A 60,948-nucleotide genomic window follows, 5' to 3' on the forward strand; every position below is an offset into this window, starting at 1 on the left:
TTTTCCAAACTTTTATGCTCTGCTTCCTCTTGAATGCTTTGCTGCTTAAAACTTTCTTCTGTGAGATACCTGAAATCATTTATCTCAAGTTCAAAGTTTTACAGGTTTCTGGGGTAGTGGCAAAATGTCGCCAGTCTCTTTGCATAGCAAGAGTGACATTTACTCCAGTTCCTAACAAGTTCCTCATCTCTCTATGAGACCACCTCAGCCTGGACTTCATTGTCTATATCATTATCAGCATTTAGGTCAAAGCCATTCAACAAGTCTCTAGGAAGTCCCAAACTTTCCTTTATCTTCCTGTCTTCTGAGCCCTCCAAGTCTCCAGGAAGTTCCAAACTTTCTCACATTTTCCTGTCTTCTTCTGAGCCCTCCAAACTGTTCCACCCTCTGCCTGTTACCCAGTTCCAAGGTCACTTCCACATTTTTGGGCATCTTTACAGCAATGCCCCATTACCCAGTACCAATTTACTGTATTAGTTCATTCTCCTGCTTCTATAAAGAGCTGCCTGAGACTGGGTAATTTATAAAGGAAAGAGATTTAATTGACTCACCGTTCTAGGAGGCTATAGGGAGACCTCAGGAAACTTATAATCATGGTGGAAGGGGAAGCAAACAAGTCCTTCCTCACATGGCAGCAGGAGAGAAAAGTGAGTGCCCAGCGAAGGGTGAAGCCCCTTATAAAACCATCAGATCTTGTGAGAACTAACTATCATGAGAACAGGATGAGAAAAACTGCCCCCATGATTCAATTATCTCCATCTGGTCTCTCCCTTGACACATGGGGATGATGGGAAATACAATTCAAGATGATATTTGGGTGAGGACACAGCCAAACCATATCATACTCTAATACTGTCTTCACACTTGGACACATTGCAGCTAAAGCTTCATTAGCCATGAAATGGACTTCACTAGAATTGATCCTCTTTTTCTGCTAAAAGAAAGGAGAAGGCCATAAAAAGTCCAGAAAATTTTCAATTCACTGGAGAGTTCTGATCTGTTGAATTCATTTCAACACACATTTTTCAGGTTCTTAGTGTGTGCCAGCACCAGATACAGAGTTATGATGAACAAGACAGAATACCAGCCCTGAGAGGGATGAGAGACTGTTAATCTGTCATTTTTTCCAGTTGTAAGAACAGAGACCCTCCCAGTCAACTCAGGAGATAATCAACATTAGAGTATTGTTTGGGTAGACAACTGATATACCAAGGAACTCAGAAGATCCTTCAGCCTCCTGTAAAGATAAACAAAGGAATAAGGAGGAATAGAATCTCAAACAACTATACCTCAAAAGACTGGATCATATGGGGGCACTGGAAGCTTCAAGGCCTTTCCAGAACACTACATGACTACTGCAATTGTGTCAGCTACCAGCAACAATTTCTCTTAAGGCTCAGACACTATGTCAAACACTTTTCAACTCTAATAATTTTCTCTATTTTTCATATTTTCTACTCCTCCTTGGCTGTTATTTTAGCTTTCTTTATTCATGTGCATTGGTTTCTGGCTCTTACTGATTTCTTAGTCCTTTGTGTCCGGATTTTAAATGATGATAGGATACCCTAATTTGTCCACTTCATTGATTCATTTAACTAATATTTAAAGTCCTCCTCTTAAGTGTCAATGTTGAGCTAGGTTCTGGGGATTCCACATATAGTGAGAGAATTGTCGGTCCTAGAGTATGTAAGAGATAACAGAGAAGAGAAAAAAGAGAAGAGAGTGAGAGAGAGAGAGAGAGAGAGAGAGAGAGAGAGACCAACCAGTAAACCAACGTAATTCAGTTTTTTGTTTTAAGAAGATTCTTCTTGGTGTATAAAAAATACACCAGGAGTCAGGCAGGAGGCAGCAAGAAAGAGATGAGAAAAGGTAGGAGACTATTCCAGCAGTGCAGGTGAGAATGGTGGTGTGGATTACAGTGCCAGCAGTAGAGATGATGAAGAGAGGAAAAATGAGAGAGCATATTAGGAGGTAGTACAAGTCACTTACTGGTCGCTTAGATGCTGGATATTAGTAAAAGGGAGATTTCTGGTTTGATCAACTGAATCGATGGTGATAAAAGTTACTGCAGAAACCCAGAGGAAGCGAGGTAAGTGGGAGAAGATGTTAAAATAATGAGTTTTGGGTATTTAAAATTGGCAATATCAGAAAGAAAATGTTAAGTAGTTTTTTTGTTTTTTGTTTTGTTTTTGACAGAGACTCACTCTGTCGCCCAGGCTGGAGTGCAGCGGTGCAAAGTTGGCTGACTGCAACATCTGCCTCCTGCATTCAAGCAATCCTCATGACTTCGCCTCCTGAGTAGCTGGGACTACAGGTGCACACCAACATACCTGGCAAATTTTTGTATTTTTAGTAGAGACAGGGTTTCACTATGTTGGCTAGGCTGGTCTCAAACTCCTCACCTCAAGTGATCCTCCCACCTCAGCCTCCCAAAGTGCTGGGATTACAGGCATAAGCCACTGTGCCCCACCAGAAAATGTTAAATAGTTGAATTAGGCAGATTGGAGCTCAGAGTAGTTATCTGGAATGGAGATGTAAGTTTGGCAGTTGATGTGGCTAGGCTTTGTGTCCCTTCCCAAATCTCATCTTGAATTGTAGTTCCCATAGTCCCTACATGTCATGGGAGGGACCTGGTGGGAGCTAATTGAATCATGGGAGTGTTTACCCCCACACTGCTGTTCTCATGATAGAGTGTGAGTTTTCACTAGACTTGGTGGTTTTATAAGGCTCTTTTCCCCCTTTTGCTCATTCTTCTCTTCCTGCCACCATGTGAAGAAAGATGTGTTTGCCTACCCTTCCACCATGGTTGTGTTTCCTGAGGTCTCCCCAACCATGCTGAACTGCGAGTCAATCAAATGTCTGTCCTTTATAAATTACCCAGTCGTGGATATGTCTTTATTAGCAGTGTGATAATGGACTAATGCAGCAGTTATAACAGATAGATGGCACTGGAAGCCATGATCATAGAAGAGACAATGGAAGGAAAAATCCTCCAAAGAACACTAAGTTCAGGCAGATGAAGAGGAAATGGCCAAGTGACTGAGAAAGGTGTCCCAGTGAGGTGGTATATGGAAGCCCAGAGAAAAGCATGTGCTAGGCACTGTGACAGACACTGGGAGGCTGAGTGAAACAAAGACCAAGTGATGTCCATTGGATTTGAAAACATGAGGTTTGTTGATGGATAATTGTAACAAGAGCAGTTTCCATTGGGTGTGGAGGTGGAAGGCAGAGCAGAGAGCATCACTGAGAATGAAAGGATGATGTCGAAGTTCTCTTCTGTGTCATGCTTCTAGTTTTATTCTGCTGTGCCTATCATAGTGGCAACCTCTGTTGAGCATTTTGTGTGTCTTTTTAAAATTTATCAAAAAATACACAAATAAATACCCAATTCCTTCTGTATTTTTAAATTTTCTAGAATAACATAGTAAGCCAAAGAGGAATAAGGTGAAGTGAGAATTTACCTATATTATGTAGAGATATCTCTTGGTAAGTTTGGCTGTGAGTAAGGGATAGAGAGATGATACAGAACCTGGAGGGGTGAAGATTTGCCTTTTCAAAGAGGTAGGCAGTAGAGCATGTTTGCTTGCTGATGGGAGTGGTTTAGTAGGGAGAAAGGAAGGACTGACTCTATTCCAGGAGAGAACAGAACTAAGGAGGTACAGTCTTTTAGAAGGCAGGGATGAATTCATGGGATGGAATTCAGAGCCCAAGAGGAGAGTTGGCCTTCATTAGGCCTGGGGACACTTCCTCCATCACAACAGGTTAAAAAGAAGAGAAGGTGAGTACAGATATTGTAATCATGAGCATGGGTGGTGAGAAGCTCAGAATTTGCTTCTGGTGACTTCTGTTTCTTCTCAAGTATGAGGAAAGAAATGATATATGTAGGAGGAGGTGTGGGAGAGAGAAGTTATTCACCTTGGGGAGTGGGAAGGTGAGCCTGTCAGAGAAAGATGATCAGCTCTTGGGCAGATCCCTACTAATTCTTGGGATCACCACATTAACATGAAACCCATCATCTCAGTTGTGCAGTTGTGTCCTCTAGCAACCTACAGCTGCTTGAGGACAGCCTCAAGGAGGAAGATGTCTGGTGTTTGCAGGAAAGTATGATGGAGGAGGATATAAGTGAATGAGTTGGCAGGATTTGCCAGGAAGTAACTGAAATGATTATTCATGAAATCTAGGATGGACAAGAGGAAAAGGAAGTCAGGAGAGCCATGAGAAAACTGTGGGGATGGGAGGATGACATCAAAGACTTGTGGTGGGAGTGGTGGGGCTGTTCTGGAGCATGTGAACTGGACTGACAGAAGGTGGTGGTCAGGGAGTGGGGTGTTTAAGCTGACATTTCACAGATGATATTGTTTCTGTTGATGAGAAAATTCAAGGTGTGACTGTGGGAGTGGGCAGATGCAATAGAGTAGAGGAAAAGGTGAAGTGGCAGTGGCAACACCAGGGTGCTGGATGTTGAGACTAGTGATGATGATGACAGGAGTTGGGGTGGACAGAAAACTGAGCCAAGAGTTCAGGTTGTCAGGATTAGGGGTTGTGGTCAGGAGGTCAGTAGTTTATAGAAACAAGGAGAGGCTGTGAGTTTGTAAGAGCTTGTGTGTTTTATAAGAGCAAGGGGGAGAGACAGCATGGAAGAAGAAATGGAGAGCACAGACAGCGACTCCATCTCAAGACTATGAGGTTGTGTTATGAGAGAACAAACCACCTTCCTTTTGAAAGGGCTGTAGGAGAAATGCTGTCTCAGAGAACAGCCAGATTTCAACTAAGGCAAAATATGTAAAAATAACTTATTAAGAAAAGGTTGGAAATTTAGGGTGTTTGCCGACCCCAGAGCAGGCATCCAGAGGGTTACAGTGGAAGGATTTGTAGGGGGAGGAATTGGGTTAGGTTAGAGTTAGGTCAGAGGATGTTACAAAGCAGCATGAAGATATGAGTCCACTTACTCATTGTTTTCACTGTGGAACCAAGCTTACAAACTAGACTAACTCATGGGTACCTGGCCATTCTGTAAGATTGGTTAGGAGTAATCTGTCTCTGGTCAAATTCTCTAAAAGTCAGGCAGTGATGACGTGAATATAGAGTGTGGCTTTCTATACTTAGGAAGTTACCCAGAACTATTTCCCTCAGCAAGGGTTGTGGACAGGGCAGGTACTCCTAGGGCAAATGAATTCCACTGCAAAATGTAACCAGTTCCAACCCCTTTTCAAAGCAGAAGTTTTCTCTATAGCATGGTCAGTATCTTGTGTTTAAACATATTTAATTAATGTGACATTATTAGTAGAGTGTAGTTCATATTAGCGTTGACAATTTCCAGCATAAATATATTATTACGTTATCTTTAAAAGGCCAAATAAAATGTCAGTGAAACACCATTTCTCCCTTTAGATTAGAAAAGTAATAAAGATTGGTAGCATCCATTGCTGATAAAGGTGTGGGAAATGGATTCCACTATATACTACTGGATTTGTAGTGAATTGTTTCAAAATCGTGGAAGATAATTTGTGACATCTGTTACAATTTTAAAGGCCCATATCCATTGACACTGAATTCCACTTTCAGAAATCTAATCTACAAAAAAATTCTTATTGTATTTTAGGTGCATAAAGCTATATTTTGGGGAATGTTGCTTATAGTACTGTTGAAATAGCGAAAAATTGAGAATAGCCTGCGTGTCTATCAACGGAGGAATGGTTTTAGAATTATGTCTTTACTGAGAAATGCTAGATAGACAAGAATTTGATGCATGACAATTATGGTAAAAGAACATTTGCTTGGTCTACAGAAGATCATTAATGTTTTGTGACCATATAAGTTGTAACAGTGGATTGTTTTTATGTTTAGGTATTATCGTTAAATACAGGAACTGTTTCCAGGTCCAGAATATGAATCGTAAGTTTGGATGGGCCAGGTGTGGTGGCTCGCTCCTGTAATCCCACCACTTTGGGAGGGGGAGGCCGAGGTGGGTGTATCACAAGGTCAGGAGATTGAGACCATCCTGGCTAACATGGTGAAACCTCATCTCTATTAAAAATACAAAAAAATTAGCCAGGCGTGGTGGCGGGCACCTGTAGTCCCAGCTACTCGGGAGGCTGAGGTAGGAGAATGGCACAAACCTGGGAGACGGAGCTTTCAGTGAGCCGAGATGGCACCACTGCACTCTAGCCTGGGTGACAGAGCAAGACTCCATCTCAAAAAAAAAAAAAAAAAAAAAAAAAGTTAGGATGGACATTAGATGTGATCATGATGAAGGTCTGTGGTCCTAGATCTACAGATGCGTGGTGAGAAATTAGAACAAACTGGAGATGGGCCATGGACTCTGCCTAGGCGTGTTAGGAAAATACTTTGACTCCAAGCCTTAAAATACTCACATGGAGTAGGTGCTCACCTCATTCACACAATCACAGAGCTCCCTGGACACTGACCCTCTAAAGGGAAAAGGTCTACCTTGGAGCAGGAGTACCAGGGTTTGCTTGGGAGCATGAGGGTCGAGCTCGGGGCTAGGCCTGGGCCAGGCCCCAGCAGCAGTGCTACTTGGGAGGAGCCACTTCACCTTTGTATTCGTTATTAAAAACAGAATTTGGACCGGGCGCTGTGGCTCACACGCATAATCCCAGCACTTTTGGGAGTCCGAGGCAGGTGGATCACTTGAGGTCAGGTGTTTGAGACCACCCTGGCCAATATGGTAAAACCCTATCTCTACTAAAAATACAACAAAATTAGCCAGGCATGGTGGCAGGTGCCTGTAATCCCAGCTACCTGGGGGGCTAAGACAGGAGAATCGCTTGAACCTGGGAGGCGGAGGTTGCAGTGAGCCCAGATCGCGCCACTGCACTCCAGCCTGGGCAACAAGATGAGACTCCGTCTCAGGAAACAACAACAACAACAACAACAACAACAACAACAACAACAACATAGAATTTGGATCCTTTGGTCAGGTTCTCTGAAATTCTTTTGAGGTGTCTATGGTCAACTGCTTCAGCTTTGTTTTGGTAACCCCCTGTCCGAAGTTACATATAGGCTGTTCTTCACCTTGTTTCCAAAGCTGTGGAACAGAAAGTAGCCTCTGTTTTGAGGAGGTGGAAGTTAGGTATACATTTATTTTTTACTATGACTTGTTCAGGACAACATTTTCCAAAATGCCTTGTTTCCTTTATTGTTTCTGCAAAGGAAAGTTCTATTAATATTGTTTTACTTTGAATATATATAGAATATATATGGAATAGTCTTCTAAATTAGGGCTGATTTTGAAAAATTCTGAGTTTAATTCACATGTATGCCAACACCTTCCAAAATAAGATAATATTCAGAGACAGTTGTTCTGCTCAGATGACTTACAAAAATTTCTGGAATATTCACATTCAAAGATTCCTTATTAATGAATGTCTTTGACTTAAATCTAACCAAGAACTGCAACATTATTCTTTGTACATTTTCATTTATATAGTGTTAACAAGCTTAGTTGCAAACAAATAGAATACTTAAGCTATTTGCTTACCTTGCCTTCTTAAAAAAAAATAATGAAAAGAAATGCTAGACAGCCATTTGAAAGAATGAGAAACAAAGACAGATCTGTACATATTGACATGAAAGGATGTCTTTGCTATATAACTGAGCAAATAAAATCACAGACTAATATATATAACATGATTGAATTTTTATTGAAGAAAATACATATGTATATTATTATATGTGTATATATAAATCTGTATATTATATATGTATATCAAGGTCCATATCTGTATCTATATATAAAGAGATACCATATTTCATCAATTCTAGGACATACTTTTGTCATATGTTCATGTCTCTGAAATCTGAAAGTATCTTACAATGTGTGATGTGTAATAGTTTAATTGATAATAGTTTTTTTCTTTATTTCTTGATGGTACAGAAATTTATGGTGTATTTTAGGATTGAAAGAGGCTTAGGTGTGTTGAAATATGGTAGGTAAATAGATGAATAGAGACAAAGAAAAAAGTATTAAAATGTATGAGCATAGGAACAAGGATACCCATTAAATAGTTACTAGAAGTTGTCTTTGGGGTTAAGATCGAAATTACAGTGAGTGCTCTTTTTGCCTTCTTTAAAATATTCTAAAATTTAATTTAGTGTTTTAACTGAGGTAAAAATATCAAAATATTGAGTGAAGAGCTAGATTAATTTTTATGGTTACATACACAATTCAATGAAAATCAGTTTTATGGATGTAAATGCCTTTGGTATCTGTGGGGGATTGGTTCCAGCTCTCCACCTCCTGCCCCCAGCCGATACCAAAATCCATGGATGCTCAAGTACCTTATGTAAAATAGTGTAGTATTTGCATATAACCCATGTACATCCTCCTGTATAGTTTAAATTATTTTTAGATTACCTATAATACCTAGTACAGTGTAAATGCTCTGCAAATAGTTGTTGTTCTCTACTGTTTAGGAGGTAATGACAAGAAAAACATCTGTATATGTTCAGTACAGATACAACCATTCATTTTTTTCTGAATATTTTTGATCTGTGGTTCGTTGCGGAACCCATAGATATGAAGGGCCAACTGTACTTGTATAACCACCACCCAGAACAAATTTAAGACATTTCCATCACCCGAAAGTTTCCTTCATATCCCTTTCCAGTCAATATTCATCTCCCCAATATAAATTCTATTCTGACTTTTATCAACACAGATTAGTTTGTCTGTTTTAAACATTATATAATCATACAAGAATTCCTTTTATCAAATGGAATGTATTTTTTTTCTGGCTTCTTTCACTTAACACAATGTTTTTAAGATTCATTTATATTATTGTGTGTAAAAGTAGCTTTTTCCCCTTTGTTGCTACCTAATATTATATTGTATGAAAATACCACTATTTCTTTATTCATTTTTCTGTTGATAGTCATTAGGGTTGTTTTAATTTTGGGGCTATTATGAATAAAGAAGCTACAAATATTCTTCTACCGATGTTTTTTGTTGACATATGACCTCACTTCTTCTACAAATATGCCTAGGAGTAGCATGGTTGGATCATAAGGCAAGCATATGTTTAGCTTTAGCAGGTATTGCCAAACAGGTTTCCAAAATGACTGTACCACTTTCACTTCCTCCAGCAATATATGAGGTTTCCAGTTGCTTCACTTCCTCACCAACACTTGATATTGTCGGTCATCTCAATTTTAGCAATTTGGTGGGTGCATAGTAGTTTTAATTTGGTGGTTATATGGCTTTAATTTGCATTTCCCTGATGACTAATGATACCATCAGGGAATCATTAGCTACTGGACATACAGATAGTGTGTTTTTGGAAGACCTCTTCAATTGTTTTGCTCATTTTAAAATTAGGTTGATTTGTCTTTTTAATTGATTTATAGGAATTTTTATACATAGTATTGTGAATATGACTCCTTTGTCACAGAACAAAGATTTTTCCAATCTGTGACTTTTCTACTCACTTTCATAATGGTGTCTTTTGATGAGCAGAAGGTCTTAATTGTAGTGAATAGCAATTCATTACTTTTATGGTTTGTGTCTTTCATATTCTGTATATTGTATCTATTTCAATATTATGAAAGTACTTTCCTATACTTTATCTCAGAAGCTTTATTGTCATGCTGTTTGCATTTATGTCTATAATCTATCTCAAATAATTTTTTATGTATGGTGTAAGGTGGGGGAGTCAAAGTTGATTTTTTTTTTTACAGATACAATTATTCCAGCATCATTTATTTAAAAGGGCATTGTTTCTACACTGAGACTTTTGTCACAATTCAGATGATAATACTTGTGTTGATTTATTCCATTGACTACATTTTCTATTCTTATGTTAACAGCCACAGTACTTTGATTACCTTTGCTGTATAGTTAAGTTGACATCTGATAGTAATGTTACTGGCAGTGAACCCATGTGGGGCTATAGCATCCTCAATTCTTGCCTCCTCAAAAGAAAGAATTCAACTGAGGAGCATAAAGCAGGAGAGCATGGTATGTTCTTCCATTTGTTTGTGTCCTCTTTTATTTCACTGAGCAGTGGTTTGTAGTTCTCCTTGAAGAGGTCCTTTACATCCCTTGTAAGTTGGATTCCTAGGTATTTTATTCTCTTGGAAGCAATTGTGAATGGAAGTTCATTCCTGATTTGGCTCTCTGTTTGTCTGTTACTGGTGTATAAGAATGCTTGTGATTTTTGCACATTAATTTTGTATCCTGAGACTTTGCTGAAGTTTCTTATCAGCTTAAGGAGATTTTGGGCTGAGACAATGGGGTTTTCTAAATATACAATCATGTCATCTGCAAACAGGGACAATTTGACTTCTTCTTTTCCTAACTGAATCCCCTTGATTTCTTTCTCTTGCCTGATTGCCCTAGCCAGAACTTCCAACACTATGTTGAATAGGAGTGGTGAGAGAAGGCATCCCTGTCTTGTGCCAGTTTTTAAGGGGAATGCTTCCAGTTTTTGCCCATTCAGTATGATATTGGCTGTGGGTTTGTCATAAATAGCTCTTATTATTTTGAGATACGTTCCATCAATACCGAATAAATTATGCTGCTATAAAGACACATGCACACGTATGTTTATTGCAGCACTATTCACAATAGCAAAGACTTGGAATCAACCCAAATGTCCATCAGTGACAGATTGGATTAAGAAAATGTGGCACATATACACCATGGAATACTACGCAGCCATAAAAAAGGATGAGTTTGTGTCCTTTGTAGGGACATGGATGCAGCTGGAAACCATCATTCTTAGCAAACTATCACAAGAACAGAAAACCAAACACCACATGTTCTCACTCATAGGTGGGAACTGAACAATGAGATCACTTGGACTCGGGAAGGGGAACATCACACACCGGGGCCTATCATGGGGAAGGGGGAGGGGGGAGGGATTGCATTGGGAGTTATACCTGATGTAAATGATGAGTTGATGGGTGCAGCACACCAACATGGCACAAGTATACATATGTAACAAACCTGCACGTTATGCACATGTACCCTACAACTTAAAGTATAATAATAATAAATAAATTAAAAAAAAAAAAAAGCAGGAGAGCAAGTTTTAGAGCAAGAGTAAAAGTTTATTAAGAAACTTTAGAGCAGAATGAAAGGAAGGAAAAAAGTACACTTGGAAGAGGACCAAGCTGGCAACTTGAAAGACAAGCGCATGGTTTGACCTTTTGAAGTTGTTTTGCTTTGGCATACTTTGGTTTTATGTTTAACTTTGGCTTTATATGTTGGCATATTTCCAGGGTCTTGCGTCACTTCTCCTTTGATTCTTCCGTTGGGTTGGGCTCTCTGCATGCACATGCTTGAGTACACTTTCCCGACTCCAGGAAGCTGCTGATCACTAGTTTCAGGTGTTTTCTATGTATCAGGAGCTGGCCTTTCCTTGGCACCGGCTGTGACCAATTATTATTTTAGAGAGACAGTTAACAACAACCTGACCATTATTGACCATTACCTGATTGTCATCTGACATTCCTGATGTATGTGGCAGGGGGTAGGGGGGGAGTGTGAAGTTGGGGAGAGCCCTCTTCTACCCTGCTCATGCCCGATGAGCTACCTACTGTAACAGTAAGACTTGCAATTTACTCATTTTCTTCAAACCGATTTTGGCTATCCTAGGTTCTTTTTATTTCCAAATAGACTTTACAAACATTTTGTCAATTTCCATACAAAAAAACCTGTAGTGATTTTAACTGTGATAACATTGATTCCATGGATCAATTTGGGGAGGGTTTACATTATTTTTTATTTAATCTCCCAATTCACGTGTGTGCCATCTCTCTCCACTAGGTCTCTACTTTCTCTCAGCAATATTGTATAAATTTTAGTGTAGAGTGTTTTACAATTTTCATTAGATTTATTCCTAGGTATGTGATATTTTTGAATGCTATTGTAAATGGCTTATTTTTCTAAATTTTATTTTCTAGTTCTTTGTTGATAGTATAAGAAATAGAATTAAGCAAATAATGCAGGAGCAGAAAACCAAATACTACAAGTTTTCACTTATAAGTGGGAGCTAAACACTGAGTCCACATTGACACAAAAAAGGAAACAATGGGCATTGGAGCCTACTTGAGGGTGGAGGGTGGAAGGAGGGTAAGGATCTAAAAACTACCTTTGCCTATTACCTGGGTGATAAAACCATCTGTGCATCAAACCCTCACGACATGCAATTTACCTACATAAAAAACCTGCACATGTGCCTCTGAAATGAAAATAAAAGTGAAAAAAGAAACAGAATTGATTTTTGTATATTTACTTTGTACCTAGCAACTTTGCTAAATTCATTTGTTTATAAATCTTTTGTATTATAATTTTTTAACTATAATATTTGTATCATCTGTTAATATAAAAGTGTTACTTCTTTTATCTTTATGTAATTTATTTCTTTTTCTTACTTTATTTCTCTGGCTAGGACCTCCAGTTCAATGCTGAATAGGATTGATGCTAACGGACATTTTTGTCTTATTCCTAACCAGAGGGAAAATGTTCTATATTTCACCCCTGAGTGTGATTTCAGTGTAAGTTTTTAATAAATATGATTCTTTTGTTTCTTAGTATAAAATATTTAAAGAGGGATGGCCGTTGATGAGAAACACTTCTTCTGGATTTTCTAGCAGTTTCTTTCACATGAAGGAAGCTCAGTTAGTTTAACTCTATGTCTTTCTTTGCTTTTGTTCACTCTGTCACAGGGATGGTGGAATAACTTATCTGTTTCATGAATCTGGGAGGAAAAGAGCAGGCATGTTCCTTTCAACTGCTCTCTTTATCTTCCTCTTAGGAATCCCCTATACTTGCCCAGGATTCAGTGATGCTATTACAGGCAAGCCTATCTAGATCTGAGATTCAGCTAGCAAAGCTGGTCTTTCTGGCTATGAAGCTAAGCTGCATCTTCCAACTTAATCTTTCATAGTCATGAAGTTGATATTTTAATTTCCTATCTGCCTTAATATTTGTTTTACTCTTCAGTTTGTTCAAGAGCCTGAATGCAGAAAGAGGTGGCTTTCACCACTTCTGAAACTTTAATAGTGGTATTAAGAGATACTTTTACTCTTTTTAGTTGCATTATATTCAGTATTTTAAAATAAAACAAATTTTAAATAAAACAAACTAGTCACAAAGAATTTTTAACATCTGTCAAGGACATATATTTTTAAAGTATGATCTTCATGGGCCATCTAAGCCTCCTTCCTCTTCTGCTTATCCAGCTCTCTTTCTATTACCCTTTCCTTCTCCATGTTCTTCCTGCTATACCTTAGCCAAGCTTCATCCCTGACAGAAAGCTATGCAGTACTCTTCCCTCTTTGAAGTCCTAGACTTTTTTCTCAGCACCATCAGGTCTGCACGGCTAATTTCTCCTACAGATCTTTCTTCCCTGGCTGACCAAAGGTGAAGTCCTCCAAAGCCAAACCCCACAGGATTGCTCCTTGGACTTACCACAGGAGTTCTACCACTTAGACATTCCCATTACATTCCTTGAATTAAATTAGCCCCTCAGGTCCTCTTTACCTTATCTTTGCACTGGGAATAATAATAGGATCAATCTCGTAGAATACCTGTGAATGTTGAGAGAGTTATTGGAATGTAAAAGCACTTAGACCAGTGCCTGGCTCTCAGTAAACTCTTACTACATGTTAGTTATTCTTATTAGCTCATATTATTGCATTTATTGGGCTTTTAAATATGTTATTTTATACTTTAATCAGGATGTTTTGTGATAAAACGTGACATATTTTCTAACTTAGTTTTTAAGCTTCATTAAAAACACACCTGGGTCTTGTGCTTTTCTTGCATTTCCTTTGTGCTAGTTGAATTTGCTATGGGCAATACCACAGCAAAACAATAATACTGAAATTTCAGTGTTTTCTTTAACCTGTGTTTCTGAAATACTATTAGTCTGATGATTTTTGAAGTGCTGATATTCTAGATATAATAGATCTATCTTTATCATACAGAGATTTTACTTGAGTATTTGGAGAAAGAGATAAAGAAAGCTTCCCTTAAAAAAATAGAATGTAACTAATGTGGTCTCTGAAAATCTGGGTTAGTGTCCTGGTTACTGCAGTTATTTATCAGGTAGGTGATTTTCATCTCTGATTCTGTTTCCCTTCATCAATGAAATGGAAACAATAATGTCTCATTTTTAATGCAGCATTTAGGTTTCTCCTGCATTTCAATATTCAGATTAAAATACCAAAACAATTGTATTTACTTAATAAAAATACTATTTAAAAATAGACCACTGTTACACTATACATTGACTTTGTAATCACTGGTGTGCATGTGCTTGTATACGTGTGTGTATATGACATTGTTGAATTAGTAACTGCACAAAACAGTGTGGACCAAAAGAAGGTTCTCTATAGATACTAATAGATGCTGCTGGGTGGAATAGGTGTTATAAATAGACAGAAACTTGCAAAACTGGTCAATATGTACAGAGTGATAATCAGTTGCATCACATGGGACACAACTTGCATTTTTACGGAAAAGAATTATTTGCATTACTATCAACTTTCTGCAACTTTCAGGGCTGTAAAACAAATCTCAGAGCCAATGAAAGCATAAAATAACCAAAATTTATGAGCTAGTCAGTACTCTCACTAAATTTCAAAGTCTCACAATTTTTCCCTATACTACATATTTTCTCAAATAGAACACTATTCTTGTTAATCCTTTATTTAAAAGAGGGCTTGAGTTATTTAAAAATGTATAACTACATAGAGCATTTAAAGAGTATTTGGGTACAATATTTTTGCTTGGAAAAGAGCTTGAACCAAGAGGACAAAATTTCAGACAGAATTTTTTTTTAAAGGTAATTGCTGCTTCTATTCAAATCAAGGGAGGTGGAACAAGATGGCAGAATAGGAGGCTCCACTGGTTGTCCTCCCCACAAGGACACCAATTTAACAACTATCTACACACCAAAAAGTACCTTCATTAGAGCCAAAAATCAGGTGAGCACTCACAGTACCTGGTTCTAACTTCAAATTGCTGAAAGAGGCACTGAGGAGACAGAAAAAACAGCTCTGAATTGCTGATGCCACCCCTCCGCCACCCTCCAGCAGCCATGGTGTGGAGAGTGTCTCTGGGTGCTGGGGTAGGGAGAGCACAGCAATTGTGAGGCAATTGAACTCAGCGCTGTCTTCTTAGAGCAGAAAGGAAAACTGGACAAAACTCAGCTGATGTCCACCCACCGAGGAAGCATTTAAACCAGCCCTAGCCAGAGTGGAATCACGAATCCCAGAAGTCCAAACTTGAGTTCCTGCAAACCTCACCATTGAGGGCTACAGTGCTCTGTGTCTCCAAATAAACTTGAAAGGCAGTCTAGGCCATAAGGGCCGCAACTCTTAGGTGAGTCCTAGTGCCGAACTGGGGCCAGGGACAGTGGACTGGGTGGCATGTGACATACTGAGACACCAGCTGCATCAGCCAAGAGACTGCTGGCATCACCCTTCCCCTAGACCCAGGCTGCAAAGCTCCTGGCTCCAGAAGAGACCCCTTCATTCTGCTTGAGGAGAGGAGAGGAGAGGAAAGAATAAGGAGGACTTTGTCTTGCATATTGGATAGCAGCTCAGTCACAACAGGAGAGGGCACCAGACAGAGTTGTGAGGTCCTTGTCCCACGCCCTAGCTCTCAGATGACATTTAGAGGCATACCCTGGGCCAGAAGGGAACCCAGTGCCTTGAAGGAAAGGACACAGTCCTGGCAGCATTCGTCATCTGCTAACTGAAGAGCTCTTGGGCCCTGAATAACCACCAGTGATGTCCAGGTACTACTTTGAGGGCCTTGGGTAAGCCTCTGGGACTTGCTGGCTTCAGGTGAGCCTCAGCACATTACCAGCTGAGGTGGATATGGCGCAAAACTCCTTCTGCTTGAGGAAAGCAGAGGGAAAAGTAAAGGGGACTTTGTCTTGCACCTTAGATACCAGCAGTTGGGTAGGGCACCAAGTGGGCTCCTGGGGTCCCTGATTCCAGGAGTTGATTCTTGGATGGTGTTTATGGACCTGCCCTGGGTCAGAGGAGAGCCCACTGCCCTGATGAGTGAGTCCCAGGCCAGGCAGCATGCACCACAAGCTGACTTAAGAAAACTTCGGCAGTAGTCTGGCAGTACTCCTCGTGGCCTGGGGTGGGGCTCCCCTATCTTTGGAAAGGGATTTCTGTCCATCTACAGATGAATGGATAAAGAAAATGTGGTAAACATATTCAACAATAAAAAGGAATGAGATTTTGTCATTTGTAACAACATGGATGGAACTGAAGATCATTATGTTAAATGAAATAAGCCAGGCACAGAAAGACAAACATCACATGTTATCACTTATTTGTGGGGTCTAAAAATCAAGACAATTGAACTCACGGACATAGAGAGTATAAGGATGGTTACCAGCAGCTGGGAAGGGTAGTGAGGGGTTGAAAGGGAGGTGGGGAATAGTTAATGAGTAAAAAAAAGAAAAAATAGAAAGAATGAATAAGAACTATTATTCGATAGTACAACAGGGTGACTTTAGTCAATAATAAACTTACCTGTACATTTAAAAATAAACAGTATAATTGAATTGTTTGTAACTCAAAGGATATATGCTTGAAGGGCTGGATACCCCATTTCCCATGATAAGATTATTTCACCTGCATGCCTGTGTCAAAACTTCTCATATACTTTATAAACACATACACCTACTATGTACCCACAACAACTAAAAATTTTAAAAAGAGAAAACAAATATATAAACAAAATCTGTTAAAAAGTAAATATTTCATAAGTATCCACCATGTTAGATGAATAATAATGATACCTTGCCTTATCGGGCATATCCCATACTTATCCACTCACAGTGTTGTATAAGTTATAGTGTTGTGGTTTGGCCCTATGTCTGAGCAGGGACCAAACTCATAGGATACCTGTGAATATTAAAATTATGTCTGATAGTATATTTTCAGAAGTCTGGGTAATTCAGTCTGGAGAATAGCCATATATGAGGTTTTGTGATTCATTAGAATCCACTTAAGTTCCCTTTTTTCATATCCTTCTTTTTCTTCTTATTATTTTTTATTTTAGATGGAGTTTCGCTCTTGTTTTCTGGGCTGGAGTGCAATGGCACAATCTTGGCCATTGCAACCTCCACTTCCTGGGTTCAAGTGATTCTCCTGCCTCAGCCCCCCAAGTAGCTGAGATTACAGGTGTGTGCCACCATGCTCTGCTAATTTTGTTTTTTTTGTTTTTTTTTTAGTAGAGATGGGGTTTCACCATGTTGGTCAGGCTGGTCTCAAACTCCTGACCTCAAGTGATCCACCTGCCTCGGCCTTCTAAAGTGCTGGGATTACAGATGTGAGCCACAGTGCCTGGCCTCATATCCTTCTAAGGCACAATCTGATCTCTTCTAAACTCCCTTGAGTGGTTGATTGAAGAAAAGCATCTAAGAACAAATAATTTTCCTAGAACAGTACATTCTAAATCTATATTTTAGAAAGAGACATTTTGATTAAAATTATTTTCATTATTATGAAGACATTCAAATCCTCAAACATCTCTGGTTTACTGGTTGTAAAGAAAAAAAATCCTCACATCTCTAACCTCCTTATTTTAAAACATGATCTTTTTGGAAGCTGTTCCTTTCTCATTGCTTTTGGTGGACTTGCCTCTGAGTCCTTTTCTTTTTTAAGTTTACTACTTCTTCATATTGTTAGGATAGATATTATCAAGTCCATGATCAAAAATCATGCTTTAGCCCATGGAATCTCTTAGCACTCAGAGGCATGTTCTATACATGATTCCAACAAAGTTTGTACTCCCCTCTCACAGCTGACAATATTGAAAAGTTCAGATAGAGACAGTGATCATATGGTTCTCTTTGTGGGAGAATGTATGATGTATGTGTGTGTGAGTGTGTGTTGTAAGTGTGTATATCTAAACATACCTAGAGTCACCAGCAATATATAGTAGGTCCATCAGACATTTTATGTAAACAGCTCCTGGATTCTGGGGCAGTTACTCAACTCTGCCATTATAGCATAAAACCAGCCATAGACTGTACATAAATGAACGAATGTGGCTGTGTTCCAATAAAACTTTATTTAAAAAGTATGCAGAGTCCCCTGAGGTTGTAGTTTAGTGACCTCAGAATATAGTGTAGTTCTAGACAAGAAATCAGAATAGCAGGGGCTCCCGCTCTCAGTTCTGCTTCTTCCCAGTTGAGTGTACAGCTTAGTTCTCTCTTGTACTATTTGAAAGAATAGTGGTGTAAACTTTAAAGCACTATGCAGACATCTAAGATGGTATTCATTTAACCTTTCATTTAATCAAGAAATATATACCAAATGCCTGCTGTGTCAAAAACTTTCCTAGAACAACAAAGTGATTGTAGATAAGAATGAGTCACCTAAACTTTGGAAAAGGTACCAATACTGGGCTGTTGCATGATTGTCAGGTTGGGGTCATAGGGTAAGATGACAGCCTGAGAGGTGGGAGTGGGGTTTTCCTCCGAAGGGAATTGATGTTCACACAGTCACACGTTTTGGGAAGTGATTAATTCTGGGAAGGAAATGAGTTGGCACTTTGAGTGGTCAGACTTCTCTCTCTGGGGCCAGGAAGTGTTGGGCCACGATTTCAAATCATGGACAGGTCCAGATGATTCTGTTTGTTTCCTGGCTATGTCGGTTTAGGCCCAGAGTGACTGGTACCATTAAGTTCATGACTTTCCACTTAGCAGTGACAGTGACCCAGGGTAGAAGCAGTTCGTGTCTGCAGCAACCAGCATCAAGGTTCAGGGTTGTAGAGTCTCAAGGCAGCAGTATCCCTTCCCAGAGGCCAGGGTAGAGTGAGAATGGTGGAGGATCATGCCACAATAATCTGTAAGAAAGAATAACTTTACTTTTTAGATACCGGCAGAAGAGATGTAACACACTTTGACATTGTTCTTACTCATAAGCCCACAGTCTAGCAGGGAGGCAAACATACAATCGTGCCATCATAGTCAGTGTAATAGGTTTTTAGACAGAAGTGAGAGTATCAAGGTCCAGGTTGGATGTCTAATTCAGTCTGGGAGTGGTTCTTGAGCAATAATGTCTGAGTTGAGATTTTATGAATGAGGTCAAATTAATGAGCTGTGAATGAAGGGCAAGGACCTTGTGGACAAAGGAATCAGCAGGGACCGTGTGAAGTAGCCTCAGGGTAGTGCAGTGTAGTGTGGTTAGAAATATAGCTCTGGAGCCAGACTGCAGTGGCTACATCTTAGCTCTTCAGCTCATGAGCTGCTGAAACTTAGAGATACTTAAGCATTTCTTCGAGCCTCTGTTTCCTCATCTGCAACATGGGAATGTTCATCTCTATCTCATAAGGGTGAGGATGAAGTAGACTACAGTATTTGAAGACTTCCATGTGGTGCCTGAAACCTGGTGAGTGAGCATTCAGTAAGTGTTAGTAATTATATCTATTTATGTAATATAAAGCGGTTTAAGTAAACACATCATGAGGAGGATGAAAAGACCAGATGCAATTGAGGACTGTGTGAGTGTATGAATGTAATGTTGGTGGTAGAAATGAAACCTCCTTCAGTGTTTTCTTGCTGTTGACTCATCCCATTGTATTGATCCTGTGATGGATTGTGGCCTTTCTTCCCTTGAGTACTGTGGCGTATGCTGACTGCATCCGGCCAGCCGGTAAAATGAGACTCATTGTGAGAATGGAAGGCATAGTCAGAATGTCAAGGAGATTAGGTCATCTGCATCGCTAGCAATGGAAATGAAATGATGAAATACTTCAGCTGGTTTTTGCTTGGAGCCTCCTGGTTGTGAAGGAGGATCAGCCTTGAAATCAGCATGTTCTTGACACACATCATTCTTCACTGTGTGTGTAGGACACTGATCTGGGTGCTGGGATTTGGAGATGGATTCTTCTTGTCTTCTAAGTGCGCATTTCTAAGCGGGAAAAGTGTTCATTGCCAGAGCAATCAGTGCTGCTTCTAGAGAGGCACAGGGAGAGGACCCTGATACTGCATCTCCCAAACAGTCAGTTGGTTATCTAGTCCAGTTTTCCCTGCAGGATGAAACCATCCTTTGAGAGTTGGCCTCATAGAGACCTTTGTTGATCCAATGACTGGCTTTTCTGAATGCAGTTGGGAATACGCTTCAGTGAATTTGAGGAAGTTTCACTTTTCTCAAACTTGCATTGACTCATTTTTTCCTACTCCTCTCTCCAAGGTCTAACTCCTTCACAGATACTGAATGTGATAAAATACCCCAAGAGTTAAACACTTTCCAAGCTTATTCTATGTGTTTGTTCTCCCAACAGTTTTGGAAAGGATTATGCATCCCATTGTACAGCTGAGAAAATTTAAGTTTAGAAAGTCCCTGTGACTTGCAAAGGTCATAGAGTTAGTAATTGCTTGAGCTCAGATTCAAATTGGTTTCCAACTGCCAAGACCACTGTTCTTTCCCATCTGCCACCCTCAGACTTGCTTTTTCTCTTTCCTTGGCTATAGGGAAAGTACAGCCCCCATAGAAGTTTCTAAACTGCATCCAAAGCTTTCAACATATTGTCCAGAATCTTCCTAGTGCTTGTCCAATATTCCCAAGGGAGAGAGTTGAACCACAAGCAGTTGTTAAAAATTCACTGGTGATCATTACAAATGAATACCATCATGTTGACTTGATGGTTTTGTGGTGTTTAGACCCTCACGTTTGCATAAGCTGCAGACAAGGAAGACAAGGTCAATTCGTGAAAGTCCACTTGGGGAAACAGAGAAACATACCAGATTATCAGCAATCTTCTCCACTTACCAGAAAAGTCATCCAACTAGTGTTCTTCAGATTGTAAGGTGCACCTGAATCTCTTGGATCATATTAAAATGCAGATTCTGTTCCAGTTTTTAGGTATGTATGAGACGCCTGCATTTTTTAACAAGCTCTCTGGTGATACCAGGCACCAGGACATAACTTAGCAAAGATTTAAACCACTGACTCTTATACTTGGCTTAAGTTTGGGAGCTCAAAATAATCCTGATACCTGGGTTCTAAATCCAGATTCTAATTTAATTGCTCTAGGAAGTGGCCTGGGATTTCAGGATTCTCAGGTATACCAAGGTTTGTTTTAAACTTTCTGTATTTCAAATACACAATATTGTGTATTTCAAATATCTAGAAGAGAGGATTTTGAATGTTCTCACCTCAAAGAAATAACTGTTTAAAGTAAGGGATATGTTCAATAAAGTAAGGGATATGTTCACTATTGCACAATGTATACATGAATTGAAATATCATATTGTGCTACCTAAATATGTACACTATTTTTGTGTCAATCAAAAATAAAATAAAACTTAAAAAACTTTCTAAGGTTAATCTCACTATTTCTAATCACAAAATGACTAGAATAGCATATAGATATCTCAGAGGTAGGAAGGGAAATGGAATCTACAGCAAATATACCACAGTTTGCTCAGAAATTTTTTTTTCCTTCCGTGTTCTCAGACGGCGCAGGTAGATTCTGCTTTCTAAAAATTTCACCTTTCTCTAATAGGCATTCTTATCTCCTGAGTGCTGAAAATTCTTTCTTCCTTTTTCTTCTTTCTTTCTTTCTTTTCTTTCTTTTCTTTCCTTCCTTCCCTTCCTTCCTTCCTTCCTTCCTTCCTTCCTTCCTTCCTTCCTTCCTTCCTTCCTTCCTTCCTTCCTTCCTTCCCTCCTCCCTCCCTCCCTCCCTCCTTTCTCTCTTTCTTTCTCTCTTTCTTTCTTTCTTTCTTTCTTTCTTTCTTTCTTTCTTTCTTTCTTTCTTTCTTTCTTTCTCTCTCTCTCTCTCTCTCTCTCTCTCTCTCTCTCTCTCTCTCATTCTCTCTTTCTCTCTTTCTTTTTTTTCGAGATGGAGTTTTTCACTCTTGTTGCCCAGACTGGAGTTGCAGTGATGCAATCTCGGCTCACTGCAGCCTCCTCCTCCTGGGTTCAAGCAAGTCGCCTGTCTCAGCCTCCTGAGTAGCTGGGATTAGAGGCATGTGCCACCATGCCTGGCTAATTTTGTATTTTTAGTAGAGACGGGGTTTCTCCATGTTGGTCAGGCTGGTCTTGAACTCCTGACCTCAAGTGATCCACCTGCCTCGGCCTCCCAAAGTGCTAGGATTACAGGCATGAGCCACCTTCCCCAGCCTGAAAATTATTTCTAAGAAAAATAGGAGCTTTCAATGAACATTTCCATATTTTGAAAATAACTGTTTTTTCTTTTTTTTTTTTTTTGGTATGGCTTATTTGATATCTTTTCCTTAAAATGAACTTACGTTGAAAGTGGTTTTCTTTAATAATTCATTTAAGAAATATTTATTGAATGGCCATCTACTATGTCCTAGGAATTGGGCTGGGTTGTGAGTACCCAGTGCTGAATAAGATTGATAGGGTCCCTGCCTTCTGGGAATTTGAATGTTGGAGAGGAATGATAGAAAGAACCAGGGGTGAAGGGTAAAGTGTCATGCAATTAAGGACGGAGAAATATGGAAGGAGACAGCAAGGCATTAGGTGAAGCTGGCAGAGTCAGGGAGACTTCTCTGACGAGGTGTCATTGAAATGGAAATCAGAACAATGATAGGAGTTAATCAGGCAGTATTCTAGGAAGAAGAAAAATTATCTGCAAGCTTCTGGTGGCCAGGCAGAGCATGGAAGATTGGAGGAACTGGAAGGAGTGCAATGTGGTTTGATAATAGAGCACAAGGAGGTGGGGCTGAGCACAAAACTAGAGAGACATTCAGGAGATAGATAGGGAGAGGCCTGGCAGAAAGAGCTTAGAGTTTAGGAAGGCTATGTTCATAGTGACTGGAGCATGGGGTGTGGAGTTAGGCAAACTCGGTCTTAAATCCTAACTCTACCATCCACTGGCTGTGGGACATTGGCCATGCTCCTCAATGTCTCAGACTCTCAATGTCCTTATATGAAGAATGGGGATAATGATGCCTATTTCTTTTTCTTTTCTTTTCTTTTCTTTTTTTTCTTTTTCTTTTCTTTTTTCTTTTTTTTTTTTTTTTTTGAGATGGAGTCTTGTTCTGTTGCCTAGGCTGGAGTGCAGTGACGTGATCTCAGCTCACTGCCACCTCCGCCTCCTGGGTTCATGTGATTCTCCTGCCTCAGCCTTCCGAGTAGCTGGGATTACAGGTGCATACCACCATGATCAGCTAATTTTTTGTATTTTTAGTAGAGACGGGGTTTCACTATTTTGGCCAGACTCGTCTTAAACTCCTGACCTCATGATCCGCCCGCCACAGCCTCCCAAAGTGCTGGAATTATAGGTGTGAGCCACTGCGCCCGGCTCAATGATGCCTATTTCATTGGGTTGCTTTGAAGATTAAATAAGTGAGTGCAGGAAAAGTCATAACATGTAAGAGCTTGATAAACGGTCATTATCACTATCAATTCCAAGAACAATGGGGAGATACTATTGCTGTCTGAAGATGGGATTTTTAAAGAGTAAGACTGGAGGCAATGCTCTGGCTTAGGAGGTATCCAGAGTGGTGGCTGGAACTAGGAAACTGGAGGAATTAGTTGGATGTTAATTGAGTAGGACATGAGAAGAAGGATCTTCAGAGACTGAGATAGTCCTTGATATTTGGAATGTAGGAATAGTGTTAAGTTCAGGATGAGTATGGTGGGGTTGGTTTGTACATAATGGTGAGGTCAGTTTGTACATGTTGTTATTGTATTCATGAGGAATCAGTTGCAGAGAAGAGACTTCACTTTAGCTTGTTTGGCAGTAAGGGGTTTATCACAGGATATTAAATGGCTTGTAGAATTGTCAGGAGGTCTGAGGAAACAGAATCGGGATTGAGCTTTTAGGAGCAACCTATAATGTGACACCTAGGAACTGGGCTGCTATAGTAGCTGTTGTCTCTTCAGTAATCTTGCAATCAGGAAGTTTGCCCCTCTAGAACCACAAAACTGCTGCCGCGAACAGGAAACCACTACAATCAGGAAGCTGCTACTGCTGCCGGGCTCCAGAACCAGTGCACATCTGCAACAGACTACATCAGCAGAATGGATGCTTCTCCCCCACCACCTAGGCTCACCCCAACTACTAAGCTCGTATTTGAACATTAAAACCTCTGCAAATGAAGCTGCAGAAAAACCAAACACCTTCACAGATGTGCTTGCTGGCTGGATGGACAAACATTCCAAAATTCTGTCCATTTCAGACTAAATAGTACTAGAGCCCGAGCTGCAAAAGAATAAGGAAAGTATATTTTTAGCATTCCAACATGTGGAGCAGCAGAAGGCACACTAGAACAGTGTTTTAGAAACTGAGGGTTGTAACTTAAGAGAGCATCATAAAATCAACTGAGATGGTTACAGTAAGTTTTTTCTTTTTTTTTTTTCTTAGTCCTTGTTGGCAACATGACATTTCTTCTTCATGCGTCATGGTAGGAAAAAAACCTGGAAAGTCATTATACTAGACATTGAGTGACAATCTTCCATTGCAGAGTTTCAGGAGAGAACTGTGAGAGGAGCCCATGAGGAATATGGACATTTGATCTTGGGGGAGAAATCTTCTGGAGCTGTGCTTGTCCTTCGTGCTTTCTGGTGTTTGTTTACTCTCCAGGAAGAGAGCTAGATCCAGGGAAGCCCCAGAGTGCACTGAAAGGCATATTTCAAACCCATGCTAATGAGGGCTGATTTTGCAGTGGCTTGGTAGAGCTGTAGCACACACCATGTTGGGTTGTAAACTGACCTGGCACTCACTGGCACTTCAGATATGTGTGTTGAATGAATGTACAGAGCAGAGGAGTACTTAGTAAGTATGGAAGGAGCCATTCAGATTCCAGAGACTAAGCTCCAGGTCATGAGCTCTGATCACAGAGGGGTCTAAACCATCACGAGTCATGGTTAACTCAGTATCTTTGTGACACCATTTATAATTTTCCAAGAGCATTTTTGCTGTATAGAAAAATGGCAGCTAGGGGTGCGAGGTGTGCAAGAAGAAGATGTGCTTATTGTAGCTTTGTGTGTAACAGCAAAAACCTAAAAGCAAATTAAATGTTCTAGCATAGAAGAATGGACAAACTATGGTATATTCAAACAATTAAATATATAGCAGTTACTCTACCGTAACTCTACTAATTCCTTCTCAGAATCCGCAGTCACATAAAGGATGGCTCAGACAATAGCCTAGTGCCCTAAGAGGTTTTGATGTGAACAAGTACTAAAGGAGGAAGTGCTGAGGGAAGCTGGCAGAATCTGCCGAACAAGGGAGCCTCCTACAATCCCAGGAATACCACTTACTCTGGGATGGAAGGGACAAACCCCTTAAATTAAAAGGATGGAGAAGTCAGCCTGTATCATCTCTAGAACACTCCTGAGGGATCTGCCAGACTTGATGGAAGTCCCATTGGATGGAAGCCCAGCAGGGAGCAGACACTTGTGAAGTCCTCGAGTGTGGTTAGTGAGAGAGCTGGTATTTGAGCCCAGTCTCCTATGCCAATCTCCATTATTTCCCACCAGCCTTGATAGGGCCTCCTGTAGCCTTTCTGCAAAACCTCAGGTCATGTCTTTCCAGCCTTACATTGGACAGCCCCCCACATTCAGAGGTTTACTCTGCTCTTCCCTGCTCTCACCCTGGTGACTCCAGGATGGTGATTTGAATGTGAGACACAGGTGGTCTCTATCCTCTATAGACTCAGTACATGGTCAATATATGATTCAGAAAAGGGTTAGAGGCCGGGTGTGGTGGCTCACGCCTGTAATCCCAGCACTTTGAAAGGCCAGGGTGGGCAGATTGCTTGAGGTCAGGAGTTCGAGATCAGCCTGACCAACATGGTGAAAACCCATCTCTACTAAAAATGCAAAAATCAGTTGGGCATGGTGGTGTGTGCCTGTAGTCCCAGCTACTCAGGAGGCTGCGGTAGGAGGATCACTTGAACCCAAGAAGAGGAGGCTGCAGAGAGCCGAGATCACACCACTGCACTCCAGTTTGGATGAATCTACATTGACTTGTTATTTTTTTATCAGCTCACTCACTATCTTCCTCTACAAGTTCTGCAAGTACACTGAGTGTCTGTGTGTGGTGAGGAGGTGGGGTTTGGAGGGTAGGAGGAAGGGAAGGAGCTCAAGTTGAGTTTTTACCAAAGAGGCATATGTTTTAGGTAGCCTGGGTTCCCAGTTAAATAAATTATTTATTTTACTTGCATAGATATCATTTTACTCGCAGAGTATCATTTGCTCATAATATTCCCAGGGGCTGGTTAACCCTCAAGAGTAACAGAATCTAGTTTTAAACTTCCTGGGTTGCCCACTTCCTACATATCTATCAGTTGATTTATGAATGATTATTCTCTTTCTTTTTTTTTTTTTTGTTTGGTTACATTATTCATTTAAATGATGTACCCCTTGTGTCTTTAGGTGTTGGCTTTCTAAGCATTGCTTGACAGAGACTGCGATTAGAAACCACTCACAGTGCAAAAGTCAGGTACCTCTGCTTAGAGAACAGTTGGTGAAAAATGAAAATGCAATCTTTCTCAAGTTAGAATGTGAGAAGGCAGAAAATTTGCTTCATTAACACACAGTTGGGTTGCATATACCTTTTCAAGAATGCATGAGTTGTTTAAGCAAGATTCACTTGTCCTACGCAGTTAGTGTGTAACTCAAATGCCAGACGTTTCCCTGTTTTTTTTAGCTTTGAGTCTTCAACACCTCTTCCAATGCCTGCTTCTCCCAAAAAATCTACTCACAGAAAGAGTTAAAGAGAAATGTAGACTTTACTGAATATTTCAAAGAGGAGACCTAGGAGGAGGTTGACATAGCACACTGCTCAGCAGATGACTTAAATTTTTCCCTTAGCCATTTTTGTTCTCTCAAGTCCCTCTCATCCATAACACCGCTGCTGATTTGTTCTTTCTTTCTTTCTTGTAAATCTTTTCTAGCTTTTCTTCTGACAAACTTTGCTGGAGTCCTACTCCTTTTCTCTCCTTCTTGAGAAAAATGCGAATTTTGCTCCATGTTTTAGTATAGCAGGGAAGCTTCCATCTTTTTTTTCACTGAAGCATAACCTCAGGGCCTACATTCCATCTCAAACGGCTTGTCAAGGTCCTTCCATGAATAAGATGTTCCTCCAAAGATGATATACAGATGCCAAGTTGGATATAGCTAGAGAAATCTCATGGCTACCCCAATCAGGAGAGAGGTTGCTGTTTCTCAGAAGTCCTCCTCCCCACTTCTAGGGTCATCATTGTCTGTTAACAACTTTGTGGGGATTTAAAAACCCTCACGAAACTGGTTTTCTGAGAGGTGTTTGAAGCAGGAATATAATTTGCAGGAGATGCAGCAGCCATTCCCCGGCTAGATGACCACATCACTGTTGCACATTGTTTGTTTGCTAAAGGCACAACGCTATCCTGACCAGAAATGAAAAATGCCTGCTGCTCAATTATTGTCAACCTAACTGGAATAGAGTCAGGCCTCGTCAGATGGTTTCCCAAACACCCAGATGGTCTCTTAGATTCTGGATGGTCAGCATGGTAGTTCTTTCCATTACATCCTTGAGATCCTGCTGTTGATACCATTCAGCAGGGCACCCTGAACTTTGTTCCCATATTCTGGCTTTGCTGAGATGAGATGCAGTCCGGTGCTACTAGTGTCTTCAATTGTATACTGGGGTAGGGTGGCCTTATTTTGGTTGAAGAGCTTCCAAAATTGTGTCAGAATCTCAGTTCCCAGGGGCTGCTCTTCTGAGATGGAAGAGGTTTTGAAGCAATTCAAACCCAGTCCTTTCATTTTCTAGACTTGGATCCTGAGTTCCAGGGAGGGGAAGGTATAGTGAATTCTTATAATTTTTGTTGCCTTAGCAACCATTTTGTATACAAGTTTAATTTTCTCATACCAGAAGCTGGGCTTAGTCACCCTTGATATGGGTTTCCAGTTCTATACCAGACCTCTAGCCAAGACAAGAACCTAGAGGCATCTCTCCTGCCTAGCAGACTGGATTCCCCACTTTTCTGTTGCTTCCTTCAGACCATTCAGGCATTTGCCAGTGAATTGAGAGTGACCACACCCTATTTATTTACCTACATTGTTAACTGCCTTGCTCTCTCTCTCTGACTTCTCATTCCTGTCTCATGTAACCCAGAGAAGGAGGACTGCCCTTCAGACTCATTATGCCCTTTCTGTCCAGGATCTGTAAGTAAAAGTCTTCAAACTTGTTTTCCATTGTGGTGGTGTATTAAATTTGTGCTTTCCATCTCAGGAATGGGGGGCTGTCCCAGGCCTGGTTTTCCCTGGGGGTTCCTAGGGGCAGGGTCATGTGGAGCACAAGGTCAGCTTCCCAGTGCCACAGTGATAGTCAGATAGGCATAAACTGGGCATGGTTCAGTCACAAGGGTATCTGCCAGTATAGGGAAGTTTCCTGTGTGAAAGAGTCCTTGATCGCAACTTGGGCAACTAAGCATTAGGCCATCTGCAGATAAAAGAAGTATCCCATGAAGGGCACAGTGTAAACACTCACACCCAGCTCCCCTTCATTTCCCATTAGGGCAGAGTTGCTAGCTGCTCTGATACTGGAGCCCCATTTTATCTGGAGGCTCTCAAAACAGAAGAAATAGATCAAGACCATACAGTGAATTAGTGGTTGGGCTGGGACATCCATTCATCCCTTCTGATTCCCATGTGTGGCTCTGCCCACCACACTACATTGCTTCCCTGCCTGCTATCTGAAAGATACTTCACTCAGAACTCTCTTTTTAACCCTGGAGCTATATCTTTCCAAGAGACAGAAGGCAAGGTATACTATTTAATACCCTGTGCAGTTTGTCTTGGTCTAAAGTTTTCTTTTTGCCCAAGTGTTTGGAAGGATGAAATACTGTATGGTAGAGAGGCGCTTTCTTCCTGAAGGCCAAGAGAAACTGTTCAGTCTGAATTACTGTATAAGAACACGGACAACACATTCTCAAGAGGAAAGGTGCTTGTATCTATGTACTGGAATGTATCCACATTGACTGATACGGTGGTGTTGACCTGCAGGTAATCCAGCAAGAATTGAGAGAGATTCTGGTACACGTGTTTGGTTTGCATTCCAGACTCACACACTGTCACCAGGGCCTGTTTTTTGATATGCTTGTTGATGAGAAGCTCCAACTTCAGATCGACAGAATTATTTGGGCATTGTACGAGAAACTGCAGTTGGCAAATGATGAAGTACAAACCAGGGAACTGGATCACCAGATTCCCATCCTGATATCTGACTCCATGGAGAATGCCATCTTTGTTCCAAGACAATTTGGTTTTGTTTAGATGCTTTGCCACTAGAAAGAGAAGTACAGAAAACAGAATTATTGAGAAGATTGTAGGTATGCATTGCAAAACTCTAAGTCTTTATTCAAAGTTTCCCATTCAAGACCCATGTTTTCTGTAATGTTCCAATCATCTGAATATCTTCCATGTTACTCCCTCTAGAGTCTACTTATTACTCAAGGCACAGGTATAAAACCACCCCTCTTCCTTTTCTTCAACACTCAAAGCTGGAGGGTCAGAACACACATGGTACTTTACTTCTACCTCCTATAGAATGGTTTTCCACTGAATCATTATCATATTATACTATTCTATGATGATGATGATGATCTTTCCCTTTTCAGACTATAAGCTCCTGGACTCTCTTCTCCACAAAGTTGGAACTATCCTGTTCATTTATCATGAATGGGCATTGCAGAAGGTATCAGAGATAGGAAATTCAATAATATTGAGTTTGATAGGCATTGCAGAAAGTGCAAGGTAGGACATTCAATAATATTATTCAGTTAATAACTACTTTAGGTATGAAGATTTCCAGGAGAATCGCCATGAATTTTCACATTAAGATGTATCCTCAAATGATTCATTGTCTGAATTTTTGAATGCCTTCTTTCCTTCAAAGAGCAGCCAAAAATAATCGTGTAGGTCCCCCATGTGCCTATTAAGGGGCTCTTGCCATCTGGAATTTATTGAAAAGCAGAGAATTAGCAGACCCTCTAAACTGACAAGTTTGTGTTGGAGGGTGAGTCTCTGAGTCCTAACACATGAAAATTAGCACTGACTGGTAAGGGTGACTTTCAGGGCTGGGAAGCTGGCATGCTAGTTTTAATTGCTTCCATACTTTCCCTTTAAACCTTGTTGCAATTCAACTGGAGAGTGAGAACTAATCTAACTGCAAAATTGAATTTTTAAAATGAGCAGGATGGCTATTCAAAGAATCTTGGCCATCTCTTTCTCATCCTGCAGTCTAAAGTGCCTCTTATTGCTTCATTTGTAAGGGATCTCTTACCTGAAGCACACTGCAATATGCAAATTGGCCCTGTGCTGACATGTTCATTAAGCTGTCAATCTGCGGACAAGGCAATTTTATGGTTCCCTTGTGAATAATTTCATAGAGGCAGAGATTAAGTGCCTGTCTCCGTTGCATTAGGAAAAGGACTGTGTACTTTGCTGAAACTGGTAGGTAGCTGAATAAGGGGTGAGGGGTGAGGGGTGGGGCTGGTGGTGGCAGTGATGGTGGGGAGCATGAATGCCCACAGAGGCCAGGTAGGCAACATAAAGGAGTGAATGGGGCAAGGAAAGAGAAACTTGTAGCTTTGGAGAATAACACTCTTCCCGCTAAGACACTCAAATTCAAATTACAAAAAAATATCCTGTTGACTAAACAGTACACATCTGCCGGTCACATTTGACCATGGGACTCTAATTGTGACTTCTGTTGCTGAAAAGCCACATAAGCGATTTTCATATGTTTAGGTTTCCCGGGTTTGGTTACTGACCTTGGAGGTAGGCCCATGACTTCTTGAATGGAGCCCTTTTCAGGATACATAAGAGGTCTTCTGAGCAATTTCCTAAAAATAAGGAGATGATATATTAAAATGTCTTTTGCTGTTCTGGGATCTGGAGATACCAGATCTTTTTTCTATGATCCTTTGATGGAGACAATTACCATTCTGTTTTCCATTTTGAGAATAAGGAGAAAAGCTCTTTATTTCTCATTTTGCCATCAGGTATTTTAGGATTTTAATTTTTTAAATTCTTTTTTATTGATTGCTACCACTTGGGCTTTTATGGAAGACGGTGGACATCGGGGAAGGAAGCAAACATGACATCCATTCCTACAATGTGTCAGGTGCCATATTCTGCCACTATACATATTTCATCTCCTTAATCTTTGCAGAAACTCTATGACAGGAGTATTATTAAGTCCCTTTTACAGATGGGAAAAAATCTGGGGACCAGGCAGGTGAAATACATTGTTTCATGGCGCCTTGCCAGGCAGTGGTAGTGAGAATGATAATACTGATAGTAAATACTGTCAACTTACCCACCACACGCCAGAAACTAGTCTGGGTACTTTTACAGCTGGGTAATGTATCAGCTAATCTAGTTCTCAGACTAATCCTACAGGGTTAACTTTGATGCCTAGAGATGGTCAATACTATCACTTAAGTTCAGGCAAGTTTGTGTAAATGCTGGAATTGCCCATGGCTAATTCCAGAGGCCAGGTTTCCTGTTCTAGGCTATTATGCTAGACAACAAAGATAAAAACATCTTGGTGTTCAATTTTAAGAGGACACAGGGTTCAGTAAATCTTAGCAGAAGTCCTACTATTTGGAGCTTCCTTGGCAGAGGCAAATATAATATTATGTTATTATTGTATTTAAGAAATAAAAATATTTTTCGTATATTCACTAGTGATGGTGGCTTAGCTTTTTTTTAATCATAGTAACTACTTAATATTTTGTAGACAAAGATTCAAATTATACATTTCCTGCAATGACTCTTGAATTCAACTTATTCAGAGCAAATCTCTTCTTTGATCCTTGGTTTCTCCAAGTGTAAAACTGGGCAATCTTTGACCTGACATGCACATCTTTTCAAAGATGTCACCAGAGATGACCATTCGGTCCATCCATCAGAGACTAGGCAACCAAAGGCCCATTCAATGGAGAAACCACACCCTGGGATGTTTGCTCACTGCATTGCCGAGTAGTAGTACCTGCTGGGCTTACAACCTTTCCCATTGCAATCTCTGCCCAGCCCTGAGAAAGTCCCTCCTGGCCACCCTCATAGCTTCATGGGGGCTTTGGAGTGGTTGAAAGTTAAATGAAGAGTTCCCTCTGCTGTCTGAACAAGCTCACTGCGAGAGGCATCCCCAGCAGAAGCAGGGGCAGTTTTCCTCCTTATCTGCTGCATCCACATAGAGCTTCTGGTCCAAAGCTCTCTTGGTGGTGAGGGCCAGTGGGTCAGCTGTCATTCTCTTGGTTTCATCCTCATGCATACTCTGATCAGTGCTCTGGCCCTGCCTGTTGCAGCCCACAGCCCATGCTCTTGGGGTGTGTAGTCAGAACCCCAACACTGATGGCTGCTTATGCTCCTAATGGATTGTGACCATGGTTAGAGAGTCCTCCTGGCCTAACCTCCTACTCTAAGCTGTAGAACATTAAGTCAGGGAGACAGATCTGGCTGAGTCTGTTTGCATGGAAGCCCTTTCTGACTCCTTTTGCCTGCAGGATCAGGCCCAAATTCCTCAGCATGGCTTTCATGGTCCCTCACTCTGAACCTACTGAACTCTCTGGTCTCACCCCTCACCTTCCCTCCTCCCCTTTCCCTTTATGTTCCAATAGTAATAATAATGAGGAGGAGCAGTGATAATAATATGAATGATCATAACTAATACATGTTGAGTGACAGCCATTTTCCAGGTACTCTGCTAAGCATGCATTACTTTATTTAATTCTCACAACCACACCATGAGAGAGATACCATAATTAATTCTATCTTGTACATAAGGAAATGGACTCTTTTAAAGGTTAAGTGACTTGTTCACATTCACACAGGTAGTCAGGGGTGGAGTAGAGATCCAAACTCAGGCTGCCTGACCACTGCCCGAGTGGATTCCTGACCACTCTCCTGGAATTTGGGGCTTTGCAGTCCCCCTAAACATACCATTTAGGTATGTTGATTTATCATTACACCTTGGCACTTGCTGGGCTCTCTACCTGAACTGCCTCCTTCACCAGACAAGTTATTCCTCGTTTGAAACACAGCCTAGCAGTCAACTCCTCCAGGATACTTCCCTTTCCCTATTTGCCTCTTCTATTAGACAGTGAACCCTCAGGGCAGAGACTTCTGTTTATAAACCCCCACTGCCCAGCCTAGCAGATGCTCTGTAAATGTTTGTTGAATTGAATCACCTAGTTCATCTTTCTTGTTTCCCTCTGTGGATACTGAGTAAGTACTTAAGGCAACAGAGAGGTGAACCAGGATGCTTGGCTTGCCTTTTGCCTGAGGGCTAGAATAACATGGGGCCTCATTCTCCCACTGGCTTTGCAGGTCAGCTAGATTAGATGGGAAGATAAGACTAATGCCTTGGGCTGAGGCCAGCACATAACATCAAGAACAGGCTCTGTTCATTGGCCGAAGGGCCCCTCACACTGTGCCCCTTACTCCTTATGGCAGGTGAGCTGTAAACAGGTGGCTGGAGAAGTGCAAGCCCAGGCTTGCCTCTCACACATTCTGGTTCTTTTGTTGTTTTTTCCCCTTTGGTCTTCAAATGTTTAGTGGGGTGACCTCAGTTGTAATTCTGAGAAACCCGAGGATGGAAAAAAAAAAAGAAAAAAAAGCACCTTATTTTGAAACATTTGCATTTCCTGAAGTCAAATGGCATGGTATATTTTAGTTTTTCTTTAAAACTCATTTAGATGGTTTCTAGCTAAAGGGAAAAACACAGGCAGCCCCTTTTAGGAATGATGTTGCCAGAGCTGGTTCAGAAAGGAGCTAAAAGCAGGAAGCTAGAGGAGCTGTTGAGGGAATGGGCTGTTAAATTTGGAGAAGACCCCAGAAGAGGGCACAGCCTCTGTCCTTTAATGCTTGACGAAGCTGTGGGCACACCGCGGGTCCCAAGCACTAAACCTCCAAGTGGAAGAGGAAGGAGATGAAGCCCTCAGCTAACAGCTAACACTGCTAATCCCCATTTCTCAGATGCAGCAATGGAAAGATCTACACCAAAAACACCTACGTTACACTGTGAGTCACAGTGCCAGCAGCTCACAGAGTTGACCAGTCAGTGCTACTCAAAAGAGGTAGGCTGCTTTGGAGGTCATGAGGCTCTTGTCAAGAGCTAGATGAACATTTCACAGGTCATCAGCCATGTGGCCTGAGTCTTCTCATCACCCTGTGAGTCTATGATGTAACTTTCTTTTTTGGTTATGAAGACTGAAAAACGTGACTTATAAATGGTGGCATTACATGCAGCTGAAATCCTGCAATGTCCCTGGAATTCTGAAGACTGCGAGCAGAGGGAACAAAAAGTGATGTCTGGAGAGGTTTAGTTTGAAGAACAGAGCATCAGAGTGGGGGAAATGAGAACTATCTGCAAGTCACGGCTGAGCTGATGACCTGGGAGTTAGAATTCTGGGATTTCTCCTCTCTGGTCTCTAGTGTCCCTATTAGGTTTGTGCAAAAGTAATAGTGGTTTTGGTATTAAAAGTAATAACAAAAACGGCAATTACTTCTGCACCAATCTAATAGATGAAGAGCAGTGTGGATTTGACGATCTATCTAAAAGGGCCTACCTAGCTTATTTTAGCAGGCTGTAGAGACTCAGCCATCCTCTGCCAGATCTGCTGGTGGTAGGGGTGGGAAGGTTTGAGATGGGGAGTCAGTCCCAGCTGCACCTGTCTATCTTTGTGGGCATGTTGCATTACCCAAGGTAGGAAACTGTGTCTTCACACATTCAGGTTTTCAGACACCTGCAGTACTAGAACAGAACATTTTAGCTCTGAGGACAATCTAAGTTATGAATAGTCTGGTTCTGTAAGGACTTGCATAGTTTGGAGAAATGAAAGTTCCCTGAGATCGCCTGGTTCAGGCTTGGTAAACACATAACTCATGTGCTCCTCAATGTTGCCCCTATGGCAGGCTGGCCCTAGGTCATCCAGAGAGTTAGTGAGAGAGAGAACCAGAGACCAGGACTCCTTACTCCTTCTGTAGGGCAGTCTATCTTTCAGACAACCCTAGCACTGCGTGAACTTCCCTGAGGACCAAAGCCTTCAGATGCATTGGCTTTGTAAATCATCTTTCCAAGCTTTAGCCTCTTCTAGGAAGATCATGGGACTTTCTGTGGTTTTGTTTGAGAGGGTGAAGAGAAAGATGTGCCAACAAAACCCTCCTGGCCAGTTTCACACAGAGGAGAGAGAGAGAGGTTGCTCGAGGCGGTTGAAAGGACCATATTCTAGAAGGTCAAGATTATGGCAACCTTAAGACTAGCTTTCACCTTGAGATTTCACAACGTTGGATAGAAAGGGTCATTAAATGCCATGCTAACAGAGATCTTAGTTTTAGGAGTGGTGAGACTGAACCCAGAGAGACTAGAGTCTGGCCCAAGACCCCACAGTAGGTAAATGGTGGAGCTGGCTTCAGAACACAGGGCTTCTGACTCCTAATCCAGAACTCTTCTCTGACTTTCAGTCTTCCTGTGGAATAGGAAGGGCTAAATGCAGGAAGAAGTGGGTTTGCAGCCACTACAGACACTGGAACTGAAAACTGACAAGACAGCTGGAGGTGCAGGGTAAACAAGTACTAATGAGCTCCTGGGTTCCGTCTTGTGGGAGAATGCCAGCAGATGACTTCAGGTCCATGTGCTGAACACTGCCAAGTTACAACATGGGCACGTAAAGAAGCAAGTATGCTCAAGGCAGCTCTACCATAGCAAAACAAACCAAGCCAACCATCCTGGCCAGATGGTATGTGGTTTGAGTGCCAGGTACCTTCCAGACGTACAGAACCTTAGATATAAGAACAAGGAAGATACGATGCATCGCAAAAAGAGCACCTGAGTTCTGGTCAGAGCTTTTAGCTATGGATCTGTCATTTCCCCTTACTGAGCCTCAGTTGCCATATCCATTAAGTGAGAATTAAAACAATCAACCTAAATGTATGGATATCATGAAGATGCAATGAGATTGTGGATGTCAAGTGATCAGTGTGGCCTGTGGCTAGAAGAGACACTCAGTAAAGTAGATTCTTTCTACCTTACTCCTCTTTTCTTTGTTGTTATAGTGGCACAGTTTAGCAATGCCACTTAGCAGAGTGAATTGGCAGATGAAATGTTCATTAAAATGAAGCTCGTGACATTATCTGATGGATGGGAGCTTCTCAATTAAGTACCTAAGTGTTTAAGGCTATCTGATGCTTCCAGGAATGTGTGCCGAATCCTCTTCACATTTATTGAAAAATGTTTTAATCCTTCCAAGAAGGAAAGGGATTATCCTAATGACTCTGCATCTACCATGCCCTGGATTCTTTGTTCCTGGCTTGAGGGAGAATATCTAGATGTCCCAACAGTGACATCTAGAGGACAGTCTCTCTTCTCTGGATACAATTTGGATTCAAAGTGAGTCCTTAACCTGAGCAAGGGTAATTTCAACTATTAGGTTGGTGCAAAAGTAATTGAGGCTTTTGACCATTTCCTTGATATCAATAAGCCAACTGGTAATGGAGACATAAACTGCAGGACAGACCTTTTGTTAAACAAATGATGACTAGGTGACCCTGATTTCCAAAAGGATTTGGAGAATGCCTATATGAGCCTGCTTAGTGCTGACTGAGCACATAGGAAGTGATCAGTAAATAAAATTAAGATCAAGTTGGAATTAATTTAAATAATTTAAATCCTGCCTTCCCCCCTCCACCTCCACCCCACCTAGTTTCCTTGGGATGTTAAGGTCTTTTCAGTCCTGACTTGTTTCAGTGTATCTGCAACAGTCAGTAAACCTATCTGACTCTATGGGCATTTCCTTGGAATTCATTTATACTAAACACAAGTTGAATTGACAGTACTGTGGATAAGTAAGAAGCACCTTTAAAGTCTATAATTTAAAAGGAAAGCTGAATCTGGAGACATAGGATAAAATTCACTAACATTTTAATAACCTTAAAAAAAAAACAACTCCCTAGTTGTTAAAAATGCAAAAGTATGGCAGCAATTTTAGAAGGTTAGTTTTGGGTTCAAATCAAGTTTACAAAGTTAGACAGACTTGGCTGGGTGCGGTGGCTCATGCCTGTAATCCCAGCACTTTGGGAGGCCAAGGCGGGTGGATCACGAGGTCAGGAGATTGAGACCATCCTGGCTAACACGGTGGAACCCCGTCTCTACTAAAAACACACACACACACAAAAAATTAGCCAGGCGTGGTGGCTGATGCCTGTAGTCCCAGCTACTCGGTAGGCTGAGGCAGGAGAATGGCATGAACCCGGAAGGCAGAGCTTGCAGTGAGTCGAGATTGCACCACTGCACTCCAGCCTGGGCAACAGAGCAAGACTCCATCTCAAAAAAAAAAAAAAGTTAGACTTGGGTTCAAACTCCACCTCTGCCATTACTAGCTGTGTGGCTTTGCAAAATCCATGTAGCCTCTTTGAATTTTCCTTTTTTCTTCCTAAAAGTGAGAATAATAAAACAACTATCATGGAGAGTTGTTGAAAGGATCAAATGAGGTAATGCATAAAAATGAGCCTGGTGTCCACCACCCAAAGTATACTAAACAATGGTTGAGCCCTATGCCCTAGTCCATGGTTTGTGCTGCTTGAAATGTAGAAACTTAAGCCAACACATGTTGTGTCTAGATAGTTTGAATGAAATGCATAACAAAAAATTTTCAAGGAATGGGCCTGCTTTCTCTCCCTTCCCTTTCTCCCTCTCTCTCTCCTTCCCTTCCTCCCTCCCTCTCTCCCTCCTTCCATTCCTTTCCTTTCTTTCCTCCCTCCCTCCCTTCCTTCACTCCCTCCCTCCTTCTTTTCTTCCTTTTCTCCCTCCTTCTCCAAAGTGTTACCTGAATTGTGAGGAACTCTGAAATTTCCTCTGGATTCAAAGACTTGTGATTTATATGTGCTAAATTCAAGTATAAATTTTCACATGTAACTCAGTGATTTCTTTTTTTCCTTTTCTTTATTCTTGCTCTCTCCCCTCCCCTGCACCTCCTCTCTTCTTCTCTCTCTTCTCTTGGTCGCAGGGGTGTGGGGATTAGGGGCAGATGGCTTTAGAACTCTGAAGGCTTCTCCAGGATCCCATTCCACTTTATTTTGAGTGGCTCATTGTCTAGTTCCTTCCTTCCTTCCTTCCTTCCTTCCTTCCTTCCTTCCTTCCTTCCTTCCTTCCTTCCTTCCTTCCTTCCTTCTTTCCTCCCTCCCTTCCTTCACTCCTTCCTTCTCTTTTCTTTTCGTGAGAGATTTCTGATTCCTGTTAGCTCTGCTTTAAGAAAAAGTGAGTTTAAGAGTAGATTTTGAGTGAGTGTGTTTAAAGTAAATGGAGAAGCAAATAGGCTTTTGAAATCTGTGACTTATCTGAAAAGTAATTTTCCCTCTGAGCAGGAGCACTCTCTCTTGCTGTGAAGAAAGAGAGAGAGAGAGAGAGAGAGAGAGAGAGAGAGAGAGAGAGAGGTGAACTGGGCATTCTAGATCCAGAAATGTTTCTGCTTGCTAGTTTTTGTCTTTCTAGGGGAAGGAGCTGTCAGGAAGAGACAGCTCCTTCCCCTGTTGCCAGGCTGGAGTGCAGTGGCGTGATCTCGGCTCACTTCAACCTCCGATTCCAGGGTTCAAGCGGTTCTCCTGCCTCAGCCTCCTGAGTAGCTGGGACTACAGGCGTGTGCCACCATGCCCAGCTAATTTTTGTATTTTTGTGAAAGATGGGGTTTCACCATGTTGGCCAGAATGGTCTCGATCTCTTGACTTCGTGATCCACCTGCCTTGGCCTCCCAAAGTGCATGTTGCCTCTTGACTGCTTCCAGTGTGGTGTTCCGCTAGGGCTGCTGTTGTCTGCATTGTGACCATGGGACATGAGGGATAGTTGGGTCTTGTTGAGAACCTATTCTTGGTTTAGTGTCACCACCTTCAAGGTGCAGCTTTTATTGTTTCTTTGGGGTGGGTTCATTTGGTAAAATTAGAGAACCAACCTCACTTCATGTTCTTTAATGCCATTTTCTTTTTAGCAAGGGGAAGGGGAAGGAGGGTAGCCTGCTACACCTTATAAAATTGCAAATGTTAGATTATTAAGGTGGTCAAAGTATCCTAAGATATTTATTTGATTCATGGAATGCTATAATCAAAGCAAAATCCATCTCAGGGTTAGGACATCTGGCTTGTTTCCCTCACTTCTGATATTTTACAAAACAGGAAACCCAAGGCCCTGAGAGGGAAAGTGAATTGCTTCAAGTCCCAAGACTTGAATGTCAGCATTCCAAATTCCTGGCCGGTCCTCTGCATTTGGTACCCCAACTTTGGCTGGAGACTGAATTCAGGTGAGGGTGGAGTTGTCAGGACCCACATGAGGTCTATCCACTGTTCCAACTTCCTTAAGGCCTCCAGGAACCTCTGGGTATTGGAGGCTACATTACATTTGTAGGAAAGGCAGATCTGTTTTAACTGGTAGGCAGTGGGGAAGGAACTGTCCCAAGGCACATGACCCTTCAGCTGCAAAGCCAGAGCTGAAATTCAGCCTCTAGAACCCTCGCCATGGACCATGTTTCCCCTCAGCACTTCACCTCATTCAAACCCATGCGTGTGGCCCCCCACAAGTGGCCCTCTGTGACCCTGAGCTTGGTAACAGAGAGTACACTTCTGAGACATGAAAGCCAGAGCTGGGGGCAGCAGGTGCTGAGGAAGTGATAGAGCTGAAAGAGCCCTGGAAGGGTCCCTAGACTGGACCAGCAGGTAGGCGCACTGCAAGGATGCTCATTAGTGAGTTTTCTCAGATGGTCTACAATACAATTCCAGCTAAGTGTAAGGGCTACAAGGTGGATACTCTGGATTTGAGGTCTTGTCCCTCCTTACCAGCTCTGAAATTTCAGGTAAGGCAACAAGCCTCTCTGTGCTCCAGTTTCCTTACCTATAAAATGGGGCTAATTATGATTCCTGGGGGCTTATTGTGAGAACTGCATGAGTGAATTACTAAGTACTCAGCCAATTCTTGGCACATAGTGATACCTGTCAATGTTCATTATTCTCACTCTGCCATGGCCTTATATGGATGCAACGAGGGAGTATAAGAAAGAACACTGCCCACATAATTCTTCTAGTGCAGGTAAGAGCTATCATTTGGTGGGATGATTTATTATAAAAAGGGCCAGGGTATGTTGAGAAGGCCCAGAGGTGAGACCAAAGGACCAGAATCATTCTGCAAATTAAAGTCAGTACAATTTGAATTTCTGCAGAGTTTGTGAGGGAAGTGGAAAGCGGAGGGGAAATGGGAGAAGGACATTAAAACAGATAGGAAGGAGAGTGAGTCAGCTCAGGTGTTGGAGGGCTGAATCCCAGGGAGGAGAGCTGGGCCTTGAGAAATTCCCAGTGACTGGAATAGCTGAGGCCTTGCAAGAACAGAGGTACCTAATATTCAATTCTGCATCATCTGCTGGGCTGCACTGGGATGTGCTACACTGCCCTACCAGCTTCTCTGCATACCCCAAATCCTTCTGTAGATGTCGCTATTCATAAATGTGGGTTACTATTCAAACTTGTGAAATCAAGGCAAAAGTGGCTGTCTTCTCTGATTTGGGCAAATAAGCCACAAACCATGTGCAGACACGAGATTCAAAATTTGGTGGAAGCAGAAAAGTGAAACAAGGAGTGATGAGGAGAAAGATGAGCTTCACTCTCTTTACACCATTCTCCTTGGTTCCATGCCATTTGTGAAATGAGATGGGAACATTTTATCTACATATGAAAGAATAGAGTAGATCCTATGCCCAAAGGACATAGGTTCAACTAGGTATCAGATGAGGGTCACATTTGCTGTTCCATTTCATCCTCATGGTGGCTTCATGCAAGAGTCATTATTAATTCTGTCTTCTGGGTGAGAAAACTAAAACCCAGAAAGGAGAGGGTGTGGGGAAAGGTTCTCCTCCCAGGCGCTTTTCCTGGTTTACTGCCTGTGAGGTGGTAGTTGGCTGGGGGCTATCCTGGCCAGGAATGGGAAGCTTGTGATAGGACTTAGAAATCCTTTCATTACCAAAAAGGACTTGGTTTTCAGTGGTTCCTCTGTAGAGAAGTGTATCTTGTGTTTCTCTTTAGCGTGTGCACATAGCTCTACATCCCAGGCTCTGAGCCACTGCTGATTTTCTGCTGACGGTGGAAGATTTTTGGCTCCCTAGAAGGTGTCTGGCTTCTGCCCTTTTCTTGTCTAGTGACAAACCACATGCTGTCCCTGAAGCTTCCTCCCAAGAGTACCTGGAAGATGCTTCCCCTCTGCCTGGAATGTCTTGCAATGACTTTTTTCAAAAGGGACAATTTACTGCTTCTGTGCCTGTTTAAGCTGGATTCGTTGAGGAAGGAAGCTGTGGCTTCAGATTTCCTTGAGATTTTTGTTAGGCTTTTTTTCTTCTATTTTTATATATTGGACAAGAGAATTATAGTCTCATAAAGCATCAAAGCTGGAGAGACTCCTCCAGGGCATTTAGTACGTTGCTGTTATATTACAGATGAGGCTCAGAGAGGAGAAAAGACTTGTTGGTGTGGAGTTCTGGAGCCCAGGAATATTTTTTTCTACCTCACCCTACTACAGCGTCTGCAGATTGCTGAGTTAAAGGGATGTCAACTTGCATTAAAAGCAAGAGAAAGTCAGGTACCACCTCCAGCAGGTCACTGGCATCTCATGGTGGAAGCCCGTCATGCAGGGAGAAGAGGAAGGAGCCCTGGATTCTCACTTGCCCATTCCCTCCTTGTATAACCTAGGGCAAATCACCTGGCTTCTTTGGGCCTCAGCTCCTCATCTGCAAAATGGGAAGACTCTTCCCCACATTGCTGTGGCTTGCTCACAGGGTTGAGGTGAGAATGAACCCAAAGGAAGTGTGGGAAGGTCTTTAACAAAAGTTTCACGGTCCCAGTGGGGATTATTGAGTTGGTGCAACAGTTATCATAGTTTTTGCCATTGAACATAATGGCAAAAGTTGCAATGTCTTTTGCACCAACCTAATATTATTAGCATTTAAAAAAATCTGGTTGTGGAAACATTGAATTGTAAACTGAGGTTGGTTGTGATTACTTTGTGTTCTGATATTCCCATTCACGGTCCAGATAAGAAGAAATCTGATAAGTAATTTAGTCCATGGTTCTCAAAAGTTTGGACTTTATAGACCCAGGAAATTTGTCCCCAAAATGAAAATTCAGAGGCCAATATGGAGTGGACAGCTTTTTATTTTGCCTATTGTGATCATTCAAACAAAACAAAATAACTCTGGCAAAAAGCAAGCCAACTTAACTCCTGTCTATATCAACTTCATGTTGTAAAAGAAAGGACATTTTGACACATAAAACTGAAGGACCATCTCAGAGGAAGAGTGCCTCTTACATTAGATATAGTTGGCCCTGTGAAAAGGAGGCTACTGTGTCCTTATGTTTTGTACTCCACTTTGGACTGATGAAAACTTTATCAACTTTATTATGGGACCAGAATATTAGTTAGAGCCTCTGCGCTTGGCAACTTTGCATTGAAGTGCTCTTTAGGCGAGGAAACTGAGATCCAGAATGGCTAAGGTCCTATTACCTAATCAAAACTATCCAAGTCACTGAGACTGTGTTTGTGTTAAAAATCCTTTCTCCCTGTCAAAAACCGAAAAGTTTCCATCTTTCTTGGAAAGTCTGGGTGGAGGTGGTGGTGGAACAGTGGGAGTGGGGAGGGGCAAGTTATGTTCACTCAGAGTCTTTTGGTTTTTCCAAAGCTCCATGTGAACATGCATTACGTGTTTAACTGAAACATCTGACTCCAAAGCCTGCAGTGACTCCTCCAATTCATAAGCCAAATCCAGCCCACCACCTCATTTGATAAATGGGGTTTTATGGAAATGCAGCTGTGGCTACTTATTTGCATGTACTCAGGCGGGCTCAGCACTACAACAGCAGAGCTGACAAATTGCAACAGAGACATAGTGGCCCCCAAAGCCTAAACGTTTACTATCTGGCCCTTTGTAGAAAAAGTTTGCCTACCCCTGCATTCTACCATGCTCCTTTTAATCTTAATGTGACTGTTTGCATACACATGATTGGAATTGAGGTCACATGCTAAGTCATTCCAGCCAAAATGAGAGATTGTTGACAAGGCTGTGATTATTAGTCTGCCTTGAAAGATCCAGAATTCTTGTATTTTGGAGACTTTTGCCCCTACTTTTGAAGTCTCTGGGTGATAAACCGCAGGAAAGGCATGGCCAAGGGAAACTTGAAGGACGCTCCAAGTGTGATGCTGTGAGTGTGAGGAGCTGTGTCCACTCATCTGTGTCCTCTGGACTCAAGGACACTCTTGTGCCCTTACCCTGGTGTCTACATCAACTCACTTCCTTACTTTTTGCTCTGAGCTTTCTGGTTATCCAGCTGTGTTTGCCATCTAGGTTCTAAAGGTTATAGGACTGAGATGGGGGTTGGTGTTCTTGGGTGGAAAAGACACTGTATTAGAGATGAGGACATCTGGGTTCTAGGCTTGGTTTTGTATGACCTTGGACAAGATGCTTCACTTTCCCTCTCTGGGTCTTCCTTTTCCTTCTCTGAGCAATAAAAACATTAATCAGGTCATCTGAAAATTTCTCATCATTGATGTTAACTGAACTCGGCATATCATCCCTCTGAGGCTAGTAGAGACGACGTGTTAATTAGTGACTTCAATGACTGGAAATATAGGAGTGAGGAGGAAGTCTGTTTTCACAAGTCCTTGACTTCATTCTGCATTTTAGTTACTACTAGTTATTTAATGATTACTATGTGCTGGTTGCCATGCCAAGCAATTTACAGATGAGATCTGAATGGCTTCTCCAATACCTTGATGAGGTGAGTATTATTATTCCCATTATATAGATGAGGAGTTGAGGCTCCCAGGAGGGAAGTCAAGCCAAGATTCATTCCCCCAGTTATCTGATTTCAGGTTTCAAGCTTTTAACAAAACACTGCCTTGCAGTCCTGCCTATGTCAGAGGTAGAATTTTCATTAGTGGGAGTGTCAAGGGCTGGTAGGAGACTTGTGGGGATGAGTTCAGGAGCTACTAAGATGAATTCAGGTGCATCACCTCAGTCCTGAGCCGCCCTTGCCTCCATCCCTACACACTTTACTGTTGGGCCATGTCATAGAGTTGTTTCTGGTTGATAATCAGGTTTCACACTTTATGGCATTCATTTAGATGACTTACTACTCATTTATACTGAATTCCAAGATCTTACCTCCTCTGAGGGGGATGTTGTCAGGTGAGTTGGGAATGGAGTCCTGGAAGAGAAGAAAGAAAAAAGCAACATGAGGTGTGCCATTCAGTTGAAACAACTTTTTTTTTCTTTTTCATTTTGTTGTCCTTAGAGTACTGTGCAATTTACCATTTACCCTCTGCCTGCCTCTCAAATTTTAAAAATTAATTCACTGATGTGGTTTCCAATGGGTTTTCTATTCACTTGTTTGACACTCTGACTACTAGAAATGCAAGATGCAATACTGTCCTCATTTCACCGGCAAGAGACATGGGGTTGAGTGAGATAAAATGACTTGCCCAGGGCCACATAGTTAATTTATAGAAGATCAGGGACCAGAGCTGGGACTCTATTTTTTTTTTTTTTTTTGAGACAAAGTTTTACTCTGTCACCCATGCTGGAGTGCAGTGGTATGAACATGGGTCACTGCAGCTTCATCCTCCTGAGCTCAAGCAATCCTCTCGCCTCAGCTTCATGAGTAGCTGGGAGTACAGGTGCACACCACTACATTCAGCTAATTTATAAAAGGAGTCTTGCTCTGTTGCCAGACTGGAGTGCAGTGGCACTATCTTGGCTCACTGCAACTGCCACCTCCTAGCTTCAGGTGATTTTCCTGCCTCAGTCTCCAGAGTAGCTGGGACTACAGGCAGCCGCCACCACGCCCAGCTAAGTTTTGTATTTTTAGCAGACACAGGGTTTCACCATATTGGCGAGGCTGGTCTCAAACTCCTGAACTTGTGATCCACCCTCCTCAGCCTCCCAAAGTGCTGGGATTTCAGGTGTGAGCTATCACTAGGCTAGAGCTGGGACTCAACTCCCAATCTGGTGCTTTTCCCCTCTCCACACGTTTGGGTTTTTTTTTTCTTTTTCTTTTTCCTTTTGGTCAACATGAGAATAAGCAAGTATATTATAAACGTATATATGGTTTTTTTTTTTCCATGTTCGATTCATCTGTGAACGTATGTTGTAAACATACCTGGGAAGGTACATCTCTATCTCTCCTGTGGTTGGAAATTCTGAATTAATTGTGTGTTTATACGCTAAGCATTGTGAGGACACCATAATTAAATTGGGTCCCCACCCTTATGGATTTATTACAAATTTATATTTAAATATACAAATATTTATATACATGTAGTATACATACATACAAATGCATATTATACATTTAAACATTTACATTAGATTATGTATTATTTATTCTGCAACAAACAAATATATATGTAAATATTTACACAAATAAGAGGTTGAGAGAAACAAATTGTCTTTCGAAGGAGGGAATCTTGGGCTGGGGATTGAAGGTGATTTAAGGGAGGTTCTAGTTTAAGGGCTCTCAACAAGGAGTTAACAGAAGCAGAGAGGCACAGTTCTTTTCCCCTAATAAATTCTTTAGAGACTGACTTTCGCACCCTGATTCTCCCTCCCCTTTCTCCCCAGCCATGAAGACATCCATACAACATTCTGCCGAGAAGGAATAAAGTATCTTATTCATCTTTTGACCTGCCCAGGTTGGAATCTCCTGTATTGCATTGAATTAAAATATTAATAAAGACCTAGAGAGGTGTGAGCATGTGTATGCGAAAAAACCAACTTCCTAACCTCTACCAAAGCAAGAAATTAGCAGCTGCCCACAGCTTATTTTCTTAGAGTTCTGTATGAACACTAGGACCATCTGGAGTTCCCCTACTATTGTAACATTTCCCTGGGAGCTCTGTCCTTTGCCTTCCGCTGAAAGCTTGTTTTCTTATGCATGGATCTCTTCTCTAGTGCAAGAGTATGGTAGTGAGTCAAGGAGGTCTCCTGAAGGCAAAGCCCTGGCACAGCACCAATCTGGAGATGGGGTAAGTCAGTTTAAACATTTGGGCCCCAGCTTCTCAAGGGAAGGGAGGCAAACTTGTCCTGGAAGGCCCTTCCTACTGTAATAGTCTATGACTTTGTTGCCTTAGTTGAAAGCTTTTAACCTAACAAAGCTGTAAGTTTTTGTAGTCTTTCAGTTATGCATGCAGTTTGCAGGAAAACTTGTATCACAAAATTCCCCTTTATGTTGCTCTTGTGAGACAACACACAACATTTTAAAATTTAATAAACAACTTACTGCCAAGCATGACCATTGATTAGTGTGATGTGCAAATGCACTAAGAAAAATATACGCATTGAAATGTCTTACCACAATCATCAAATTCATCAGCTGCCCAGGGACATATACAGGGACAGTGAGAAAGGCTAGAATAGCAAACCTGGTAGAGCCATCATTGCAGAGGCTGCTAGCAGTTCGGGAAGTCCTAGAGAATCATTCATGCAGCACACCTTGGATGAGCACCTGGTCTGTGGTAGGAACTACGTTAGTCATTAAAAGACATCTTATGGATTTTATGCTTTAGTCATTAAGGCAGCCATTTAAAAAATATAAATAAATGTGTAATTAGAATTGCAGGTTGTGGCAAGAGCTACGGAGGAAAAGAATCATGGTGCTTTAAGGTAATGCTGTTGGAACTTCAACGTGCATACGAATCACTTGGGAGTCTCGTTAAAATGCAACTTCTGATTCTGCAGATTTGGGGAGAGTTTGACATTCTGTATTTCTTTCTTTCTTTTTGAGATGTCACCCAGGCTGGAGTGCAGTGGCGCAATCTCGGCTCACTGTAGCCTCCATCTCCTGGGTTCAAGCAATTCCCCTGGCTCAGCCTCTCCAGTAGCTGGGACTAAAGGGGCCTACCACCACGCCCGGCTAATTTTTGTATTTTTAGTAGAGTCAGGGTTTCGCTATGTTGAACAGACTGGTCTTGAACTCAAGTGATCTGCCCCCCTGGGCCTCCCAAACTACTGGGATTATAAGCGTGAGCCACCGCACCCGGCCAACATTCTGTATTTCTGGCAGCTTTCGAGTAATACTGATACTCATGGCCCACAGAACACACTTTGAATAGCACAGCTAGAGAAGTAATATCAGAGAGGAGGACCTAATTTATATGGGGGTCAAGGAGGGCCTCTTTTCTCTCTAACACTTGAATGCTTTCTGGTTGCCTAATTTCAGACAGGGGATGTCAAAAGCAGAGCACTTCAAACAGGAAAGAAGCCTGTTGCTTAAACCTTCACCCAGGGCCCAGGAAATCCACGACAGAAGCGTGACTATTCCTGTTTTGAAGAGCTCTTGGGACAGGGTCTTTACAGCTTCTCCTAGCTACCATGGTAGTCAAGATTAGACAATCAAAGCCAGAGGGAGATTGAGACATCTTTCAGTCCATCAGGCTAATTTTATGGAGGAGGAAACCAAGGCACTCATGAGTCAGAGGCAGATCTTGGACTGAAATTCTCTGGTGTCCTTTCCACTGACCCAGGAGAGATGCTGTTTCCAGAAACCTAGGATAGAAGAGCTCATTCCTACCTCCTCCCCTCTCCCATAAGCAGTCCTTATTTGGAGGTGGAGAAACAGGGTCTAAGGAGATGATGACTGTTGAAATTCAATGAAGACTGTTCATAAACAGGTATTATACTAAGTGTTGTTCACCAACTCCTCTTTGGCAAGATGTCCCCCAGTCCTAGAATTCTCTTCCTAATCTTGTCTGGGGATCTGGGTCCTAGCTCTGGAAATGTGAACTCTTTTGCTCGATGACTTGGCTTTGAGTAAGGTAGTACCTAGGCTGAACACAGGCACAAACAAATGGACTCTCCCAGGTTTTCATTCTCAGCTCCACTGAGTAGCTCAGGAAACTGTCTCCGTGATTATCAACCAGTTACACTTCTTAAGTGTACTTCCTCTTTTTTTGGCCCCTGTAGATGTCTGATGAGTATTCCCAACAATAATAAAGTTCTTTTCATGTATGGAGGCGGGGAATGGCCATGTTTAACCTATTTGTCTCCAGGTAAAATGAACCCCATCCCAATCATCTTCCCTGCCTAGGAGTGTTTTCCTCTCCTTTAATCAGTGATTAGATTGCTAATAATCCGTCTTTCCACTGGGTTATTGTGGACATCATAAGATATTATAAAGTATTAGCAAGTACTTGAAAAGCATAGCTATTTTGAGCACTGCCTTGATGTTAACGATGTGCTTAATTTGCCTCAATACCTTGAAAGACTTGTTTCTTTTCAGAGAGGAATGATCAGCAGATGCAATCAGCTCCCACATTTGCTGTGGACACAAAATGCCCTCTTGGACCAAAAATGATTAAAGGCAACTCTGTTTGGAAAATGTCAGGGGGAAGTCCACATTCCTTTCCTTGCTGCCCTCACATAGTCTTGTAAGGTGGGATCTGGCTCATGGCCCACAGAGACTTTTGCCAAGAATACCTCTTATTTTCAAGCTAATTCATTGAGCACTTAATGAGGGTTACTCTATATGCATTATTTCATTTGGCCTTTAACTTGACCCCAAGAGTTAGGGATTCATCAAGACTTAGAGAAGTGATTTCATAATTTGATAATGTTTACAGAAGGTCCCACAGGTGGTGAATAGCACAGAAAGGATTCAAACTTAGGTGAGTCTGACTTTGAAGGCACTGCTCTTCAATGTCCTGCTACATTGCCTCTCTAGATGAGGGCAGGATAAAGCTGAGCAGCAAAATCTCCTAAAGTGGAAAAGTGAATAGAAGTCATGGAAAATCCTCAGGGGAAGACTATTTTTACTGGGATCACATGGTCTGCCAAAGTGAGAATTGGACCACAGTTGCTTAAAGCAGTGCTTCTCCCACTTTAAAAGACTGACCAGCATCTGGTGATTTTGGTAAAAGCAGATTCTGACTCAGTAGGGAGGGCCCCTTAGGTTTTGCATTTTTGATGAGCTTCCAGGTGATGCCAATGTTGCCAGGCCATGGACCACACCTTGAGTAACAAGGTCTTAAATACACTACTCAGTAGGCAATCAGAACACCTGAGGTCTTGAGCGATGGCTGTAGGAGGCTGAGTGTAGATTTGGGCTCAGATATGGGCTTAGGAAATCTTCCTAGTTTGAAGATGGCAGTGGTATCCTGTCCTCTCAGTCTCTTCTATTAAATCTTTTTGTCACCTAGTTCCATTTCTTCTCCTCTGTGCAATCTGGACTGACTTCTGGCCCTACCACTCCTCTCCTCACACCTGGGCTTTCCTTCCTATGGGCTGTGCCACTGCTTTCTTTTTTTGTCTCACCTGGAATATCCTGCTCCTCCTCCTCCTCCTGCCACCATCTTTCCAATGGTGAGCTCTTCTCTACAGAAGAATAACAATGACAGCTAATAAATTTGGAAGGAGTGACAGACTTAGGCATTCCCTTTTTTTAACCCTCAGTGCATTAGCTGATTCAGACAAGGATCATTAAGAAATGGCAAAACCACCAAATGAAGGGTATTTATGTCTTCAGAGTATTATCCCATACATAGATTTCCTTCCCTCCTTCCTTCCTTCCTTCCTTCCTTCCTTCCTTCCTTCCTTCCTTCCTTCCTTCCTTCCTCTCTCTTTCTTTCTATTTCTTTTTTTAGATGAAATCTCACTCTGTCACTCAGGCTGGGATGCAGTGGTGCCATCTCTGTTCACTGCAACCTTGGTCTCCCGGGTTCAAGCGATTATCCTGCCTCAGCCTCTCCAGTAGCTGGGAATACAGGTGTGTGCCACCACATCCTGCTAATTTTAGTATTTTTTTGTAGAGACAGGATTTTGCCATGTTGGCCAGGCTGGTCTTAAACTCCTGGCCTCAAGTGATCCACTCACCTTTGCCTTCCAAAGTGTTGGGGTTACAGGAATGAGCCACTGCTCCTGGCCAGGTTACTTATTAATGAGAAAGAAAAATGTTTTACAAAGGCGATAGTTGGTGGTCACCACCTTAATCAAGTGACCAAACCTATAGTCATCAAAAATGGGACAACCTGACATATGCCTCTAGCTGTGCTACAATAAGAAGTGTATAGAATTACCTATATACTATTCTTACCAAAAATGTTTCATCTGAGTATAACCATAAGTCAATACCGATACAAATCCAGGCTATGAATGGATTTCTACAACAGAACTGGTCTGGACCCTTAAAAAAAGGTCAATGTTATTTAAGACAAACACCAAAGGGCAAAGGAGATTTTAGCTCAGTGCTTCTCAAACTTTAATGTGCATACAGATCACCTGAGGAGCTTGTTAAAATGCAGATTCTGATTCAGAAGATCTGGGGTGAGCCCTGAGATTTTGAATTTCTAACAAGACCCAGGACCACACTTTAAAGAGCAAAGTTCTAGATTAAAACAGATATTATCATAACACAGTATGTGACCCTAGATTTGTTCAAACAAATGAAAACACAACAGCCATACATATAAGACATTTTTGAACAAGTAAAGAAATTAAAATATGGACCATATATTGTTATTATTTGATGATATTATTGAATTAATATCAACTCTCTTGGCTATGATAGTGGCATTGCAGTTAGTTAAGAGATGAGTACTGAAGTTCATGTGAGTGAAAGGTCATGCTGCCTACAGCTTACTTTCATATCCTTAGCTAGAGAGAGCAAAAATACAGCAAGATACTGACACACCAATCTAGGTGCAAGGTTATATGAACATTTGCCATTCCACTTTTCTGTAGGTTTGAACATTTTCAGAATAAGACTTTGGGAATAAGCCATGACTGTTGTAATTCTTGGAAGCTTGGCTTTTGTTCTAGCTCTTCTGCAAACCCCTCCTTCATCCCAAGCAGAAATGACTTCTCCTTTGCTCTGTGGCATTCTGTGCCATTTTGCCCAGAATCCAAGAACTTGGTGTTTGGGCTTCATCTGCTCAATTTAACAGAGTTTCCAGAAGACAGGGTCTTGCCCAGTCCACTTGGGACTCTCCACATAACCTCACACAGGGCTCACACCTGGGAAGATATACAGTGGATTTTTCTGGATTGCTAAATGGAATGAATATCAGGTGGAGGGAGTACCTTGGGTAGAGGGAAGTGTCATGGGGCATTCCAAATAACTTCTTCTTGTTCCGAACTCCTATTAGCCTCAACAGGGAAGGCACCATGTTCAAGAAGCTAAAGAAGAGGTGTAGAGTCAGCAAACAAGACATGGGGGTTTCACTGGGGGCTTACATAGAGGGGAGGAGTCCAGTGGCAGCGAGCTGAACAGGAAGACTGCTTTATGGACAGAAATGATCTCATGGCAGCAGGGTGGACGACATATTCACCTTATATACAGTCCAGTGGTGGTGGGCTGGGCAGGAAAACCACAACCACTTTTCATATAGCATGCAGTTTCTACAGCATGCTCACTTAACAGCCTCCCCTTAATGGCCTCAATCTCAATCTCTTGTATGGCCCAAGTTCCACGGCCAATCTCTCATACTCAGGCCTCAATCTCTTGTACGACCCAAGTTCCACGGGATGGGCTGGGGACTCAGATGTTCCTCATAGACAAGGAATGAGTCTCCAGGTTGACCACTCCTGGATTCTCTCGCTTGGAACACCCATTCAGACGTGTCTGCCATACATGGTTATTCTAAGGGTATGCTTCAGTTATTGCTATATCAGGTGTGTTTACCCTACACTTCTATTTTGTATCTGAGCTTAAAAATAAAAGCAAAATACCACACAACCACCAATAATCACTACCCTTAAACAGGTGCTCAGCTCCGCTGTTGGTGTGTGGAAATAATTTAAAAAGAGTATTATTATTATTATTTTTAAAGAATTTTCTTTGCTTATAAAGGGAAAAGAGGCAGCTGCTTTCTTGAAAGCCTACCAGTCATGAACCCTTTACGCTAACCTTTCGGAATGTAACCCTTTACATTCTCCCCTGGGGCTAGAGAAGCCCAGTCTCCTGGTTAACAAAACAAAGATGTCTCTAAGGTTAAGGGCCTCAGAGCCTTTTTGAAATGTGAACACCTACCTCTGGTGTTAACCTAGGAGTCTATCTCCTTATGTATTCTCCTGTCCTTTGAGAGATAAGAGAAGTTTTATTTTTTGTTCTTTTGCTTTGCTAGATGAATTGTGTGAAATTTCATCCTGACTTTGTAGTCTGTTGCAGGCTGCCTATTTGCATGTACTCTTGTGCTTACTCAACAGTAAATCATTTTTTTCTTTCCATATTGATGTAAAGAGGAGTCTGTTGGTAGGACTTTTACTTCCTCAGGGGTATACTAGTACAATCTCTTTGGAGACAGACTGACATTTATTGAAATTAAAATGCACATTGCTCCTGGCTAACACGGTGAAACCCCATCTCTACTAAAAATACAAAAAAATTAGCTGGGCATGGTGGTGGGCACCTGTAGTCCCAGCTAGTCGGGAGGCTGAGGCAGGAGAATGGCGTGAACCCGGGAGGTGGAGCTTGCAGTGAGCAGAGATCATGCCACTGCACTCCAGCCTGGGTGACAGAGCGAGACACCATCTCAAAAAAAAAAGAAAGAAAGAAAACGCGCATTCCATTTCTATCACTAAAAATTTATTCCCCAGATATACTTGCAGACATGCACAGAGGGCAGAAATTCTAGAGAAAACATTGATGTCTCTCACCAGGCACTGATAAGTTATGAAACATTTACACTTCATACTATGCGACTCTTCAAAAGAATGAAATGAACTTCTATGTACTGAGATGGAAGGATCTCTAAGATATACAGTGTGTTGTCAAGTGAATAAAGCAAGATGCAAAATTATGGGTTTATTATAATGATGTGTGTACTGTGTATTTGTAGATGCACAGATTTTTGGAAGGACACAAGAATCTGTCAATGGTGGTTATCTAGGCGAAGAGGGATTAGTGGGTGGGTGGGGAAAGTGTGAAGATTTTTACTTCCTTTTCTCTTATTTGCTAGTTACTTTTCTTAAACCATGTGAGTATAGTATTTTATAATGTATTATAAAATATATCAATATATTATATTATAAAATATTAAATAGCATATAATAAATATTATTTTATAATATATTTATAATATAAATGTTTATTTTATAATATATTTATAACATAAAATGTTTATTTTATATCATATTTATCATATAAAATGTTTATAATATCATATTTATCATATATTATATGATATATATGATTATATAAATCATATAATATATATATTTATCATATAAAATGTTTATTTTATATTTTATATCATATTATATATTATAATATATATTTTATATTTTATATAATATTATATGATGATATATAAAATGTTTATTTTATAATATATTTATAATATAGTGTTTATTTTATAATATAAAATAGTATTTATTTTATAATATAAAGTAATATTATTATATAATATAAAATAATATTTATTTTATAAATATGCTGGCTTAAATGTAAATAAAACAAAATACAACCACCACTGCGACTTTAAAAATATCACTGGAAAGTAAGTTCCATAGTAACTCAAAGACAGGGATTTCGTTGGTTTTTTTTCAAGGCTTTGGAACAATGTCCTGCACACAGTAGATATTTAATAAATACATGAGATAGAAACCTAAGTTCCTCCTTTGTCTTTCCCAAGGAGTTTAAGCTTGGAGTTATCTGATCTTCAAGTCAAACCTCAAGGCAAGCTTTGTCGATTTCCCTACACTCTCTATATCTTCTCTCCTCTGTCTCTTTGCTCATGCTGTTCCATTGGCTAGAAGTGACTCTCCTCTGCTTTCCCTTCCCTGCCTGTTTGAAATAGTTCACATTTCTCAAGCCAACTTGAAACTCTAGTCCCCAGGAAAGTTTTTCTTAAACCTGTCTGGAAAAATACACTCTCTCCTTAACTTGTGCTCTCATGGTATCCCTTTCATCACTTATTATATTTGATGACTTAGTTGTTTTAAATTTTGTCCATACATGTGACTTGGGATAAGAATTGTGTGACTTCTTATGCCAGTAAAACCATTCTATGGTTCTCCACCCCTGTTCCCATCACATACAGAGTGCTAACTGACCATTAACTCACTACATTTTTAATAATGGGGATGTGAATCTAAGCTCCCTGGCTTTCTTCTATTGATTTATTTCCTAGAGTTTCTTTTACAGTCTCTTCACTTGTCTAAGTTATTCCTGTTTTCAAGTCAGTCTACATTCCATCTTCCTATAGGAAACCCTTCCTGATAACTCAAGTTAATGGGAATGATGCTTTTTTTTTTTTTCTTGTTAGGTCTTACAACAGTTAATGTCTGAGGAATTTATTGAAAATGATATGTGCAATGCATTTGACACTTAATATATCACAGCTGCTATTAACATGGCAGGCCTCAGTTTTAAGGAAGCAACTGATATTTCCTGGGCTAAGAAATCACAGCACACCAAACTGTACAATCAGATTTTGCAGTGAATCTTTTCATATCCAAACACGAGGGGTAAGTCAAGGAAATGGATGCACGAGAAGATAAAGCTCCCAACAGAAGAGTGGGTGCAATGTTTCTTAGTGTTTCTGTGGCTGTCTGTGTCGGCAAAGGGGATGCTGCTGGCATCAAACAATCAAGCAGTATTGGCTCTACCACTTTCTCACGGTGACGTAGTTCAAGCCCTGTTCCCTCTCTGCTCCTCATTTTCCACATTTACAAAAACGAGGCAGAAAGATCTGCTCTGGTTCTTTTATAGAAGAAATCAATTCAACTAAAAGTTGGATAGGAATGAGCCCTGAAGCTCTCTCTAGCTTTATATATCACCATCACCAACCATTTTTCCACCATCTCTCTCTCAGCAGTTTTAGTTGGATCCTTTAACTAAAGAACTTCTTAAAGGACACTTCAATTTCTTTTCTTTGGTCATTGCTATAAAATGACACACCCTTGGTTTACTCCAAATTCAAATTACAGAAATTGCAGAGCCCCTACAGAAGAAAACATGCCCTAAAGTGTTTTCAAGATTATTATACTTAGTAGATGTAGATAAACCCATTAAATTATGAGTTTTAAGAATTCAACTATCTAAATCAAATATTTGTGACTCCTTCTTTTCACTTCTGTAGAGACATGAACTTCAACACTTCCATTTAATTTCAAAGCTTGATGACCCTTGAGAAATAGATATCAAAGCCTTTTAAAGCCTAGTTCTTTCCAGCAATTGATAAGCTGTAGAGTATTTGGCCTAAGAAAACTGAAGAAAAACCAGAACAAATTCTGCAGGATTATAGTACCATGAAAAGCAGGAGCTATGAAGTAAGAAACAGAAATATTCTCACTTTGGCAGGTCATGTGGGTGGGCGCAGTTCTTAAATTACCCAAATTAACAGCTTTACTTCATCAAAAAAAATTCACGAGCAATATATGCTATTACTAGAGCATTTTCTACATAATACATACTGGTGGATTCTCTGTAAACACCAATTTCCTAAAATATGAAGAAGCTTCCTCTTTCTCCTCCTCTTCTGTTTTCAGAAACAAATCTTACCATTTACTTCAAAGTAAATCTCCCAAGACAGTCTGACCCTGTACAGTGTGCACCCAACAATTGCTTAGTATTGTGAGGAACCTCAGAGAGAACAGGTGCTAAAAACCTTTCAACTTTCTGCTTTTATGTGCTGTTTTTTTGTGACGCCCTAACTTCTTCAAAGTTGTGGCTTAAGAAGAAGCTTTCGATTTGTCTTGCTGGCTGTAACACCAAAATGTCCAAAGCTCTAAGAAGCCGTGGTCTTCTCTTTTGCCTCCTTTCCTTCTAGACCCTGGCCTCTGAAACTTAGCTACCTGTATAAAACAAAAGCAAAACCAAAAACTCTTGGCAATGGGTGAGGCCTCAGAAACCTCCAGGACACTCGGACTTAGGATACGGAACTTCAGAATCCAGTCTGAAGTCCTTGAAGACACGATAGCAACTTGTGCAAATGTGTTACCAGGTTTCTTTATTGCTTCCTTCCTTGATATGGGTCTCTGGCTCATTAAGATTTAAATCTTAACTTTGAAAGGCCAATAGCTTCCCTCCTCAGTTTTGCTCAGACAGGTCTGCAAAGTTTTAGGATGATGATGGTCTAACAATATTTCTCGCAAAAAGCCAAATTATTTTAGAGAGTTAAGTTCCTCTTTCGTTTCTCCCTTTCTCATACACACACACATACTGTATAACATATATATAATGTAACATAAATATATTGTGCTATACAGTATATACTATAGTATACATATATATAGAGAGAGTTTATTTATTTAATTTTTTTTTTTTTTTTTTTGCTCTTAACCAACAAACGAATATCGTTTGTTCCCAGGGCTCTTTCTCTAGGGAAAACAACAAGAAAAGGAAAGGGAGGAAGAGGAGTCCACTTACCGTCCTCTGAACTACCAACACCATAATGGTGGCCACCGTGAAGACGAGGCACAGAGCCAGCGTGGCTGTGGTGAAATAGAAATAGCTGCGGCTGGTGGTCCCCAGGTGGCTGGCCACGGAGCCCGCCGGCACATGCGTGGCTGTGTCTCCAGGAGGGGCCATTCCGTTGAGTGCTTGCTGCAGCCCTGGGTCCATTCTTTATATAGTCTTCCCCACATCACACCTTATCTCTCTTCATCTGATTCGGTTCTGGGCCCATCTCTGTTCCAAGAAGGATTCTCCCCCTGAATCCTGAATCATGTGACTTGGAAAAAACCCTTCACCTGCTGCCTGGCGGAGAAACTCTTCTCTGGGGGCGTGAGGCGAGAGGCGGCAGCAAGGGTGGGGGAGAGGTTCATTTTTCATTGCCAGGGATTAAGTTGTGTGCAGAGAAACTAGCTACAGAGAAGGTGGCTGATGTCAGAGGGCGCGTAGGAAAATGACAGTTCCCCTACTCTCTGTGTGTGTGTGTGTGTGTGTGTGCGCGCGCGCGCGCACACACACACACACACAAAGCAACTTCTCTTTAGTTTAGACTCGGCCACAAAACGCCTTCCTGTTCAAGAATCTGCACCTTCTTTCAGCGAGGTGCACCTTCTTTCAGCAAGGCCTGCGGCTCAGCAGCTCTCCCCAGATAATGAGTCCTTGCTGGGTCTCAGGGAGGCCGGATCCCTCGGACTGCAGTGGAATAACTCCAAAGGGTTCAGTTTGATCATATTGGCTCCTGCTGAAAAAGGGACCTGCTGCAGGTTCCCTGGGGGAAAAGGGGCGCACAAATGGAGACATTTCTCCAAAGGGGGACTGGCTCATGGCAGTAGGAAATTTGGGGTTCAAAGACACTGTCAGAGAGCAGGAATCTGGAAACATCGATCTTTTGAACAAACACTCCTGCAGAATGTTTTGGGATCTGTTAAACCGGCAGATGAACCTGGGCCTGCGATAAAACTCATGAAGAGGGGAAGGAATTGGCAGTGAGGTGGTGTGGTGTGGAAATGTGGGGGCTGTGTGTGTTCTGCGTGGTGTACTATGTGGTGTGTGTGTATTTGTGGTATGGGGTATGTGTATGTGTTGTGTGTTCTGTATGGTATATGTATGCAGTGTGTGTGTGGTGTACGTTTGTGATCTGCGATGCATGCCATGTGTGGTGTGTATGTATGTGTTGTGTGTGGTGTGTTGTGTGTTGTGTGTGTATGTGTTGTGTGTGTATATGATTACTATAATTGAACCTCTACCATCTCAGGCACAGCATTAGGAGTTACATATGGCTTCACTCCACTTCTACCTCCACCCTCTGAGGCAGGCAATATTTATTTTTTACAGATGGGAAAACTGAGGCTCAGGGAGGATGAAAACTATCTCAACCCAAGTCTCAAGTGTTGATCACTGAAAGAACTTGGGTGCATTTTGCAGCCTGCCTGGCTGAAAGCTCGTGCTAAGTCATTCTATCTTCACTGTAACTGAAAGCTAAAAACCTGAAGTGTGGTCTCAGCCCTTTCCCTTCTTAGCCTTGGGCCATCATCCAAGTCTTTATAGCTTTCTCTGTTCCCTATCTGCATTACAGTCATCAGGAAGACCAAGCGAGATGATGTCAGAGTACTCCATGAATAAAAATAGATTTGGGGATGGTGTTGGACAATTCCTGTTAAACATCCCAAGTGGTCTACTGGGCCAGGTCTGGAATTTAGATACAACAGAGAGATTATCTGGGGGACAGAGTTAGGTCACATCTGTGGTAACTAATGATCTCCATTTCAAAACCCCATTTAAAATGTTAATCACCGCATAGCTGCTGCCCCCAGATGGGGGTCTTTGATAGCTCCATTTGGTATCACTCTGGAAGAAGCTCATTCTGCGTAGCACCTCCTTTCCTTTCTGCTCACTTTTTGCCTGCAGGGCATCACTTTGAGCCAGCAGAGATCCCAGATGCCCCTAAGGAAATGTCCTGTGTCTAAAGCCAAGCTTGGATTATTACCACTGCTGTTCTTGCATAGAACCAAAACTTCTGAGCATCTCCCAAATTAGGTCAGGCTTTAGGAGTTGGTCTGGACATTTCTTCCCAGTGAGTCTGTAAACGCATAGATCCTGGAGACGAAAGATACATCAAGAGATAAATTGTTTTCTTGGGCTAAATAGAGTGGGGGAGATATACCCTTTTTACAGTCAAGGAAACCGAGACCCCCGTGATCCCAAGTTGAGTTTGGTTTTGAAAACAGTGTGTTCACATTCATTTGGTCTTGTAATTAAGGTGGGAAAGAGGCAAGCCAGTGTTTTCTGGGGCATGTGCCTGGCTGATTTCAGGAGAAGGCTGTGTCCTCTGGTGGGCACGGACAGTGAGTGGGTAGCAAGGGCTGTGTGGTCTGCCCAGAGCTGCTGAGAACCAGTTGCTCCCTTGGCCCTCTTGTTCAGCCTCTTTGATCAAAGTGGAAAACTTCTGATTGTTGAATGGAAGCTGTGGGTGTTGAAAAATAAAAAGGCTTTGCTTGAAGTTCAGGTCTTCCTGAAGGCCTGTGGGGCTGAGAAGGGCAGTGGAAAAAAATGTTTGTCTTACAGTTACCCGTTTTGCATACAGTACAATGTCCTGGGAGGGAAGGCTGACAAGGGGGAAAAATCACCCTTTGTTTTTATTCAACTTTCTGAGCAGTTGAGATTTTCAGATCAGTTCCTAGTACAGTAGTTTGTGGGCTCAATTCATTTCTTTTGCTGTGGCACTCCTTTACTCACAAACCTTCAATGGCTCCCTATTTCCCACCCCCATTGCTCTAAGCCCCTCTCTGCTTTCTAGCTGTTCTATAACCTAGCCTGGCCAACATAAAAATCCATGACCTGTGCTAACTGGCTTCTTTCTGTCTTCTAGTCAAGCCATACGATGTGCAGATGGAAGGAGCCTTTGTAGAATTTCTTGTTGAGTAAGTTTTAAACCCTTTCGGAAGCAAAGCTGTACAAGGAGTACAAAAACATAAGAAAACAGGGTTGCTTTGGCTGAAGCACAGGTGGGACAGAGAGAAGGGCTAAGTTTCACCTGCTCATTCGCCCTTTTCTGGCATGGGGTCTCTCCAAGGTGAACAAAATTTAGAAACTTCAGAAAATTTGGCTTGAATCCCTCAGTCCACAAAAGGAGGAAACTGGGACACAGAAATGGGAACAACTAAAGGAAGTAGACACCAGCAGGGAGAGAGACAGATGTAAGAGTCCCCTCTGCTCATTCTCTCTCTCCTTTTTCTTCTTTTTTCTTTTGACTGAGTCTCGCCCTGTCGCCCAGGCTGCAGTGCAGTGGCGCAATCTCGACTCACTGTAACCTCCGCCTCCTAGGTTCAAGTGATTTTCCTGCCTCAGCCTCCCAAAGTGAAGGCAGTGAGAAGCTGGGATTACAGGCACACACATCCACACCTGGCTAATTTTTTTTTTTTTTTGTATCTTTAGTAGAGATGGGGTTTCACTATGTTGGCCAGGCTGGTCTTGAACTCCTGACCTCATGATCCCCCTGTCTCAGCCTCCCAAAGTGCTGGGATTACAGACATGAGCCACCATGCCCGGCCCCCTCTGCTCATTCTCGTGCCAGCTCTGCTAATATTCCAGGTGCATCCGGGCTTCCTCTCGCGTTTTGCTTGGCTTTCCACTGCTCCCGTTCTTCCTCTCCCTTCTAGCCTTTGCCAACCTGCCTCACTGTCTCCAGGAATGCTTGCCCAGATCTCTCAAGTCCACCAACACGCTCTCTCTGGAACACCTCTATTTTCATGCCACATAACCTAATTGTCTAATTTTCTACTTCTTTCGATGTGGAACCCAAGTGTGTAAACACATGTAAATGTTGCCTGGCTCATGAGATGGGAGTCCCTGAGGGCCGTCTGCACTTTCCTAGTCTTCTAAGTCTTTGCATCTCACCTTGCATTTCTTGCTGCTGGGCATATATGTAGGGTTGACCTTCACTCTATGCTTTGTGTTTATGGAAAGAGAAAGTTCTAGAAGGATGGCTTATGTAAAGAAATTGTGTGGTGGCGTTCTTGCCTCTCTCTTCTCAACTGTAGTCCATGTCTCTATCCTTCTCCAGAGAATGGCATCATGAGAGTGATCACCCCAGCCTCATTTCAGCCTGGAATTTGCTTCTGAGGTGTGGCTGCAGTGCCTAAGACTCAGTGGGAAAATAGAACTAACCTCTCATCCCTTCAAGAAGGAACCCCGTTTTGAAAAATAAAGAGAAGCCAGCAGTAGCCATTCCTCCAACATTGCTTTCCTGTATATGGGACTGGGAGATCTCTGTCGTAGAGACTAGAGGCCCTCAGGTGTAAGCCCACACCAGCAGCGGCAGCAATAGCACCTGGGAACTTGGTGGCACTTTAAGACCCTCTAGACCTACTCTAATGCAGAAACTCAGGCTGGAGTCTGGTAGTCTGTTTTAACAAAGCACCCCAGGGCATGCAGATGCCTGAGACCATTTGAAAAACACTGATTTAGGGAAACAATCTCCAAGAGATCATCTGGTCCAAAATTTAGCCTTTGGGCAGGTAAACTACCACCTCCACTGTGTAGGTAGGGAAACTGAGGCATAATAAAGTTATTGTC

At 41.6% G+C, this 60,948-nt stretch overlaps 1 protein-coding gene across 2 annotated transcripts; it reads right to left on the bottom strand.

Annotated features, from left to right (window-relative positions):
- Nucleotides 1–18,098: 18,098 nt before the first annotated feature.
- TNFSF8 (TNF superfamily member 8) lies at nt 18,099–56,836 on the bottom strand. Of its 2 annotated transcripts, XM_007968286.3 has the most exons (5): nt 56,350–56,836; nt 44,154–44,196; nt 30,738–30,809; nt 29,151–29,249; nt 18,099–18,847 (listed from the first exon to the last, which is right to left on the bottom strand). In XM_007968286.3, exons 1-5 carry the CDS (start codon nt 56,542–56,544, stop codon nt 18,762–18,764), a joined length of 495 nt encoding a protein of 164 aa, XP_007966477.1. In that variant the 5' UTR covers nt 56,545–56,836; the 3' UTR covers nt 18,099–18,761. The 2 variants fall into 2 exon arrangements, with proteins under 2 accessions (XP_007966477.1, XP_007966476.1); XM_007968285.3 differs by lacking the exon at nt 18,099–18,847 and having other exon boundaries at nt 26,869–29,249.
- Nucleotides 56,837–60,948: the final 4,112 nt, after the last annotated feature.

The sequence above is a fragment of the Chlorocebus sabaeus genome, chromosome 12, assembly GCF_047675955.1.
Source record: "Chlorocebus sabaeus isolate Y175 chromosome 12, mChlSab1.0.hap1, whole genome shotgun sequence".
Lineage (NCBI taxonomy): Eukaryota > Metazoa > Chordata > Mammalia > Primates > Cercopithecidae > Chlorocebus > Chlorocebus sabaeus.

What these genes read in the sequence shown, in the direction of transcription:
- TNFSF8 (XM_007968285.3), bottom strand. Translation starts at nt 56,544, where the DNA reads ATGGACCCAGGGCTGCAGCAAGCACTCAACGGAATGGCCCCTCCTGGA. An exon ending in CAACATCCCCCTCAGAGGAG is followed by an intron (nt 30,810 to 44,153) that starts GTAAGATCTTGG and finishes CCTTATTTTTAG; the next exon opens with GAAATTGCTCAGAAGACCTC. An exon ending in GTCATGGGCCTACCTCCAAG is followed by an intron (nt 29,250 to 30,737) that starts GTCAGTAACCAA and finishes TTCTCTTTCTAG; the next exon opens with TGGCAAAGCATCTAAACAAA.